The sequence below is a fragment of the Bufo bufo genome, chromosome 3 (assembly GCF_905171765.1).
Source record: "Bufo bufo chromosome 3, aBufBuf1.1, whole genome shotgun sequence".
In the NCBI taxonomy this organism is placed as follows: Eukaryota; Metazoa; Chordata; class Amphibia; order Anura; family Bufonidae; genus Bufo; species Bufo bufo.
The window spans coordinates 15,278,602-15,350,690 of NC_053391.1; the positions used below are offsets into that span (position 1 = coordinate 15,278,602).

At 46.3% G+C, this 72,089-nt stretch overlaps 1 protein-coding gene across 1 annotated transcript; it reads left to right on the top strand.

Moving 5' to 3' along the window:
- Positions 1-5,767: 5,767 nt before the first annotated feature.
- TEX55 (testis expressed 55) lies at positions 5,768-53,113 on the top strand. Its single transcript, XM_040421738.1, has 6 exons — positions 5,768-5,859; positions 6,992-7,041; positions 14,662-15,468; positions 30,094-30,231; positions 31,527-31,589; positions 52,261-53,113. The coding sequence occupies exons 2-6, from the start codon at positions 6,994-6,996 to the stop codon at positions 52,294-52,296; spliced, it is 1,092 nt and encodes a 363-aa protein (XP_040277672.1). The 5' UTR covers positions 5,768-5,859; positions 6,992-6,993; the 3' UTR covers positions 52,297-53,113.
- Positions 53,114-72,089: the final 18,976 nt, after the last annotated feature.

Sequence of the window (72,089 nt, forward strand, 5' to 3'; positions counted from 1 at the left end):
ACTACTTTTCCCTTTCCATGACATTTTTACAGCCATTTTAGTGCTCAATAGTTCGGGTCCCCATTGACTTCAATGGGGTTCGGGTTCGGGGTCAAGTTCGTGTCCCGAACTCGAACTTTTTTGTAAAGTTCGGCCGAACTTGTCGAACACGAACATCCAGGTGTCCACTCAACTCTCGTCCCCACCCTTCCTGCAGGAAGTAGGACTATCCCACTTCTCTCCAGAGGGGGGGTTAGAATGGAATGGAAAGTTCCACTCTATCTAAGTACAGCTCTACCATGTTTGCTGCCACCTGCTGGTGAACCAGGCCTATTACATATGAACAGTTACATAACAAAATAGGAATGCACCTTGTGGAGGACCTGGACAAAAATACATAAAATGACGTTTTTTCAGCCCATTAAAGACAGTAGCAGGGTGCAGGAGTGGCAACACCACTCTGGGGTGTTACACATCCATAAAGCTAGCATGCAGACAGCAAACAAAAAACGTGTGGCAGCACACCACGTGCAAACAAAAGAACTAGGGATTAGGGATTATTCTGGATTACAGTGGTGTTATACCTACTATACATGAAAAATGGAAGCTCTGTGCGCACATATTTGATCAAATGTGTGTTGGGCCCATCTACCGGCACCAAGGTGGCTTCTGCAGACGGGTAACCAACACCAACAGAATGGCCTCTCCTGGGCCTAACTGCTTAGGTATAGTACCACTGTAGGGCGCATTCACGGATGCCGCTCGTGTTCGTTTCACAATTTGCAGAACGGAACGGGCGGCCCATTATAGAAATGCCTATTCTTGTCCACAATTAATAGGACATGCTCTATATTTTTTGCGGGGCCGCAGAGCGGAACGGATGCAGACAGCACACGGTGTGCTCTCCGCATCGTTTGTGGCCCCATTGAAATGAATGGGTCCTCACCCATTCCGCAAAATTTTTGTTTGATGATGTTTTCACTGCCTGGAGAATATTCTTACTGGGGGGCACCAATGGGGAAATATTCTTACTGGGGGCACTCATGGGGAGCATTATTATTACTGGGAGCACTAATGGGGACATTATTCTTACTGGGAGCACTGATGCGGGCATAGTTTTTACTGGGGCGCTCTGATGGGGGCATTATTCTTACTGGGGCACTAATGGGGGCATTATTCTTACTGGGGGGCACCAATAGGGGCATTATTCTTACTGGGGGCACTAATGGGGGCATTAATATTTCTGGGGGGCACTAATGTGTACAGTATTAATTCAAAGGGGCACTAATGGGGGCATTAATATTATTGGGAGCCAATAATAAGCCACGCCCACAACCACACACCCTTTGTGGTGTGGCTTGACTTGGGCGGTATTTTTTGCTGGGAAAGGTGGCAACCCTAGTGACAGCTCCTATGGGTGCTGATACAGCGGCTTTCCCTGTCCGGAGAGGACGACTCTAGGACGATTACACAATCTGGACAGGTTTAAATACTGACGATTGATCCAGCATCAGATCGGCAGGGGTCCTCGATTAACAGATTGAAGGGGCAACAGCCAAGCACAGCGCCGTGCATTGCATAGTGGCCGTGCTCGGTATTGCAGCTCCATCCTATTCACTTGAATGGGACGGAGTTGCAGAATCGTTATGTGACCGGCGGACGTGACGTCAAACGGCTGAGGGTGCTGGGTGTCGACCCCACGATCTGATATTGATGACCTCCTCTTGAGTCCATACTAACCAACAAATTTGGGAATCTAAGCCCCGCCCCAGGCAGCATGCACCAAACCAGTCCAGTAACGGCCACTTCTGGGCGGAGTTAAAAAAAAAGCCATGCCCATTTTTGGTGCTCAGACAAGCCAAATTCGGCTGGATTGTCTCCGAAAATTCGGGAATGTTGGCAACTGTGCAAGTCGCTTTGTAAATGGAGCGGAGCAAAAAACGAGCCCTCATATGACTACATCGTAAGTGCGCCAACAGTCCGGATTTTGTCAATAAATGAGGGGCGGGATTAATGCAACCCCCCCCCAAATAGGGTTGCCACCCGGCCGGTATCTCACTGGCAAGGCTGGTATTTTAGTGGCCCTGCTTGTACCGGTGATATTTTTCTACCGGCAATGTTAATTGCCGGTATTTTCCTGTTACTAATGAGCGCTTCTATTGCGGAGCCCTCATTAGTACAGCCCTTACCCCCACCCCACGTAAAAAAAAAAAAGCACTCACCTCCTCCATTTGCTCGCGCTGCTGACTGGAGGACAGGACCTGTGAGATGTCATCAGCGCAGGTCCTATCCTGAACTCTTTTTTTTGGGCAGAAGCAGAGAAGGGGGCACTAATGGAGGCATTATTCTAACTGGGGGCACTAATGGAGGCATTATTCTAACTGGGGGCACTAATGGAGGCATTATACTTACTGGGGGCACTAATGGGGGCATTATTCTAACTGGGGGCACTAATGGGGGCATTATTCTAACTGCGGGCACTAATGGGGGCATTATTCTAACTGGGGGTACTAATGGGGGCATTATTCTAACTGGGGGCACTAATGGGGGCATTATACTTACTGGGGCACTAATGGGGTGCATTATTGTAACTAGCAGCACTATTATTACTGGGGGCACCAATGGGGGCATTATTCTAACTGGGGGCACTAATGGGGGCATTATTCTAACTGGGGCCCTAATGGGGTCATTCTTCTAACTGGGGGCACTAATGGTGGACATTATTCTTACTGGGGGCACTGATGGAGACATTATTATTCCTGGGGTCACATATGGGGTGCATTATTCTTCCTGGGGGGTACTAATGGGGGCATTATTCTTCCTGGGGGCACAAATGGGGGCATTATTCTTCCTGGGGCACTAATGGGGCATTATTCTTCCTGGGGGGCACTAATAGGGCATTATTCTTGCTGGGGGGCATATAGGGGCATTATTCTTCCTGAGGGGCACTAATGGGGGCATTATTCTTTCTGGAGGGCACAAATAGGGGCATTATCCTTCCTGGGGGCACTAATGGGTTCATTACTATTACTGGGGGGACATTAATGGGGGGCATTAATTCTGGGGTGCACTGATGTGGGCATTACTGTTACTGGGGTATGAATTGCCAAAACTGACCCTTTCACACATGTTGAGACACTTAGGCTGCATGCACACGACCGTGGTGTGTTTTGCGGTCCGCAAATCGCAGATCCGTAAAACACGGATGGCGTCCGTGCGCGTTCCGCAATTTGCGGAACGGCACGGACAGCCATTACATATAACTGCCTATTCTTGTCCGCAAAGCGCGGACAAGAATAGGACATGCTATATCTTTTTTTGCGGGGCCACGGAATGGAGCAACGGATGCGGACGGCACACGGAGTGCTGTCCGCATCTTTTGCGGCCCCATTGATGCGGACCAAAACAACGGCCGGATGCGAACCAAAACAACGGCCGTGTGCATGAGGCCTTAAACAATGATTATTTACAAATGGTCCAGAGGGCCCGTCATTATCTCTAAGTTACATGTGCTACTAATTTCTCATCCTAAAACGTAACGTTTATTCCTTATCATAAAACCGTTCCTCTAATTTTCATAGAATCTTTTCTGCGCATGTGATGGAACTTGCGCTGGGATAGATTTAGCCGTTGCGCTTGTGCTAACACCTTGAGAGTGAGGACATCATTGTCTATCATTGCGCAGGTCCTTGGACTTGTCTTGCATTAAACCCATACCTCTTATTGCGCATGCGTCCGGACTTGTGTTCTTTCACTTTCAAAATGTTATGACTGCGCATATTCTCGGACTTAGGACCCCTGCACATGAACGTGCGCTTCCCGTTGCCGTATTGCGAACCGCATTTGCGGATCCGCAATACACGGGTGCCGTTCCGTGTGCATTCTGCATCACGGATGCGGACCCATTCACTTGAATGGGGTCCGCAAATCCGGAGATGCGGAATGGAGCGGAACGGAAGCACGGAACGGAATTCTACGGAAGCACTACCGAGTGTTTCTGTGGGGTTTCGTCCCCTACTTCCGTTCCGCAAAAAGATAGAACATGTCCTATCATTTGGCGGAACGGCCGGATCGCGGACCCATTAAAGTGAATGGGCCCGCGATCCGCTGCGGCTGCCCCACGGACTGTGTTCGTGCATTGCGGCCCGCATTTTGCGGGGCCACAGCACGACCACGGGGTGCACATGTTCGTGTGCAGGGGGCCTTAGTCTGGAGCTGGTAAGTTTCTCGTATGTTATACTGTTACTGGGGGGTGCTAATGGGGGTATTACTATTACTGGGGGCACTAATGTGGATAGTATTAATTCTGGGGGCGCTAATGGGGGTATTACTATTACTGGGGGCACTAATGTGGATAGTATTAATTCTGGGGGCGCTAATGGGGGCATTACTATTACTGGGGGCACTAATGTGGATAGTATTAATTCTGGGGGGCGCTAATGGGGGCATTACTATTACTGGGGGCACTAATGTGGATAGTATTAATTCTGGGGGGCGCTAATGGGGGCATTACTATTACTGGGGGCACTAATGTGGATAGTATTAATTCTGGGGGGTGCTAATGGGGGCATTACTATTACTGGGGGCACTAATGTGGATAGTATTAATTCTGGGGGGCGCTAATGGGGGTATTACTATTACTGGGGGCACTAATGTGGATAGTATTAATTCTGGGGGGCGCTAATGGGGGCATTACTATTACTGGGGGCACTAATGTGGATAGTATTAATTCTGGGGGGCGCTAATGGGGGCATTACTATTACTGGGGGCACTAATGTGGATAGTATTAATTCTGGGGGGCGCTAATGGGGGCATTACTATTACTGGGGGCACTAATGTGGATAGTATTAATTCTGGGGGGCGCTAATGGGGGCATTACTATTACTGGGGGCACTAATGTGGATAGTATTAATTCTGGGGGGCGCTAATGGGGGCATTACTATTACTGGGGGCACTAATGTGGATAGTATTAATTCTGGGGGGCGCTAATGGGGGCATTACTATTACTGGGGGCCACAGTATGATAGCGACTTAACACCCAGCGTTAAGCCACGCCCACAACCAACCCCCCTTTGGGTGTGGCTTAACTTGGCTGGTATTTTTGGTTGGGAAAGGTGGCAGCCCTGCACCCAAAAGTAGTATGGGGCAGGGCCTAAATGTATACATTTTTTTAAAATTGAAATAGTGGTAAGTATGCGCTGGGAAAATGTAAAAAATGATGGCTCTCGTAATGCGCCAAGGATAAAACGAAACAAAAATGTGCGCGTCCGGACCAAAATATGCCATGTCGTTAAGGGGTTAAATTAACCATAAAGGATCCTTAATGTGCAAAATATTACGTGAATGTTACTCCTATGGAGCCTGTTCGTTAAGGAAAGATATCGTTACTAATGGCAACCGCCATGTGTATATGGGACATGAAGCGCCATGCATAAGCTCCACCCAGTTTCATCTGCCACCCACACAAGGCCCCCAAAAAAATGAAGATTCACCCCCAAAAATAGAAATTTGTGATTTGCTTTATTTGTAATTAAACATTTCGGGTGGAAGATCAGGTTTTACTCTGTTACCATGGCGACTGAGCGTTACCAAGCGCTCCGCTCTCCGTCGTCATGGTGACGAGCTCAGCGTCTTACGGACGGAAGCCGCCAGTGGACTTTTCAGCAAAAAATAAAAATGCTTCGCAGTGTAGGACGTGTTAATCTGTTGCTAGGACGACCGAGCGTTGTCACATGATCGCATCGGCGATTTCTTACTGTGAACGGTCGTCATGGTGACGGGCTGAGCGTCCACACTACGGCGGCCGCTAGAGGACAGTCCAGTCAACTCGCCGGGAGTCTGACAGACAGAGAACTCGAGTTCGCAGCCGCCCGGGAGCAGGTACCTCGTCCTGCAGGGATTCAGTCCTTCCCCAGCAGGTGGTTTCTCGGGTTAGAGATTATACTTGGGGCCGGTGTGCAGGGTTCTGCTGGAAGCCTCACTGCTTTCTTCATCCAGATATAGATTGTATGTGCTATATATGTTACTGCATGCCCCGCCCACTTATATAGGACCCCCCCCCCCCCCCCAGCATTTTAATCACAAGTAGTGCAGTGACCCCAGACCCCTAAATACAGACCCAAACTAGACCCCTGATATACTCCGCAGACCAGATCCCTAAATACAGACGCCTGATATACTCCGTAGACCAGACCCCTAAATACATACAGACCCCAGACCAGACCCCTGAAATACAGACCCCAGACCAGATCCCTGAAATGCAGACCCCAAACCAGACCCCCAAAATACAGACCCCTGATATACTCCGCAGGCCAGACCCCTAAATACAGACCCCAGACCAGACCCCTGAAATACAGACCCCTGATATACTCCGCAGACCAGATCCCTGAAATACAGACCCCAGGCCAGATCCCTGAAATGCAGACCCCAAACCAGACCCCCAAAATACAGACCCCTGATATACTCCGCAGACCAGACCCCTAAATACAGACCCCAGACCAGATCCCTGAAATACAGACCCCTGATATACTCCGCAGACCAGATCCCTGAAATACAGACCCCTGATATACTCCGCAGACCAGATCCCTGAAATACAGACCCCAGGCCAGACCCCCAAAATACAGACCCCTGATATACTCTGCAGACCAGACCCCTAAATACAGACCCCAGACCAGATCCCTGAAATACAGACCCCTGATATACTCCGCAGACCAGATCCCTGAAATACAGACCCCAGACCCCTGAAATATAGACCCCTGAACTGCAGACATCAGGGAGTGGGGGGAGCGCAGCCCCCGGGGACTGAAGGTCTGGCTGTTTTCGGGGAGCCCCTGGACATTCTGGAGACTGGTAGAAGGCGTCGACCATCGGTCACCGTGGAGGCTGATACAGCGCGATTCTGACAGGATATATATTTTTTAAATCAATGAGCGGTTATGCATCATCATCATCATCATCATTATTATTATATCGTGGAGTAAATGTCATGTTTTGTTCCCTTTTTCCCTGCTAGATATGGATGTGCCAGAGGGGCCCCTTCCCGAATACTTGTCTCCAGAAAACGTGAGTACGGAGGAGACGGCGGTGACCCTGTGATGTAGTGTTCACAGCGCAGACTGAGCTCAGCTACATAGAAGGAACGGCTGGAGAGCTCTGTTATACAGGAGGCGAGGAGGAAACCTGCGGCAGCCATATTGGTTGAAACCCAGCTTTCCCACATTACATACAGTGCCTTGCAAAAGTATTCACCCCCCCCCCCCCTTGACTTTTTTCGTGTCTTGGTGCCTCACAACCTGGAATTAACATGGATTGTTTGAGGATTTGCATCAAGTAATTACAGAACATGCCGACAACTGTGAAGATGTTATTTTTTATTTATTGTGAAGCAAACAACAAATAGGACAAAATAATAGAAAAGGTCAATGTGCAGAACTATTCGCCCCCCTGAAGTCAGTACTTTGTAGAGCCGCCACCACCAGGTCTCACTGTGGGGATGGTGTTCTTTGGGTGATGTGATGTGTTGGGTTTGCTCCAGATATAGTGTTTTCTTGATGACTGAAAAGTTGATGGCTGAAAAGTTCAATTTCCGTCTCCTCAGACCGGAGCCCCTTCCTCCATACATTTTAGGTCTCCTCAGACCGGAGCCCCTTCCTCCATACATTTTGGGTCTCCTCAGACCGGAGCCCCTTCCTCCATACATTTTGGGTCTCCTCAGACCGGAGCACCTTCCTCCATACATTTTAGGTCTCCTCAGACCGGAGCCCCTTCCTCCATACATTTTGGGTCTCCTCAGACCGGAGCACCTTCCTCCATACATTTTAGGTCTCCTCAGACCAGAGCCCCTTCCTCCATACATTTTAGGTCTCCTCAGACCGGAGCCCCTTCCTCCATACATTTTGGGTCTCCTCAGACCGGAGCCCCTTCCTCCATACATTTTGGGTCTCCTCAGACCGGAGCACCTTCCTCCATACATTTTAGGTCTCCTCAGACCGGAGCCCCTTCCTCCATACATTTTGGGTCTCCTCAGACCGGAGCACCTTCCTCCATACATTTTGGGTCTCCTCAGACCGGAGCACCTTCCTCCATACATTTTGGGTCTCCTCAGACCGGAGCCCCTTTCTCCATACATTTTAGGTCTCCTCAGACCGGAGCCCCTTCCTCCATACATTTTGGGTCTCCTCAGACCGGAGCCCCTTCCTCCATACATTTTAGGTCTCCTCAGACCGGAGCCCCTTCCTCCATACATTTTAGGTCTCCTCAGACCGGAGCCCCTTCCTCCATACATTTTGGGTCTCCTCAGACCGGAGCCCCTTCCTCCATACATTTTGGGTCTCCTCAGACCGGAGCCCCTTTCTCCATACATTTTGGGTCTCCTCAGACCGGAGCCCCTTCCTCCATACATTTTGGGTCTCCTCAGACCAGAGCCCCTTCCTCCATACATTTTAGGTCTCCTCAGACCGGAGCCCCTTCCTCCATACATTTTGGGTCTCCTCAGACCGGAGCCCCTTCCTCCATACATTTTGGGTCTCCTCAGACCAGAGCCCCTTCCTCCATACATTTTGGGTCTCCTCAGACCGGAGCCCCTTCCTCCATACATTTTGGGTCTCCTCAGACCGGAGCCCCTTCCTCCATACATTTTGGGTCTCCTCAGACCAGAGCCCCCTTCCTCCATACATTTTAGGTCTCCTCAGACCGGAGCCCCTTCCTCCATACATTTTGGGTCTCCTCAGACCAGAGCCCCTTCCTCCATACATTTTGGGTCTCCTCAGACCGGAGCACCTTCCTCCATACATTTTAGGTCTCCTCAGAGCGGAGCCCCTTCCTCCATACATTTTGGGTCTCCTCAGACCGGAGCCCCTTCCTCCATACATTTTAGGTCTCCTCAGACCGGAGCCCCTTCCTCCATACATTTTGGGTCTCCTCAGACCAGAGCCCCCTACTCCATACATTTTGGGTCTCCTCAGACCGGAGCCCCTTCCTCCATACATTTTGGGTCTCCTCAGACCGGAGCCCCTTCCTCAATACATTTTGGGTCTCCTCAGACCAGAGCCCCTTCCTCCATACATTTTGGGTCTCCTCAGACCAGAGCCCCCTACTCCTTACATTTTGGGTCTCCTCAGACCGGAGCCCCTTCCTCCATACATTTTGGGTCTCCTCAGACCGGAGCCCCTTCCTCCATACATTTTGGGTCTCCTCAGACCGGAGTTCCTTCCTCCATACATTTTGGGTCTCCTCAGACTGGAGCACCTTCCTCCATACATTTTGGGTCTCCTCAGACCGGAGCACCTTCCTCCATACATTTTGGGTCTCCTCAGACTGGAGCACCTTCCTCCATACATTTTGGGTCTCCTCAGACCGGAGCACCTTCCTCCATACATTTTCGGAGTCTCCCACAGGCCTTTTCACAAACTCACAACGTGCCTTATTGTTTTTAGCTGACAGTAATGGCCTTCTTCTGGCCACTCCGCCATAAAGCCCAACTCTATGGAGCGTACGGCTTATTGTCGTCCTATGTACAGATCCTCCAGTCTCTGCTGTGGAACTCTGCAGCTCCTCCAGGGTTACCTTAGGTCTCTGTGCTGCCTCTCTGATTAATGCCCTCCTTGCCCGGTCCGTCAGTCTTGGTGGGCGGCCGTCTCTTGGCAGGTTTGCTGTTGTGCCATGTTCTTTCCATTTGGTTATGATAGATTTGATGGTGCTCCTGGGGATCATCACAGATTTGGATATTTTTTTATAACCTAACCCTGACTTGTACTTCTCAACAACATTGTCCCTTACTTGTTTGGAGAGTTCCTCGGTCTTCATGGCAGTGTTTGGTCAGTGATGCCTCTTGCTTAGGTGTTGCAGCCTCTGGTGTGTATATGTAATGACTGATCATGTGACACTTAGATTGCACACAGGTGACATCATTTCGTAATTGGTTGCACCAGAGCTTTTTATGAGCTTCCTAACAAAGGGGGTGACTACAATAGTTTTATTTATATATTTTAGACTATTGTGTTCTGATCCATCGCATAACATTCAGTTAACAAAACATTGAACATAAGGCTCTAATGTAACAAAACACGAAAAAAGTCAAGGGGGTTGAATACTTTTGCAAGGCACTGTATATATATATATATCTTATTTTTGAAAATGTCTTTCCACGTTTACTGCCCGCTTACTCAGTGGCGCTGTTGGCGTCTAAAGCGGCGTCCGTCCCGGGTGGTTCACAGGGTTAACCTAGAACTGCAGCCCCAGCACTTGGAGATCTGCCGCGCAGATAATAGAAAATAGCCGGAGCGAATCATAAATCCGTGCGGCAGGCGTCAGATAGATTTAGGATTGCAATCGGGCGCCTGCTAAGTTATGAATCCGAACGCAGCCGCAAGAATTAACCCCGTCTGCCTCGCCGAGGACGCCTTCCTGATAGATGCTGCCGCGCCGCACCTTACGTTATGCAGGAGGCAGGGTAATTGCTATATTAAATCACTCGGCGGCACACGCAATTCATTTTTATGAAGGGTCCGGGTTGATTAAAATTACTATTAAAAACGGCATCGAGAAAAATGGCGGATTTTACAAATAGGGTTGTGAAGCTGCGACCATGTCCCTTTAAAGGGACATAGGGCCGCTCTAAGTGATGTAGTAGAGGGTACCCAGGTGTAGGGTGGCCTAAATGTCCCTTAATGTTGGTGCACGTGTCATGGTGCTCCTACCTGGATACGCTGGACCCCAGGTGTTGGCTCCGAAGCAATGACAAGGGGGGTTGTAGTCTGACTCAGAATTCTGCTATACCAGGGAGTCTCCCTCTCCTGGCTCCTGAGGCTCTAAGATTCTGCCTCCATATCCAGCAGAGCTGAGGGTGCTCCAGCTGGCTTACGTAAGGCACGTCCAACAGGGGCGTGCACCTGCTGCACACGCTTCCCCTGTCTAGGGAAGACCTAAACTGGAACTAACTGGTCCCCGCCCCCCGCCCCCCCTTCCTGCAGGAAATGGGACACGCCCACCACACTACAGAGGGGTCCATTCTCTGTACCTGTAGCTCTGCCGTTTATGCTGCCACCTGCTGGTGAACCAGGCATAATGCATTTGAACATAACCATTGCAAAATAGGAAATGCACACCATGAAGGACTTAGAGTAAATACACAGACGACATGATATTAGACCATTAGAGATAGTAGTGAGGTGCAGAAGTGGTAATGCTGAACTAGAGGGCAGCACCGAGCCTACGAATTAGCAAACTGACACATGCCCCTCCCCTCTGTGCCAATCAGCAAAGCCAAGAGTGGTCACATGACACACTGCTTCGTGGCACTGGCATCTGGTTTAAGAAGTTAGTGGGCGGAGTTAATATCTTTTAACCCCAAATGTGCCTTTCATGGGGGCATTTATTAGGTACAGATGTGCCCATTGGTCCAGTTTTATAAAGTATAATATAAATGTAGCAAGAACGTCTCCCGGGGACAGGTTCCCTTTAAATCCACCTCTGCCTGTTCGTTACACCGCGATACTAATTTGCATTGGGAAAAGCGGATACTGAGATTGCTCTGTCCAGGGACGAAGCGCCCGCACCGGACGAGGAGCGTCGCCCTGACGTGTGGCAGTGACGGGCAGCATCAGCCTTTTGTCTCCTGGATTAAAATAGCTGCAACAAGGGCGATTTTGCTGCATTCTCCTAAAATAGACACAGGCTATTTAAAAAATGCGCTGCACAGCAGCAGATCCCGCGCCGTCCCCGGCTGATTACTGTCACGCGAAGCCTGGAAACGAGACGGACACAGGGCCGGGACCAAGTTTATGGGGCGAGCCCTCTGATTCCCCATCCGTGGCCCAACGAGCTTAGTGCATGTTTATCCAGAGCGAGCGAGGAAACAATGCAAGGGTGTAGAGGCCGACCAGGCAGCTGCTAGAGGACCCCAGGAGAGAGGGGGCTCTGCGCTCGGTTTGTCCCATCCCTTTTGCTACTGGGTAATAAGAACCTGTGGCAAGCAAGGGGGGGGGGGGGACACACACCAAGAATATGGTGGCATACTCCAGCACCATAATATTGGGGGTGGGGCACGCTGGTCTTTGTGATTAAGCCCCCTGTCACCTCTGGACGTCCCAGTGTTTAGTACCAGAGACGTAATCATCATTAAAGGGTTTGTGCTATGATGTCAACTGATCAGATGATATTATCTGATTGGTGAGGGTCCCACCGCTAGACCACCACCGATCACTGGGGTCCCCTGGATAAATGGGTCAGCACGTCCCCCGCTGTAGTCGGCCTATCTCCTTAAGGGGTCTTTTACATGAGCGGATGCCGTGCGGGTAATCCGCTGCGTGAAAGAGAGCCAAGTCCCACTCCGGACAGCAGAGACACGGAGCTTGATAACGCTCCGCGCCTCTCTGGGATCTTCTTACTACAAAATCACAGCGAGATAAAGCCGTCGCCGTGATCTGATGCAAAGAGCATCATCAATCATGTCAATGCTCCGTGTCTCCGCTGTCCGGGACGGGGCTCGGCTCTCTCTCACGCAGCGGATTCCGCACACAGAGACCTAAGTCCCATAGAGAATGAATGGAATGAATGGAACAGCCGCTTCGTTCTCCCCACTCATGATCCATGGGAGCGGCTGTCAAGTGACAAGTTCTCTGTTTTCACCGTCTTGCCCTGATCATCTACAACACCAATTCCAAAAAGATTGGGGCGCTGTGTAAAATTGGAATATCTGATAGACCCATATTATATCAACAATAGACCATAGAACAAAATCAGATGACGAAGGGGGGACCATTTCACGAAAAAACTTGACTTATTTAGGACTTGATGGCAGCAATGCATCTCAAAAAAGTTAGTACAGGTGCAACAGAAGTTGAAAAGTAAGTTTGGTAGGTAAGTAGGTATTAATAAAAAAAAAACAGTAAGAGGAATAATCTGCAACTAAGCCACTGGGTATGAGAAGAGCGTGTTAGAGAGGCAGAGTCTCTCAGAAGCAAAGATGGACAGAGGTCACCAGCGAAAAACTGCACCTAAGACTTTGGATATCCCTCCATCTAAAGCAGTGTTTCCCAACCAGTGTGCCTCCAGCTGTTGCAAAACCACAACTCCCAGCATGCCCGGACAGCCTTTGGCTGGAGGCACACTGGTTGGGAAACAATGATCTAAAGGACATAATATCATCAAAAGATCCAGAGAATCTGGAGAGCTCCATGGACTGATGGTCAGTATTGGAGGCTCGTGATCTACAGGCCCTCAGGTGGCCCTGCACTAAAACCGGGCAGATTCTGTACTGGAAATCACTGCAGGGGCCAAAGCTCATTTTAAACGGACTGAGTCAAAATGTAAAAAACGTTCTGTGGTCAGATGATTTAAAATGTGAAATTCTTTTTGGGAACCACGGATGCCGTGTCCTGCGGGCTCAAGAGGAGAAGGACCATCCAGCTTGTTATCAGAGCACAGTATAAATTCCTGCATCTCTGATAGTTGCATTAATGTCTACGGAGTGGGCAGCTTACACATCTGGGAAGGCACTATCAGTCACATCCATCCATCACAGCAGCACAGCTTCTCAGAAGAAGAGTCCGGGTGCAGAACTTGCCACCTGCAGCCCAGCCCAACCACCAGTAGAAAACATTTGGCGCATCGTGAAATAAAAAAAAAAAATCCAGCAAAGAAGACCCTTGACTGTTGAGCAGCAAGAACCCTACATCAGACAACATTCCTCTCCCAGAAGTCCACCAATTGGTCTCCTCACCTCCCAGGCTACACAATGGTAGACATGGTCCTGTCCCAACTTTTTTGAGATGCGTTGCTGCCATGAAGTTCTAAAAGATATGGTAAAATGTCTCACTTTCATCATCTGATGTGTGTTCTATGATCTATTGTGAAAAAAACTATGGGGCATTGAGCTTTAGAAATCATTTCATTATGTTATTTACATTTATTTCCATTTTACACAGAGTCCCAACTTTTTGGCAATTGATTTTGTGCATAAGGATCAGCCTTGTGCCCTCGAACAGAAGGAACAGATTGGGGTAACAAACCGCTAAGTGGCAGGGACAGACCAGCCCAACAAACCATTGAACGCTATGGGCTAGTGTAATGAACAGGGGTAAGGTGGGTGACCACCACCTTCATGTCTATAAGGAGTCAAGTGCCAGACATGTCTAAGGAAGGATCCATTAACAGGCCCTCAATATTGGACACATTCATTTACATAGACCTTCCTCCTGTGCATAGCCCAACCCCTTATGATGTCACTTCCTGTCACAAAGCAGGACTTGATTGTCTCCGATCATAGAGAACAATGGCTGTCAAAGGTCATCTACTTACCTCAGGAGATCCTTCTTTGGCACTGAATACCAGAGATGGACTAGGGTCCAAATAGTTTGACAAAGGATTTAAACCATGGAAGGTGGGCACAAAGGTTCTAAAATATAGAAGAAAAATTGGCACATTGGTGGAGAATCTATTAGGAAGATAGTAGCTCTCATGGTAAATGACCACCTAGACTGATCCTGACCAAGGACTATCTGCTCTCTTTGGTCTCCTCGTTATACATTGGTTTATATATTGACGATGGTCTCCAACATAAGCTACTCCCAGACCATGTATGCAGGTGTATTTGAAGTGATATTATATACTGTAGGTTGTCTTGTATGTAAGTATGTAGAGATGGACAAGTCCTTGTACCTGATTTATTTTTGTTCACATCAGGAAGTTATAAATAACGAAAGGGCAGAGAATGGCACAACTTCTGAAACACTGGCACCATCACATCCTCGGGATAGTCACCTGAAAGAAGTTGAGTTGCGAGATGATGAAACCAAACAGGAGACACTTCTAGTTGTCTCTGAGGAACATGGTGACCTGTCCTCAAGAACAGATGAAGAAAATTCTCTTACAATAGTGAAGAAGGAGACACCTCAAGAAGAAAGAAGATCACCACCACTGTCCAAAATCACCTCCATGGATGAAGTACGAGAGATAGGCACCACCAATCTAGAGGTCTTGAAAGATGGCGACACCAATATATCTAGTCATGGAAAAAGGAAGACTGCACCTATGGAAGACTCCTCAGAAGGATCTCTTCGTCCTGAAGAAAAATCTGAGGTTATATTTGGACCTGCACATGAGATGAACATAGAAGCCACGGATCTGGCTAATAACTTAGGTGCGGCGTCTACTGACGGAGAAGCCTTGGCACAAAAGAGCCAAGATCATGAAGATGAGGCAGTCAGTCCTGCCGAAACAATGGCCAGCAACCACGTGGATGAGTCTACTGATGCTGTCAAGAAAGAGACCACACAAACTAATGAAATTACTGAGAAAGCTGAAGGAAGACATTCTGCTGAAGATGTTGTGAAAGACACAACCACCGGAGGAGATACCGTGCAGTCTGCTAAGACTGTGGACCAGGAGCAGGTGCCTCATGCACCAGAAGGCATCAAAGATGACGTCATACCACCAGACTCTTACCGGGAGACTATAACTGCAAGACCTTTACAGCCCCCTGCACAGGGGGTAAGTAGACCATTAGTAATGTAAGGACAGTGGTCTCTAACCTGTGGAACTGCAGTTGCTGCAAAACTACAACTCTCAGCATGCCCTGACAGCCTCAGGCTGGGAGTTGTAGTTGTGCAACAGCTAGGAGAGCACTGTGTTAGGTATAGAGCTAATAGTTGTGTAGCCTGTAGTAATTAAAGGGGTTGTCCAAGATTAGATATAAGGGACCATGCCTGGAGCTCAAGTCACTGAGGCTGAGCTGCAATACCAGTCACAGCCCCAGGACGGGATGGGCGCTATTTCTAGAAATAAAGCCAACCCTGATCCTGATCCTGGACGACCTCTGACAGGAATCCCATGCTGGAGACATTAGCGAATGCCGGTGGCTGTGGTGCACGGGCCATGCCACTACTTTGGGTGGGGGGAGGTTTGGTGGCAGTTGTGTAGCTGGGATTGGCACTTGGGGAGGGGTTGTGGCTCTAGGACCAGGACGTGACGACTTTTCGAATTTTATATTGTTATATTTCTTTGTGAGAAATATATCAGCGGTGAGTGGTCTCGAAAATGACTCTCTAATAATCAGTGTGCTGCAATGACTCTCTAATGATCAGTGTGCACAGTAATGACTCTCTAATGATCAGTGTGTGCATCGTGACTCTCTAATGATCAGTGTGTGCAGCGTGACTCTCTAATGATCAGTGTGTGCAGCGTGACTCTCTAATGATCAGTGTGCACAGTAATGACTTTCTAATGATCAGTGTGAGCAGCGTGACTCTCTAATGATCAGTGTGTGCAGCGTGACTCTCTAATGATCAGTGTGTGCAGCGTGACTCTCTAATGATCAGTGTGCACAGTAATGACTTTCTAATGATCAGTGTGTGCAGCGTGACTCTCTAATGATCAGTGTGTGCAGCGTGACTCTCTAATGATCAGTGTGCACAGTAATGACTCTCTAATGATCAGTGTGAGCAGCGTGACTCTCTAATGATCAGTGTGCAGCGCGACTCTCTAATGATCAGCGTGTGCATCGTGACTCTCTAATGATCAGTGTGTGCATCGTGACTCTCTAATGATCAGTGTGTGCAGCGTGACTCTCTAATGATCAGTGTGTGCAGCGTGACTCTCTAATGATCAGTGTGCACAGTAATGACTCTCTAATGATCAGTGTGTGCATCGTGACTCTCTAATGATCAGTGTGTGCAGCGGGACTCTTTAATGATCAGTGTGTGCAGCGTGACTCTCTAATGATCAGTGTGAGCAGCGTGACTCTCTAATGATCAGTGTGAGCAGCGTGACTCTCTCATGATCAGTGTGTGCAGCGTGACTCTCTAATGATCAGTGTGTGCAGCGTGACTCTCTAATGATCAGTGTGTGCAGCGTGACTCTCTAATGATCAGTGTGCGCAGCGTGACTCTCTAATGATCAGTGTGCGCAGTAATGACTCTCTAATGATCAGTGTGTGCAGCGTGACTCTCTAATCATCAGCGTGTGAAGCGTGACTCTCTAATGATCAGTGTGTGCAGCGTGACTCTCTAATCATCAGCGTGTGCAGCGTGACTCTCTAATGATCAGTGTGTGCAGCGTGACTCTCTAATGATCAGTGTGCGCAGTAATGACTCTCTAATGATCAGTGTGTGCAGCGTGACTCTCTAATAATCAGTGCGCAGTAATGACTCTAATAATCAGTGCGCAGTAATGACTCTAATAATCAGTGCGCAGTAATGACTCTAATAATCAGTGTGCAGTAATGACTCTCTAATAATCAGTGCGCAGTAATGACTCTCTAATAATCAGTGCGCAGTAATGACTCTGTAATAATCAGTGCGCAGTAATGACTCTCTAATAATCAGTGCGCAGTAATGACTCTCTAATAATCAGTGCGCAGTAATGACTCTCTAATAATCAGTGCGCAGTAATGACTCTCTAATAATCAGTATGCAGTAATGACTCTAATAATCAGTGCGCAGTAATGACTCTCTAATAATCAGTGCGCAGTAATGACTCTCTAATAATCAGTGCGCAGTAATGACTCTCTAATAATCAGTGCGCAGTAATGACTCTAATAATCAGTGCGCAGTAATGACTCTCTAATAATCAGTGCGCAGTAATGACTCTCTAATAATCAGTGCGCAGTAATGACTCTAATAATCAGTGCGCAGTAATGACTCTGTAATAATCAGTGTGCAGTAATGACTCTCTAATAATCAGTGCGCAGTAATGACTCTCTAATAATCAGTGCGCAGTAATGACTCTCTAATAATCAGTGCGCAGTAATGACTCTCTAATAATCAGTATGCAGTAATGACTCTAATAATCAGTGCGCAGTAATGACTCTCTAATAATCAGTGCGCAGTAATGACTCTCTAATAATCAGTGCGCAGTAATGACTCTCTAATAATCAGTGTCCAGTAATGACTCTCTAAAAATCAGTGTCCAGTAATGACTCTCTAATAATCAGTGCACAGTAATGACTCTCTAATAATCAGTGCCCAGTAATGACTCTCTAATAATCAGTGCGCAGTAATGACTCTCTAATAATCAGTGTGCAGTAATGACTCTCTAATAATCAGTGCGCAGTAATGACTCTCTAATAATCAGTGTGCAGTAATGACTCTCTAATAATCAGTGCGCAGTAGGGGTGCACCGAAATGAAAATTCTGGTCCGAAACCGAAAATTCAGGATGCCCTTGACCGAAAACCGAAACCGAAACTGAAACTGCCTTTTTGCCCAAATACTTTTAAAATACATTTTTTTTAATGATTTTATTAATAATTCTTTTTCATGAATTTAATAAATCATATTATATAACATGGTGCTTCCTCATACACAAGTGATTGTACAAAACGACAGTGCAAGAAACAGTTGTAAAACCAACCTCAAACTGTAAACAGACGTAGCCTCAGGTCAAGAACAAATTTTTGCTGGGAGAGGGGGATCTGTATGGAGAGGGGGATCTGTATGGAGAGGGGGATCTGTATGGAGAGGGGGATCTGTATGGAGAGGGGGATCTGTATGGAGAGGGGGATCTGTGGGTGGCGCTGTTATGGAGAGGGGGATCTGTGGGTGGCGCTGTTATGGAGAGGGGGATCTGTATGGAGAGGGGGATCTGTATGGAGAGGGGGATCTGTATGGAGAGGGGGATCTGTGGGTGGCGCTGTTATGGAGAGGGGGATCTGTGGGTGGCGCTGTTATGGAGAGGGGGATCTGTATGGAGAGGGGGATCTGTGGGTGGCTCTGTTATGGAGAGGGGGATCTGTGGGTTGCGCTGTTATGGAGAGGGGGATCTGTGGGTGGCGCTGTTATGGAGAGGGGGATCTGTGGGTTGCGCTGTTATGGAGAGGGGGATCTGTGGGTGGCTCTGTTATGGAGAGGGGGATCTGTGGGTGGCGCTGTTATGGAGAGGGGGATCTGTGGGTGGCTCTGTTATGGAGAGGGGGATCTGTGGGTGGCTCTGTTATGGAGAGGGGGATCTGTGGGTGGCTCTGTTATGGAGAGGGGGATCTGTGGGTGGCGCTGTTATGGAGAGGGGGATCTGTGGGTGGCGCTGTTATGGAGAGGGGGATCTGTGGGTGGCGCTGTTATGGAGAGGGGGATCTGTGGGTGGCGCTGTTATGGAGAGGGGGATCTGTGGGTGGCTCTGTTATGGAGAGGGGGATCTGTGGGTGGCGCTGTTATGGAGAGGGGGATCTGTGGGTGGCTCTGTTATGGAGAGGGGGATCTGTGGGTGGCTCTGTTATGGAGAGGGGGATCTGTGGGTGGCGCTGTTATGGAGAGGGGGATCTGTGGGTGGCGCTGTTATGGAGAGGGGGATCTGTGGGTGGCGCTGTTATGGAGGGGGGGATATGTGCACTGTTATGGGCATAACAGTGCACAGATCCCTTTCCCCATAACAGTGCACAGATCCCCCCTCCCCATAGCAGTGCCATAGACCGATCCCCCTACCCATAACAGCCCCAGCCCTGCTGCTCACAGCAGACTAATCACTCACTGCATCTTTATTTTACCTTACAATCGTGACACTCCAGTAACAACTCTGCAGGCAGAGCGGAGGGCGGCGTAACGTCACTTACTCACGTGACGCACCTGCTCCGCCCACTTTATGAATGAAGGAGGCGGAGCAGGTGCGTCACGTGAGTAAGTAACGTTACGCCGCCCTCCGCTCTGCCTGCAGAGTTGTTACTGGAGCGTCACGATTGTAAGGTAAAATAAAGATGCAGTGACTTAAAGTAAACGCCCGCCCGCACAAATCCCAAACCCCATATTTTCTGCCGATATGTACCAATATCGGCCGAAATGGATTAGGCCCATTTTCGGCCGCCGGAATTTCGGTGCACCCCTAGTGTGCAGTAATGACTCTCTAATAATCAGTGTGCAGTAATGACTCTCTAATAATCAGTGCGCAGTAATGACTTTCTAATAATCAGTGCGCAGTAATGACTCTCTAATCAGTGCGTAGTAATGACTCTCTAATAATCAGTGCGCAGTAATGACTCTCTAATAATCAGTGTGCAGTAATGACTCTGTAATAATCAGTGCGCAGTAATGACTCTCTAATAATCAGTGCGCAGTAATGACTCTCTAATAATCAGTGCGCAGTAATGACTCTCTAATAATCAGTGCGCAGTAATGACTCTCTAATAATCAGTGCGCAGTAATGACTCTCTAATAATCAGTGTGCAGTAATGACTCTAATAATCAGTGCGCAGTAATGACTCTCTAATAATCAGTGTGCAGTAATGACTCTCTAATAATCAGTGCGCAGTAGGGGTGCACCGAAATGAAAATTCTGGTCCGAAACCGAAAATTCAGGATGCCCTTGACCGAAAACCGAAACCGAAACTGAAACTGCCTTTTTGCCCAAATACTTTTAAAATACATTTTTTTTAATGATTTTATTAATAATTCTTTTTCATGAATTTAATAAATCATATTATATAACATGGTGCTTCCTCATACACAAGTGATTGTACAAAACGACAGTGCAAGAAACAGTTGTAAAACCAACCTCAAACTGTAAACAGACGTAGCCTCAGGTCAAGAACAAATTTTTGCTGGGAGAGGGGGATCTGTATGGAGAGGGGGATCTGTATGGAGAGGGGGATCTGTATGGAGAGGGGGATCTGTATGGAGAGGGGGATCTGTATGGAGAGGGGGATCTGTGGGTGGCGCTGTTATGGAGAGGGGGATCTGTGGGTGGCGCTGTTATGGAGAGGGGGATCTGTATGGAGAGGGGGATCTGTATGGAGAGGGGGATCTGTATGGAGAGGGGGATCTGTGGGTGGCGCTGTTATGGAGAGGGGGATCTGTGGGTGGCGCTGTTATGGAGAGGGGGATCTGTATGGAGAGGGGGATCTGTGGGTGGCTCTGTTATGGAGAGGGGGATCTGTGGGTTGCGCTGTTATGGAGAGGGGGATCTGTGGGTGGCGCTGTTATGGAGAGGGGGATCTGTGGGTTGCGCTGTTATGGAGAGGGGGATCTGTGGGTGGCGCTGTTATGGAGAGGGGGATCTGTGGGTGGCTCTGTTATGGAGAGGGGGATCTGTGGGTGGCTCTGTTATGGAGAGGGGGATCTGTGGGTGGCTCTGTTATGGAGAGGGGGATCTGTGGGTGGCTCTGTTATGGAGAGGGGGATCTGTGGGTGGCGCTGTTATGGAGAGGGGGATCTGTGGGTGGCGCTGTTATGGAGAGGGGGATCTGTGGGTGGCGCTGTTATGGAGAGGGGGATCTGTGGGTGGCGCTGTTATGGAGAGGGGGATCTGTGGGTGGCTCTGTTATGGAGAGGGGGATCTGTGGGTGGCGCTGTTATGGAGAGGGGGATCTGTGGGTGGCTCTGTTATGGAGAGGGGGATCTGTGGGTGGCTCTGTTATGGAGAGGGGGATCTGTGGGTGGCGCTGTTATGGAGAGGGGGATCTGTGGGTGGCGCTGTTATGGAGAGGGGGATCTGTGGGTGGCGCTGTTATGGAGGGGGGGATATGTGCACTGTTATGGGCATAACAGTGCACAGATCCCTTTCCCCATAACAGTGCACAGATCCCCCCTCCCCATAGCAGTGCCATAGACCGATCCCCCTACCCATAACAGCCCCAGCCCTGCTGCTCACAGCAGACTAATCACTCACTGCATCTTTATTTTACCTTACAATCGTGACACTCCAGTAACAACTCTGCAGGCAGAGCGGAGGGCGGCGTAACGTCACTTACTCACGTGACGCACCTGCTCCGCCCACTTTATGAATGAAGGAGGCGGAGCAGGTGCGTCACGTGAGTAAGTAACGTTACGCCGCCCTCCGCTCTGCCTGCAGAGTTGTTACTGGAGCGTCACGATTGTAAGGTAAAATAAAGATGCAGTGACTTAAAGTAAACGCCCGCCCGCACAAATCCCAAACCCCATATTTTCTGCCGATATGTACCAATATCGGCCGAAATGGATTAGGCCCATTTTCGGCCGCCGGAATTTCGGTGCACCCCTAGTGTGCAGTAATGACTCTCTAATAATCAGTGTGCAGTAATGACTCTCTAATAATCAGTGCGCAGTAATGACTTTCTAATAATCAGTGCGCAGTAATGACTCTCTAATCAGTGCGTAGTAATGACTCTCTAATAATCAGTGCGCAGTAATGACTCTCTAATAATCAGTGTGCAGTAATGACTCTGTAATAATCAGTGCGCAGTAATGACTCTCTAATAATCAGTGCGCAGTAATGACTCTCTAATAATCAGTGCGCAGTAATGACTCTCTAATAATCAGTGCGCAGTAATGACTCTCTAATAATCAGTGCGCAGTAATGACTCTCTAATAATCAGTGTGCAGTAATGACTCTAATAATCAGTGCGTAGTAATGACTCTCTAATAATCAGTGCGCAGTAATGACTCTCTAATCAGTGCGTAGTAATGACTCTCTAATAATCAGTGCGCAGTAATGACTCTCTAATAATCAGTGTGCAGTAATGACTCTCTAATAATCAGTGCGCAGTAATGACTCTCTAATAATCAGTGCGCAGTAATGACTCTCTAATCAGTGCGTAGTAATGACTCTCTAATAATCAGTGTGCAGTAATGACTCTCTAATAATCAGTGCGCAGTAATGACTCTCTAATAATCAGTGTCCAGTAATGACTCTCTAATAATCAGTGCGCAGTAATGACTCTCTAATAATCAGTGCCCAGAAACGACTCTCTAATAATCAGTGCGCAGTAATTACTCTCTAATAATCAGTGCGCAGTAATGACTCTCTAACAATCAGTGTGCAGTAATGACTCTCTAATAATCAGTGCGCATTAATGACTATCTAATAATCAGTGCCCAGAAACGACTCTCTAATAATCAGTGCGCAGTAATGACTCTCTAATAATCAGTGCGCAGTAATGACTCTCTAATAATCTGTGCCCAGAAACGACTCTCTAATAATCAGTGCGCAGTAATGACTCTAATAATCAGTGTGCAGTAATGACTCTCTAATAATCAGTGCGCAGTAATGACTCTCTAATAATCAGTGCGCAGTAATGACTCTCTAATAATCAGTGCGCAGTAATGACTCTCTAATAATCAGTGCGCAGTAATGACTCTCTAATAATCAGTGTGCAGTAATGACTCTCTAATAATCAGTGTGCAGTAATGACTCTCTAATAATCAGTGCGCAGTAATGACTCTCTAATAATCAGTATGCAGTAATGACTCTCTAATAATCAGTGTGCAGTAATGACTCTCTAATAATCAGTGCGCAGTAATGACTCTCTAATAATCAGTGCGCAGTAATGACTCTCTAATCAGTGCGTAGTAATGACTCTCTAATAATCAGTGTGCAGTAATGACTCTCTAATAATCAGTGCGCAGTAATGACTCTCTAATAATCAGTGTCCAGTAATGACTCTCTAATAATCAGTGCGCAGTAATGACTCTCTAATAATCAGTGCCCAGAAACGACTCTCTAATAATCAGTGCGCAGTAATTACTCTCTAATAATCAGTGCGCAGTAATGACTCTCTAACAATCAGTGTGCAGTAATGACTCTCTAATAATCAGTGCGCATTAATGACTATCTAATAATCAGTGCCCAGAAACGACTCTCTAATAATCAGTGCGCAGTAATGACTCTCTAATAATCAGTGCGCAGTAATGACTCTCTAATAATCTGTGCCCAGAAACGACTCTCTAATAATCAGTGCGCAGTAATGACTCTAATAATCAGTGTGCAGTAATGACTCTCTAATAATCAGTGCGCAGTAATGACTCTCTAATAATCAGTGCGCAGTAATGACTCTCTAATAATCAGTGCGCAGTAATGACTCTCTAATAATCAGTGCGCAGTAATGACTCTCTAATAATCAGTGTGCAGTAATGACTCTCTAATAATCAGTGTGCAGTAATGACTCTCTAATAATCAGTGCGCAGTAATGACTCTCTAATAATCAGTATGCAGTAATGACTCTCTAATAATCAGTGCGCATTAATGACTCTCTAAAAATCAGTGTCCAGTAATGACTCTCTAATAATCAGTGCGCAGTAATGACTCTCTAATAATCAGTATGCAGTAATAAGTCTCTAATAATCAGTGCGCAGTAACGACTCTCTAATAATCAGTGCGCAGTAACGACTCTCTAATAATCAGTGCGCAGTAATGACTTTCTAATAATCAGTGCGCAGTAATAACTCTCTAATAATCAGTGTGCAGTAATGACTCTCTAATAATCAGTGCGCAGTAATGACTCTCTAATAATCAGTGCGCAGTAATGACTCTCTAATAATCAGTGTGCAGTAATGACTCTCTAATAATCAGTGTGCAGTAATGACTCTAATAATCAGTGCGCAGTAATGACTCTAATAATCAGTGCGCAGTAATGACTTTCTAATAATCAGTGCGCAGTAATGACTCTAATAATCAGTGCGCAGTAATGACTCTCTAATAATCAGTGCGCAGTAATGACTCTCTAATAATCTGTGCCCAGAAACGACTCTCTAATAATCAGTGCGCAGTAATGACTCTAATAATCAGTGTGCAGTAATGACTCTCTAATAATCAGTGCGCAGTAATGACTCTCTAATAATCAGTGCGCAGTAATGACTCTCTAATAATCAGTGCGCAGTAATGACTCTCTAATAATCAGTGCGCAGTAATGACTCTCTAATAATCAGTGTGCAGTAATGACTCTCTAATAATCAGTGTGCAGTAATGACTCTCTAATAATCAGTGCGCAGTAATGACTCTCTAATAATCAGTATGCAGTAATGACTCTCTAATAATCAGTGCGCATTAATGACTCTCTAAAAATCAGTGTCCAGTAATGACTCTCTAATAATCAGTGCGCAGTAACGACTCTCTAATAATCAGTGCGCAGTAACGACTCTCTAATAATCAGTGCGCAGTAATGACTCTAATAATCAGTATGCAGTAATGACTCTCTAATAATCAGTGCGCAGTAATGACTCTCTAATAATCAGTGTGCAGTAATGACTCTCTAATAATCAGTGCGCAGTAATGACTCTCTAATAGTCAGTGCGCAGTAATGACTCTCTAATAATCAGTGCGTAGTAATGACTCTCTAATAATCAGTGTGCAGTAATGACTCTCTAATAATCAGTGTGCAGTAATGACTCTCTAATAATCAGTGTGCAGTAATGACTCTCTAATAATCAGTGCGCAGTAATGACTCTCTAATAGTCAGTGCGCAGTAATGACTCTCTAATAATCAGTGCATAGTAATGACTCTCTAATAATCAGTGTGCAGTAATGACTCTCTAATAATCAGTGTCCAGTAATGACTCTCTAATAATCAGTGCGCAGTAATGACTCTCTAATAATCAGTGCCCAGAAACGACTCTCTAATAATCAGTGCGCAGTAATGACTCTCTAATAATCAGTGCGCATTAATGACTCTCTAATAATCAGTGCACATTAATGACTCTCTAATAATCAGTGCGCAGTAATGACTCTCTAATAATCAGTGCCCAGAAACGACTCTCTAATAATCAGTGCGCAGTAATTACTCTAATAATCAGTGCGCAGTAATGACTCTCTAATAATCAGTGCGCAGTAATGACTCTCTAATAATCAGTGTCCAGTAATGACTCTCTAATAATCAGTGCGCAGTAATGACTCTCTAATAATCAGTGCGCAGTAATGACTCTCTAATAATCAGTGCGCAGTAATGACTCTCTAATAATCAGTGTGCAGTAATGACTCTCTAATAATCAGTGTGCAGTAATGACTCTCTAATAATCAGTGCGCAGTAATGACTCTCTAATAATCAGTGCGCAGTAATGACTCTGTAATAATCAGTGCGCAGTAATGACTCTCTAATAATCAGTGCGCAGTAATGACTCTCTAATAATCAGTGCGCAGTAATGACTCTCTAATAATCAGTATGCAGTAATGACTCTCTAATAATCAGTGCGCAGTAATGACTCTCTAATAATCAGTGCGCAGTAACGACTCTCTAATAATCAGTGCGCAGTAACGACTCTCTAATAAGCAGTGTGCAGTAATGACTCTCTAATAATCAGTGTGCATTAATGACTCTCTAATAATCAGTGTGCAGTAATGACTCTCTAATAATCAGTGCGCAGTAACGACTCTCTAATAAGCAGTGTGCAGTAATGACTCTCTAATAATCAGTGTGCATTAATGACTCTCTAATAATCAGTGTGCAGTAATGACTCTCTAATAATCAGTGTGCAGTAATGACTCTGTAATAATCAGTGTGCAGTAATGACTCTCTAATAATCAGTGCGTAGTAATGACTCTCTAATAATCAGTGCGCAGTAACGACTCTCTAATAATCAGTGTGCAGTAATGACTCTCTAATAATCAGTGTGCAGTAATGACTCTCTAATAATCAGTGCGTAGTAATGACTCTCTAATAATCAGTGCGCAGTAATGACTCTCTAATAATCAGTATGCAGTAATGACTCTCTAATAATCAGTGCGCAGTAATGACTCTCTAATAATCAGTGCGCAGTAATGACTCTCTAATAATCAGTGCGCAGTATTGACTCTCTAATAATCAGTATGCAGTAATAAGTCTCTAATAATCAGTGCGCAGTAACGACTCTCTAATAAGCAGTGCGCAGTAATGACTCTCTAATAATCAGTGCGCAGTAATGACTCTCTAATAATCAGTGCGCAGTAATGACTCTCTAATAATCAGTGTGCAGTAATGACTCTCTAATAATCAGTGAGCAGTAATGACTCTCTAATAATCAGTGCCCAGTAACGACTCTCTAATAATCAGTTCGTGCAGCAGTTACTTTGGCCAGCAGGTGGCATCATCTCACAGGGCCTCCTATTCATACTATGAAAACCAGAGAACTGAGGAGGGGGAGACAGCAGGAGAGGTAGGTGGTCTCTAGTGAGTGGTGGGCCTGTAGATGTGGGGGGTAAAGGCTGTGTGGGGGGCATTTGGCTGCGGTCCATGTGGGAAATCTCAGAAACATTAGGGAACTGTTCAGATGGAGGATTTTTGGTGCCTAAACCCGGCTGACTTCTGCGCTCAGACCGCCTGCTGCGCCGTAGTTCATGGGTCCGAGGGTTTTTGCCACATGGTTTTCTAGACAGCACCAAGAATGTCCAGGTCCAGTGCTGGTGCGGTTACTGCTCGGGGCCCCTCACAAGGCCACGGCGGGAGCCTGGTCGTGTTTAGCGCCATTCAGTGGAGCTAAGTCTAGATCGGGTTCGCATGGAAATCCCCGGCAGAGAGGGGCGGCATCTGAAGCCCCCATAATGCAGTGGTTGACCCCTACTGTACCAGATGCAGCCCAGATGTCGGTTTTCGCACAGTTCGGGGAGGTGAGAACGCAGCGCAAACACCTTTATATAGACATGGCTACATGGTGTCTCTTTACCGCTGTATTGCGGTACCTCTGCGGCTCTGCATCTCCTGGCGTTACCCTCACACTGACGCTACAAATATCACACGTTAGACACAGAAACATAAGCCGATGCCATTCCCTCCACGTTCAGCGCTGCAGGAGGTCAAGGAGGAGTTTACTCTGCCTCTTAAAGGGGTTGTCAGGGCTGGTAGCCTTTATGTGTGCTTTATAAGACAAACCACACTCACCTGTCCACTATCCCGCCGTGCCCCTCGTGTCAGCGGTTTTCAGTCCCCCACAAGACCAGGACGTGGCTCGGTCCCATCACCTCTGCAGCCAATCACTCAGCAGTCACATCTGCCCGAACCATGCGTCACTGGAGTGTCATACTGGTGATGTGGGGGGGTCACAAGTACCATATACTGTGTCACCTCCAAACTGCCAGCCACAATGTAGTGCCCCCCAATGCAGCCACAATGCCCCCCGTGTCAACCACTTGACCCTGCGGCCACCACAGGGTGTTTCACACATGACCTTTCTTCCATCCATTCCCTGACTGGGAAGTTGTTTGGATGCTCTTCAGTCATTCTTGTGTTATTTATGATGGTTTTGGGGTCTGTATTTATTTAGGGGGTCTTGTCTGGGATCTGTATTTATTTAGCGGGTCTTGTCTGGGATCTGTATTTATTTAGCGGGTCTTGTCTGGGATCTGTATTTATTTAGCGGGTCTTGTCTGGGATCTGTATTTATTTAGGGGGTCTCGTCTGGGATCTGTATTAATTTAGGATGTCGGGTCTGGGGTCTGTATTTATTCTGTGGGTGAGGTCTGGGTTCTGTATTTAGGGGGTTAAAGGGGTTGTCCCATCTCAGGCAATAGGGGCATATCGCTAGTATATGCCCCCCATTGTCTCATAGGTGCGGGACCCACCTGGGGAAGGTGGTGGCCGGAAGACCCTGGGTTTTCTGGGGTCCGGCCACCACCAATCGCTCTCCCCGTAGTAGTGAATGGGAGCGCACCTTGCTTGCGCGGCCACTGCTTCCATTCAAATAGCAGAGCCAGCACTCCCATCGAAAATAATGGAGTGTGGCTGAGCATGCGCAGTGCGCCCCCCATCACTTTCGGGGCAGTGGGACCCTCACCTATCATACAATGGGGGCATATCCTAGCAATATGCCCCAATTGTCTGAGATGGGAAAACTCCTTTAAGTTGTCCCCTATTCCAAGTCCGACCACCGGGACCTCCACCGAACACGAGAATGGTGGGCCTGTGACTGGAGCGGGAATCCGTTATTGGTCGTCACCCAGCTTTCCCAGAAACAGAGAATGCAATATTCTCCTGGGATATTTTTTTTTTTTAGTTTTGGGTCGATGCTGTTTCTTTTCAATAGGAAGAGTTCAGCACGAAGGAATAATCCGGAACGGGGAAATTACACGGATACAAACCGGTAAATCCAATGTGAGCACATTAGTAAAGTTGCAGGAGGACGCAGGGACGGCAGCGTGATAATCACATCAGAGGCGTGTAAGTAATTGTCTTCCTCCAGACTCCCTCTCTGACCCTGAAGACGTAATAAACCTCGGGATGAGGATAATCTCTTTAGTGCAGCCCGGAGGCTGCTGCGGTGCGGAGGAGAGGGGCTCAGTCTGCAGAGTCACTTTCCTTCGACCTTTGATAATCAGAGTCGTGTTACTCTAAGATAAGTGAGGCCCAAAGCTCCACCTCTCCTGTCACACTGGCAGAAAAGAGGTTGTGCAACGAACAACGTGATGCCAAAATGGGCAGTCAACTTTTAGTAAATGTGTAGAAAATACTACGAATACGAAGCTGAACTCGGCTTCGTTAGGGTCCATTCACACCTTCGTACGTTTTTTGTGGCCTGCCCAAATGCCTATAGGACATGCGATATCTTAAAAAATCTGATTAATAACGCAGGCTGACATGGGGAACGCCATGTTGTAATTTACTGTCAGTTCCAAGGAACCCAACGTTCTCCTCGGACTGATTCCCAGTAATGTCGACCGGATCGCTGTTCGGGTGGTGGTGAAGCCAGGGAGAGACGTCTGCTATCCTGCTTGCTCTCTGTGCCGATTCCCCATCCTGGTGCCCGATTGTGGAACGTTTTAGACTACGTGTCCCACAAACGGGCAGGTTTTTTTTGGGCTCCTTCTTGACAAGTTGTCCATATTGATGACGGGTCCCCTGCCCGCAGTAAGCAACGAATTGTATGGGCAACGCAACCGGTGTGGTCGTGCAACGCGTCGTCCACATGTAGAACAGGTTGACTACTTTGGGATCCTCTAGTGTAACTGAATCCTGGTTGACAGCCTGGTTGCTAGGGAGAAACTGCCTAACAACATAAAGGGTTGTCAGGTTAGCCACCAGTCTTCAGCTCAAATCAGAATTGACTATGAATGGAGAAAAGGGACAAAGAAACCGGGTGGTACCTAAACCAGGCTGCCCTGTACCGCCGACGGCTTTAGTAATCAGATCTCCCTCCGTATTCTGACGCACTGGAGAAACCTAGGCCGTGTCAGCCTCTGGTGGGCCGTGTCAGCCTCTGGTGGGCCGTGTCAGCCTCTGGTGGGCCGTGTCAGCCTCTGGTGGGCCGGGTCAGCCTCTGGTGGGCCGTGTCAGCCTCTGGTGGGCCGGGTCCGACTCTGGAATGAATATATAACGTACACTTAGCTGCTGAGTCACGCTCCTGACGCCATCCTGCAACTTTGTCCCTGACTTCTATAGATAAAGAAATTCCATATAAGGTTCATGAGGCGCCGGTACTGATATTCCTCTCGTCCAGCACTACAAGGCCCAGTATCCATTATTCTTTCTTTTTAGATGAACGGTCATAAGGTTCTGATCACGGAGTCGAGTCACCTGTCGAGGGCCGCACCGTCCACCCCTCCGGTTTACGAGGACCCCTTTGATCGTTCTCTCAAGTACATGGAGAAGCACAACATCCTGCAGATATTCCAGGTAACCTAGCGAATACATCCCAGACATCAGGCCTCATGGTATGTGCACATATGTCAAGCTCTTGGCCCTCCAGAACTACAACTCCCATCATACTCAGACAGTCTACAGCTATCACGGCATGCTGGGAGATGTAGTTTTGCAACAGCTGGAGGGCCACAAGTTTAATATCCCTGCTTTATAGTATGTTATCTTTCATATATGTGAAGAGATTTCTAGAACAATACTGCCCCTGTGTGTTCATAGCTGTTATTGCAGCATTGCAATCTTCTAAAATTATATCTATCTATCTCATATCTATCTATCTACCTATTATCTATCTATCTATCTATCTATCTATCTATCTATCTATTATCTATTATCTATATCTATCTATCTATTATCTATCTATCTATCTATCTATTATCTATCTATCTATCTATTATCTATCTATCTATCTATCTATCTATCTATCTATCTATCTATCTCATATCTATCTATCTATCTATCTATCTCATATCTATCTATCTGACTAAATTTTAGCATTACCAAAGCAAGTGGGAAATTATTGGGTAGGGTTGGGGGATGGGGACACGTCCAGGGTGGGGGTATCGGAGTCCATGGTATATCAGGCTCCTCTCAGTCTATGGCAGGCAGTAATATATTGTGCTGCTGTGGCCGCTGTGTTCTCCTCTTCCCCCAGCAGTATGGAGAGTCTCTCTTCATCCTCCATGGAGGTGAAGTCTGGGCAGAGATCAGACAGTCTCCTGAAGTGAGAATCCGTCACTGCTGAGTATTTGGGGCACCGCAGCAGGAAATGAGCCTCATCCTCCCCGGCCTCCTGGTCGCACTGCTGGCACAGTCTGCTCTCCCCGGGCATGTACCTGTCGGTGACGCCAGGATTCAGTGAGCAGGCTGTGGGCGCTCAGTCTGTACCGGCTTAGGATCTGTCGGCCTCTTGGATTGGGGAGTTTCTCCAGATGTGGGGCCAGTTTGTACTCCCTCTGCAGGCTCTGGTATACTGTCAGCTTCTGGGATGTTCGTATGTCATTCTTCCAGACGCTGATATACTCCTCTTTGTACTTGTGTATCGACCTCTGGATTTCCCCTATCTATCTATCTATCTATCTATCTATCTATCTATCTATCTATCTATCTATCTATCTATCTATCTCTCATATCTATCTATCTATCTCATATCTCTCTATAATTCTTCTATAGCAGTGATCCGTCTGTATGACCAATATCTATCACAGAGTTTCGATTACATTCAGATTATTCTTTTCTCACCAGTTCATCCTCATCTTGTGTTTTATTAGGAGATCACAGAAGATCTTGTGTTTGAAAAACCAGAAGATCCACTGGGGTTTATGCTTGGAAAGGTGAATTCTAAGTTCTAGATGCGTCCACAATATATAGTGCGAGTGCAGGTCTGAAAAATAGAAATACTGTATCTGCCAGAAAACCACCTCTTCTCCATCAATGTATCAGACACCATACCGCACTATACTGTATAACATAATACTGCCTCCTATGTTCAGCGCGGACAGCAGCTAGACAGGAGACGGGCCGGAGTGACTCCATGAGGTCCAGGTAGGTTGTCACAGGTATGTGGAGCCATGCTGACTGCAGTGCATCCCATAGCTGCTGGAGGGGCGTGGGGGGATCCAGAGAGCGAATATGACCATCGAGGTGGTCCCACAGATGCTCAACTGGGTCCAAGTCTGGGGAATTAGGGGCCAGGGTAATACTTGGAAGTCTTAATCATGCTCTTCCAACCAATATCGGACATTTCTAGCCGTGTGACATGTCGCATTGTCTGGATGTACGTTATCTGCAAGGATAGATTCATACACAGATCGGCTGAGACATGGAGCCTTTCGCATGGAGTTGCATGAAGAGAATGTCAGAAAAACCTTCCATAACCAGAACGCTGCCCCCCCAGCTTGTGTTTTTCCAGCAATAGCTGCAGGGTGTTCCCTCTCTGATGTTTTCCTGCCGATGCAGCATTGTCAGCAGAGGTGTAGTGACCGCCCGTCTGCTCCAGAGCCCCAGACGCGGCCTTCTCTCAGCTCTAAGCCAAATGACGACACATTCATCAGCCACATGGCCTGGGCGCATCTCGGCCCCATAGAAGTGAATGGGGCTAGGTGCAATACTAAGTACAGTCGTGGCCAAAAGTTTTGAGAATGACACAAATATTAGTTTTCACAACGTTTGCTGCTAAACTGCTTTTAGATCTTTGTTTCAGTTGTTTCTGTGATGTAGTGAAATATAATTACACGCACTTCATACGTTTCAAAGGCTTTTATCGACAATTACATGACATTTATGCAAAGAGTCAGTATTTGCAGTGTTGGCCCTTCTTTTTCAGGACCTCTGCAATCCGACTGGGCATGCTCTCAATCAACTTCTGGGCCAATTCCTGACTGATAGCAACCCATTCTTTCATAATCACTTCTTGGAGTTTGTCAGAATTAGTGGGTTTTTGTTTGTCCACCCGCCTCTTGAGGATTGACCACAAGTTCTCAATGGGATTAAGATCTGGGGAGATTCCAGGCCATGGACCCAAAATGTCAACGTTTTGGTCCCCGAGCCACTTAGTTATCACTTTTGCCTTATGGCACGGTGCTCCATCGTGCTGGAAAATGCATTGTTCTTCACCAAACTGTTGTTGGATTGTTGGAAGAAGTTGCTGTTGGAGGGAGTTTTGGTGCCATTCTTTATTCATGGCTGTGTTTTGGGGCAGAATTGTGAGTGAGCCCACTCCCTTGGATGAGAAGCAACCCCACACATGAATGGTCTCAGGATGCTTTACTGTTGGCATGACGCAGGACTGATGGTAGCGCTCACCTTTTCTTCTCCGGACAAGCCTTTTTCCAGATGCCCCAAACAATCGGAAAGAGGCTTCATCAGAGAATATGACTTTGCCCCAGTCCTCAGCAGTCCATTCACCATACTTTCTGCAGAAGATCAATCTGTCCCTGATGTTTTTTTTGGAGAGAAGTGTCTTCTTTGCTGCCCTTCTTGACACCAGGCCATCTTCCAAAAGTCCTCGCCTCACTGTGCGTGCAGATGCGCTCACACCTGCCTGCTGCCATTCCTGAGCAAGCTCTGCACTGGTGGCACTCCGATCCCGCAGCTGAATCCTCTTTAGGAGACGATCCTGGCGCTTGCTGGACTTTCTTGGACGCCCTGAAGCCTTCTTAACAAGAATTGAACCTCTTTCCTTGAAGTTCTTGATGATCCTATAAATTGTTGATTGAGGTGCAATCTTAGTAGCCACAATATCCTTGCCTGTGAAGACATTTTTATGCAACGCAATGATGGCTGCACGCGTCTCTTTGCAGGTCACCATGGTTAACAATGGAAGAACAATGATTTCAAGCATCACCCTCCTTTTAACATGTCAAGTCTGCCATTTTAACCCAATCAGCCTGACATAATGATCTCCAGCCTTGTGCTCGCCAACATTCTCACCTGAGTTAACAAGACGATTACTGAAATGTAAAGAAGGGGACCGGTCCCCTTCTTTACATTGTTTGCTGGGACGCCGACCTTTTGACACGTGCACCGCAGCCATCACAAGGCAGTGCCGACCCTTATCTTTAATATGATTACTGAAATGATCTCAGCAGGTCCTTTAATGACAGCAATGAAATGCAGTGGAAAGTTTTTTGGGGGGTTAAGTAAATTTTCATGGCAAAGAAGGACTATGCAATTCATCTGATCACTCTTCATAACATTCTGGAGTATATGCAAATTTCTATTATAAAAACTTAAGCAGCAACTTTTCCAATTTCCAATATTTATGTAATTCTCAAAACTTTTGGCCACGACTGTACATCGCTGTGCTTAGTAAGCTGCAAGAAGGCCGCGGAGCTCACAGGACCGCTGGTGCCTTCTCAAACAGCTGATCAATGGGGGTCTCGGGTGTCGGACCCCCGCATGATCAAATAGGTCATCAGTATTAAAATGTCAAAAAACCCTTTTAAGTAAAAGACTAACTAAATAAAGTTCAATATATCACATGTATCAGTAAACATAAGTAGTTTATAAGAGGGAGAGGGCAAGTGCCATATTAATATTCCTCATACTGACCAGTCATTAGTGTTGCTAAATGGTCCACCAGCATCTCAATGAGTTTTGCCAGCAGGCTTCCTCGGGAGGTATAAATTGTGATAGCATAGCAGGTAATTTATATATCCACCCCATTAAAGCAGGAAGTGGTCATAATAATGTAACCCCACCGTGTATCTGTTATTATACTCCTGTCTATGTACAAGAATATAACTACTATAATACTGCTCCTATGTACAAGAATATAACTACTATAATACTGCCTCCTATGTACAAGAATATAACTACTATAATACTGCCTCCTATGTACAAGAATATAACTACTATAATACTGCCTCCTATGTACAAGAATATAACTACTATAATACTGCTCCTATGTACAAGAATATAACTACTATAATACTGCTCCTATGTACAATAATATAACTACTATAATACTGCTCCTATGTACAAGAATATAACTACTATAATACTGCTCCTATGTACAAGAATATAACTACTATAATACTGCCTCCCATGTACAAGAATATAACTACTATAATACTGCCTCCTATGTACAAGAATATAACTACTATAATACTGCTCCTATGTACAAGAATATAACTACTATAATACTGCCTCCTATGTACAAGAATATTACTACTATAATACGGCTCCTATGTACAAGAATATAACTACTATAATACTGCTCCTATGTACAAGAATATAACTACTATAATACTGCTCCTATGTACAGGAATATAACTGTTATAATACTGCTCCTATGTACAAGAATATAACTACTATAATACTGCTCCTATGTACAAGAATATAACTACTATAATACTACTCCTATGTACAGGAATATAACTACTATAATACTGCTCCTATGTACAGGAATATAACTACTATAATAATGCTCCTATGTACAGGAATATAACTACTATAATAATGCTCCTATGTACAAGAATATAACTACTATAATACTGCTCCTATGTACAAGAATATAACTACTATAATACTGCTCCTATGTACAAGAATATAACTACTATAATACTGCTCCTATGTACAAGAATATAACTACTATAATACTGCTCCTATGTACAAGAATATAACTACTATAATACTGCTCCTATGTACAAGAATATAACTACTATAATACTGACTCCTATGTACAAGAATATAACTACTATAATACTGCTCCTATGTACAAGAATATAACTTCTATAATACTGCTCCTATGTACAAGAATATAACTACTATAATACTGCCTCCTATGTACAAGAATATAACTACTATAATACTGCCTCCTATGTACAAGAATATAACTACTATAATACTGCTCCTATGTACAGGAATATAACTACTATAATACTGCTCCTATGTACAAGAATATAACTACTATAATACTGCTCCTATGTACAAGAATATAACTACTATAATACTGCTCCTATGTACAAGAATATAACTGCTATAATACTGCCTCCTATGTACAGGAATATAACTTCTATAATACTGTTCCTATGTACAAGAATATAACTACTATAATACTGCCTCCTATGTACAAGAATATAACTACTATAATACTGCTCCTATGTACAAGAATATAACTACTATAATACTGCTCCTATGTACAAGAATATAACTACTATAATACTGCTCCTATGTACAAGAATATAACTACTATAATACTGCTCCTATGTACAAGAATACAACTACTATAATACTGCTCCTATGTACAAGAATATAACTACGATAATACTGCCTCCCATGTACAAGAATATAACTACTATAATACTGCTTCTATCTACAAGAATATAACTACTATAATACTGCTCCTATGTACAAGAATATAACTACTATAATACTGCCTCCTATGTACAAGAATATATCTACTATAATACTGCTCCTATGTACAAGTATATAACTACTATAATACTGCTCCTATGTACAAGAATACAACTACTATAATACTGCTCCTATGTACAAGAATATAACTACGATAATACTGTCTCCTATGTACAAGAATATAACTACTATAATACTGCTCCTATGTACAAGAATATAACTACTATAATACTGCTCCTATGTACAAGAATATAACTACTATAATACTGCCTCCTATGTACAAGAATATAACTACTATAATACTGCTCCTATGTACAGGAATATAACTACTATAATACTGCCTCCTATGTACAAGAATATAACTACTATAATACTGCTCCTATGTACAAGAATATAACTACTATAATACTTCTCCTATGTACAAGAATATAACTACTATAATACTGCCTCCTATGTACAAGAATATAACTACTATAATACTGCCTCCTATGTACAAGAATATAACTACTATAATACTGCCTCCTATGTACAAGAATATAACTACTATAATACTGCCTCCTATGTACAAGTATATAACTACTATAATACTGCCTCCTATGTACAAGACTATAATTTATCGTGCTGCTCTCTTGGGAGGACCAGTATTCCAATCCTTATTATTTTCACCATAGTATCGGTAATTTTTCATGTTCTAGTATACTGCAGTTTTTATGCTTATCTCTGTTTTGTTTTGCGCTCTCTTCGTCTGCTTATTAGATTGCAGTCTCTTTCCCGGCTCCAGGGCTCTGCAGCTATTTGTGCCTGTGTAATGTTGGCTCTCTATTACCCTGCGAGGTTTTATAATGTGTTGAACACATTACAATAATTTCTTTGTGACTTTATATTGAGGTTGTTTAGCAGCAGAAGCAATAACAGGCGTCCGTACCGCAGCTATATTTATTCTTCCGCTTGCTCTATTGATATTTGCATTAGAGGTGCGAGGTAATGGCGGTACAGCGACCGTTACCACACTCTCATTAGTGCCGGCAAAACAGCCCGGAGATTAACGCACCGATCAATATCATTTATCGCTGCGAATCTACCCAACGAGAGCGGCTTTACTAAGTGTTTATTTCTAGGTGTTGATATTTGCTCACTGCGACTCGCTAATATTGACTTTCTCCTTTCCGCTAATCTTCTGCCTGGTAATAAACTGCAGGGAGATCCTTGATTACATATAGGAAATGTAGAGATTACAGAGGCGCTCTGTGGGGATAACATTACAAGACGGTACAAATTGCAGTTTTCTAATATAATGTGGCTTTTACAAGCTAATTATCATGATATACAGTGTACGGGGCGTTATTATAGTAGTTACCATATTTTTGGACTATAAGACACACTATAATCAAGGAAAAATCTTGTAAAAAATCCCTTTGTTTTATAGTCTAGGAGGTATCAGCTACTACTCATGTCTAGATGTAAAAATCTAAGCTTTAAAACAGGACCGGGATTGCCACAATATAGTCGTAATTATAGCCTGCAAAGCTGGATTTCCAAAAGCTACATCTCGGCCTGTATCGCAGCAAGGACCACATTCCTTGTTGTGCACCTGTCAGTTCAGATGTCATTTAAGCTTCCATATGTTTAGGATAAAATAGGTTCTCAGTTCATTATAGTAGTTATATTCTTGTACATAGGAACAGTATTATACACTGCTCAAAAAAATAAAGGGAACACAAAAATAACACATCCTAGATCTGAGTTAATTAAATATTCTTCTGAAATACTTTGTTCTTTACATAGTTGAATATGCTGACAACAAAATCCCACAAAAATAAAAAAATGGAAATCAAATTTTTCAACCCATGGAGGTCTGGATTTGGAGTCACACTCAAAATTAAAGTGGAAAAACACACTACAGGCTGATCCAACTTTGATGTAATGTCCTTAAAACAAGTCAAAATGAGGCTCAGTAGTGTGTGTGGCCTCCATGTGCCTGTATGACCTCCCTACAACGCCTGTGCATGCTCCTGATGAGGTGGCGGACGGTCTCCTGAGGGATCTCCTCCCAGACCTGGACTAAAGCATCTGCCAACTCCTGGACAGTCTGTGGTGCAACGTGACGTTGGTGGATAGAGCGAGACATGATGTCCCAGATGTGCTCAATTAGATTCAGGTCTGGGGAACGGGCGGGCCAGTCCATAGCATCAATGCCTTCGTCTTGCAGGAACTGCTGACACACTCCAGCCACATGATGTCTAGCATTGTCTTGCATTAGGAGGAACCCAGGGCCAACCGCACCAGCATATGGTCTCACAAGGGGTCTGAGGATCTCATCTCGGTACCTAATGGCAGTCAGGCTACCTCTGGCGAGCACATGGAGGGCTGTGCGGCCCTCCAAAGAAATGCCACCCCACACCATTACTGACCCAATGCCAAACCGGTCATGCTGGAGGATGTTGCAGGCAGCAGAACGTTCTCCACGGCGTCTCCAGACTCTGTCACGTCTGTCACATGTGCTCAGTGTGAACCTGCTTTCATCTGTGAAGAGCACAAGGCGCCAGTGGCGAATTTGCCAATCTTGGTGTTCTCTGGCAAATGCCAAACGTCCTGCACAGTGTTGGGCTGTAAGCCCAACCCCACCTGTGGACGTCGGGCCCTCATATCACCCTCATGGAGTCTGTTTCTGACCGTTTGAGCAGACACATGCACATTTGTGGCCTGCAGGGCTTTGGCAGTGCTCCTCCTGTTCCTCCTTTCACAAAGGCGGAGGTAGCAGTCCTGCTGCTGAGTTGTGGCCCTCCTACGGCCTCCTCCACGTCTCCTGATGTACTGGCCTGTCTCCTGGTAGCGCCTCTATGCTCTGGACACTACGCTGACAGACACAGCAAACCTTCTTGCCACAGCTCGCATTGATGTGCCATCCTGGATAAGCTGCACTACCTGAGACACTTGTGTGGGTTGTAGACTCCGTCTCATGCTACCACTAGAGTGAAAGCACCGCCAGCTTTCAAAAGTGACCAAAACATCAGCCAGGAAGCATAGGAACTGAGAAGTGGTCTGTGGTCACCACCTGCAGAACCACTCCTTTATTGGGGGTGTCTTGCTAATTGCCTATAATTTCCACCTGTTGTCTATCCCATTTGCACAACAGCATGTGAAATTGATTGTCACTCAGTGTTGCTTCCTAAGTGGACAGTTTGATTTCACAGAAGTGTGATTGACTTGGAGCTACATTGTGTTGTTTAAGTGTTCCCTTTATTTTTTTTGAGCAGTGTAGTAGTTATATTCTTGTACATACTGTAGAAGGCAATATTATGGTAGTTATATTCTTGTATATAGGAGGCAGTATTATAGTAGTTATATTCTTGTACATATGAGACAGTATTATAGTAGTTATATTCTTGTACATAGAAGGCAGTATTATAGTAGTTATTTTCTTGTACATAGGAGACAGTATTATAGTAGTTATAGTCTTGTACATAGGAGCAGTATTATAGTATTTATAGTCTTGTACATAGGATCAGTATTATATTAGTTATATTTTTGTACGTAGGCGACAGTATTATAGCAGTTATATTTTTGTACATAGAAGGCAGTATTATAGCAGTTATATTCTTGTACATAGGAGCAGTATTATAGTAGTTATATTCTTGTACGTAGGAGCAGTATTATAGCAGTTATATTCTTGTACGTAGGAGCAGTATTATAGCAGTTATATTCTTGTACATAGGAGGCAGTATTATAGTAGTTATATTTTTGTACATAGGAGCAGTATTATAGTAATTATGTTCTTGTACATAGGAGTGTCACGGAACCATGAACCAGACGTACAACAAGAGATATGTGAAAATAAGAAGGCTTTATTGAAAATAAAGCTGTAAAGCAAAAGTCCAAACGAATGGTGAAACCGAAGCAGAGTCTTTGAGAGGCCAGAGATCAGGAACCAGAGGGGTAGTCAGACGAAGCCAGGATCAGGAACCAGCAGGGTAGTTAGACGAAGCCAGGATCAGGAACCAGCAGGGTAGTCAGACGAAGCCAGGATCAGGAACCAGCAGGGTAGTCAGACGAAACCAGGATCAGGAACCAGTAGCAGCAGCAGTCTTAGAAGCATGTGAACACAGGAGGACCAAGCAAGGAACTGAAGCCACAGACCTCCTATATATATATGAGCTAGGCATCCAGCTCCTCCCAGTGGGAAGGAGGAGCCGCAGGGTGGAAGGCTACAAGAAACCCAGAAACCAAGATGGCCGCCAGCACATGTCAAACGAAGGAGAACAGCAAGAAGGTAAGACCATGACAGTACCTCCCCCTCAAGGGCCCCTCCTCCGTGGAGCAAAAAATGGTTTCTGAGGGAAGCGTGGAAGGCTCGGAGCAAGGCAGGAGCATGGACATCTGCGGAGGGAACCCAGGAACGCTCCTCTGGACCATAACCACGCCAATGGACCAAAAACTGCACCCGACCGCGGACCAGGCGTGAGTCCAGGATATTGCTCACCTCATACTCCTCATGATTGCCCACTCGGACCGGACGAGGCCGAGGAACCGAGGAAGTGAAACGATTACACACCAGTGGCTTCAACAGGGAGACATGAAACACGTTAGAGATCCGCATGCCAGGAGGAAGCGCAAGGGCATAGGCTACCGGGTTTACCCTGCGAAGCACTCGGAAGGGACCAACAAAGCGAGGCGCCAGCTTGGGAGTGGGCACTCGAAGGTTGAGGTTGCGGGTGGACAACTATACACGGTCTCCGACCTGGTAGGAGGGAGCAGGCGCTCGTCTGCGATCAGCCTGGAGTCTCTGGCGCTGCGCAGAGGCCTCAAGGGACTTCTGGATCTGTACCCAAGAAGCACGTAGGACGGAAAGGTGATCCTCCACCGCCGGAATATCCTGGGGAGAGAATACCTCCGGTAACACGGCAGGTTGGAACCCATAATTGGCCATGAAGGGAGACGTCCCAGAGGAAGAGTTCACCGCCGTGTTCCTGGCAAACTCAGCCCAAGGCAGAAGGTCAACCCAATTGTCTTGGTGATCGGAGACATAGCAACGAAGGAATTGCTCCAAGGCCTGATTGGATCGTTCTGCGGCCCCATTGGACTGAGGGTGGTAGGCCGAAGAGAAGGAGAGATGAATCCCCAACTGGGAGCAAAAGGCGCGCCAGAACCTGGACACAAACTGACTCCACCGATCCGACACAATCTCCTTGGGCAAACCGTGCAACCGGAAGACCTCCCTGGCAAAAATCGTGGCCAACTCTTGTGCAGAGGGTAACTTCTTGAGAGGAACACAGTGGCACATTTTGGAAAACCGATCCACAATCATGAGAATGACCGTATGGCCTCGGGATGCAGGGAGGTCCACAATGAAATCCATCCCCAGGTGTGACCATGGGCGCTCTCCGGTGGCTATGGGTTGCAGAAGGCCCAACGGAAGGTGCCGAGGGGACTTACTCTGGGCACAAACGGAGCATGCCGCTACATATGCGGCGATGTCGGAACATAGGGAAGGCCACCAGAACAGACGTGAAACAGCCCAGGACAGCTGATTCTTTCCAGGATGCCCCGCGGTCTTGGAGTTATGGTAGGTTCGCAACAACCGAGTGCGCAACTCCTCAGGCACAAAACATCTGCCGTTGGGTCTCCCAGAGGGAGCACCAGATTGAGCCGCCAAAATCTGCTCACCCAGGGGAGAGGTCAGGCTGGTGCGAATGGCGGCCAGGATCTGATTCGGAGGTATGACCGAAGTCGGAATCGACTCCTCCCTGGACAGCTCGGAGTACTGCCGTGATAGGGCATCCGCCCTGATGTTCTTGGAACCGGGTAGGTAGGAGACCACGTAATTAAAACGTGACAAGAACAGAGCCCATCTGGCCTGACGTGGTGTCAATCTCTTAGCCTCAGAAAGGTAGGTCAGATTCTTATGGTCCGTCAGGATGAGAACCGGAACCACCGAACCCTCGAGCAAGTGCCTCCATTCTTTAAGGGCCTGCACGATGGCCAATAACTCCCTGTCACCAATCTGATAGTTGCACTCCGCGGAAGACAGTTTCCAGGAGTAAAACCCACAAGGAAGCAGAGGACCCTCTGGTGTTCTACGCTGAGACAGAAGGGCGCCTACTCCTGTCTCAGACGCGTCCACCTCGAGGACAAAGGGCAACCCAGGGTTGGGATGCGACAGAATCGGAGCCGACACAAAAGCGGACTTTAGGGCCTCAAAAGCTCGGATGGCCTCGAGCGGCCAGACCTGGGAATTACTGCCCTTCCTGGTCAGATCCGTGAGAGGCTTGGCCAGCATGGAAAAGTCCCTGATGAACTTCCGATAATAATTGGCGAAGCCCAAAAAGCGCTGCAGGGAACGAAGACCACTGGGCTGGGGCCACTGTAAGACAGCCGAAACCTTCTCAGGATCCATGGAGAACCCCTCAGCGGAAATGATGTAACCTAAGAAGGTTACCTGGGATCGGTGAAATTCGCATTTCTCAAGCTTACCGAACAGCTTGTTCTCTCGTAACCGTTGCAACACTCGTCTGACATCCAGAATGTGGGCCTCCATGGATTCAGAATATACCAAGATGTCATCCAAATAGACCACCACACACTGCTGCAACAGGTCACGGAAAACATCGTTGATGAATTCCTGAAAGACTGCGGGCGCATTGCACAACCCAAAGGGCATAACCAAGGATTCATAATGACCGGTCCTGGTGTTAAACGCGGTCCTCCACTCATCGCCCGCCTTGATCCTTACCAGGTTATATGCCGCCCTCAGGTCGAGTTTGGTAAAGACCGTGGCCCCTTTAAGGCGATCGAACAGCTCGGAAATCAAGGGTATCGGGTAAGCGTTCTTGATCGTGATGCGATTGAGACCCCTGTAATCGATGCAAGGCCTCAACTCACCGCCCTTCTTTTTCACAAAGAAAAATCCAGCCCCAGCCGGGCACGAGGATTTGCGAATGTGTCCGCGTGAAAGCGCCTCCCTCACGTACTCCTCCATGGCCTCATTCTCCGCTACTGACAGTGGATAGACCTTGCCACGAGGAGGAACGGCACCAGGTTGTAACTCTATGGCGCAATCGTATGGGCGGTGCGGAGGTAGGGCAACCGCACGCACCTTATCGAATACATCCCGGTAATCCTCGTATTCAGGAGGCAACAGAGAGTCCGAGGAAGTACACAGCAACTTGACAGACCCATGGATGCAACTAGTCCCACACTGCGGTGACCACGAGAGGATCTCGGCCGATCTCCAATCGAAAGTCGGATTATGCTTCTGGAGCCAGGGGTACCCCAAGACCACCGAGTAGTGTGGAGACGAAATAACCTGGAGACAGACCGACTCTCTGTGAACGGCACCAATGGCTATCCCCACTGGAAGGGTCTCATGAGTCACGTGTGACGACAGAAGGGGTCTGCCGTCTATCGCCTCAAGAGCCAGTGGGGAACCTCGAGCCTGCAGAGGAATGGAATTGGCGGCAGCGAACACACTATCAATGAACAAACCACCAGCACCCGAGTCCACCAACGCCTGGGTCGTCACCGAGCCCCCGACCCAGGAGAGGACAACAGTGATCAGTGGTTTGTCAACACGGGAAACCGGGGACGAGGAGACTCCACCCAAGATCTGCCCCCGACAGGATCTCAGGTACGAGCGTTTCCCGGACGGTTCGGACATGCCAACCGAAAATGCCCACCGAGACCACAGTACATGCATCGACCCTCGCGTCTCCGGAGTACCCTCTCCCCCTCGGACAGGCGAGCAAACCCCAGCTGCATGGGTTCACCCCCAGACAAGTCATCCCCAGGAGGCGTGGGAGGAGAGGGAGGCACGGGTGGGACAGCAAACGTAGGCGCCAATCTGTTAGAAGACCTCCGCAGGCTCTCCTTAAAGGAAGGTCTCTCCCTGAGTCTGGTGTCAATCAAAATCAGGAAAGAAATAAGAGACTCGAGCTCCACTGGTAGGTCCTTAGCTGCAACCTCATCCTTCAAGGCATCCGAGAGGCCATGAGAGAAAGCAGCGACCAGAGCCTCATTATTCCAGCCCACCTCTGCTGCCAGGGTACGAAACTCAATGGCGTATTCAGCTACGGATCGTGAACCCTGTCTGATGGACATAAGGAGCTTCGCAGCAGAGGCAGCACGAGCCGGCACATCGAATACCTTCCGAAGAGAAGCAACAAAACCGGAAAACTCGGCAACCACCGGATTGTTGTTCTCCCATAAAGGGCTGGCCCAGGCCAAGGCCTTGTCCGAGAGCAGCGAGATCAAGAAGCCCACCTTTGATCTCTCAGTAGGAAAGGCATGTGGCAGCAACTCGAAATAAATGCCCACCTGGTTAAGGAAACCTCGGCACTGAGTTGGCTCTCCCCCAAAGCGCTGTGGAAGAGGGGCAGAACCGGTCATACCCCGAGACACCGCAGGCGCAACAACAGGTGTCGGGGTAGACTCTGGCGCAACAACCGGAGCGGCAGTAGGAGCGACAACCAACCCATCGGCAACGGGAGCGAAATGAGCCGTGCGTTCAAGCAGGGTTTGCAACGCCACAGCGAACCGACCCAACAGGTGATCCTGCTGATCAAGTCTGGCAACCAGCATGGGTAGCGAGGATGGCCCTGTACCGTCAGAACTCATGGCTTGGTCCTAATGTCACGGAACCATGAACCAGACGTACAACAAGAGATAAGTGAAAATAAGAAGGCTTTATTGAAAATAAAGCTGTAAAGCAAAAGTCCAAACGAATGGTGAAACCGAAGCAGAGTCTTTGAGAGGCCAGAGATCAGGAACCAGAGGGGTAGTCAGACGAAGCCAGGATCAGGAACCAGCAGGGTAGTCAGACGAAGCCAGGATCAGGAACCAGCAGGGTAGTCAGACGAAGCCAGGATCAGGAACCAGCAGGGTAGTCAGACGAAACCAGGATCAGGAACCAGAAGCAGCAGCAGTCTTAGAAGCATGTGAACACAGGAGGACCAAGCAAGGAACTGAAGCCACAGACCTCCTATATATATATGAGCTAGGCATCCAGCTCCTCCCAGTGGGAAGGAGGAGCCGCAGGGTGGAAGGCTACAAGAAACCCAGAAACCAAGATGGCCGCCAGCACATGTCAAACGAAGGAGAACAGCAAGAAGGTAAGACCATGACAAGGAGGCAGTATTATAGTAGTTATATTCTTGTTCATAGGAGGCAGTAAAATAGTAGTTATATTCTTGTATATAGGAGCAGTATTATAGTAGTTATATTCTTGTACATAGGAGGCAGTATTATAGTAGTTATATTCTTGTACATAAGAGCAGTATTATAGTAGTTATATTCTTGTACATAGGAGGCAGTATTATAGCAGTTATATTCTTGTACATAGGAGCAGTATTATAGCAGTTATATTCTTGTACATAGGAGATAGTATTATAGTAGTTATATTCTTGTACATAGGAGGTAGTATTATAGTAGTTATATTCTTGTACAGAGGAGCAGTATTATAGTAGTTATATTCTTGTACATAGGAGGCAGTATTATAGTAGTTATTTTCTTGTACATAGAAGGCAGTATTATAGTAGTTATTTTCTTGTACATAGGAGACAGTATTATAGCAGTTATATTCTTGTACATAGGAGGCAGTATTATAGTAGTTATATTTTTGTACATAGGAGCAGTATTATAGTAATTATGTTCTTGTACATAGGAGGCAGTATTATAGTAGTTATATTCTTGTTCATAGGAGGCAGTAAAATAGTAGTTATATTCTTGTACATAGGAGCAGTATTATAGTAGTTATATTCTTGTACATAGGAGGCAGTATTATAGTAGTTATATTCTTGTACATAAGAGCAGTATTATAGTAGTTATATTCTTGTACATAGGAGATAGTATTATAGTAGTTATATTCTTGTACATAGGAGGTAGTATTATAGTAGTTATATTCTTGTACAGAGGAGCAGTATTATAGTAGTTATATTCTTGTACATAGGAGCAGTATTATAGTAGTTATTTTCTTGTACATAGAAGGCAGTATTATAGTAGTTATTTTCTTGTACATAGGAGACAGTATTATAGTAGATATAGTCTTGTACATAGGAGCAGTATTATAGTATTTATAGTCTTGTACATAGGATCAGTATTATATTAGTTATATTTTTGTACGTAGGCGACAGTATTATAGCAGTTATATTTTTGTACATAGAAGGCAGTATTATAGCAGTTATATTTTTGTACATAGAAGGCATTATTATAGTAGTTATATTCTTGTACATAGGAGCAGTATTATAGTAGTTATTTTCTTGTACATAGAAGGCAGTATTATAGTAATTATTTTCTTGTACATAGAAGGCAGTATTATAGTAGTTATTTTCTTGTACATAGGAGACAGTATTATAGTAGTTATATTCTTGTACATAGGAGCAGTATTATAGTAGTTATAGTCTTGTACATAGGAGCAGTATTATAGTATTTATAGTCTTGTACATAGGATCAGTATTATATTAGTTATATTTTTGTACGTAGGCGACAGTATTATAGCAGTTATATTTTTGAACATAGAAGGCAGTATTATAGCAGTTATATTCTTGTACATAGGAGCAGTATTATAGTAGTTATATTCTTGTACATAGGAGCAGTATTATAGTAGTTATATTCTTGTACATAGGAGCAGTATTATAGTAGTTATATTCTTGTACATAGTAGCAGTATTATAGTAGTTATATTCTTGTACATAGGAGCAGTATTATAGTAGTTATATTCTTGTACATAGGAGCATTATTATAGTAGTTATATTCTTGTACATAGGAGCAGTATTATAGTAGTTATATTCCTGTACATAGGAGGCAGTATTATAGTAGTTATATTCTTGTACATAGGAGCAGTATTATAGTAGTTATATTCTTGTACATAGAAGCAGTATTATAGTAGTTATATTCTTGTACATAGGAGCAGTATTATAGTAGTTATATTCTTGTACATAGGAGGCAGTATTATAGTAGTTATATTCTTGTACATAGGAGGCAGTATTATAGTAGTTATATTTTTGTACATAGGAGCAGTATTATAGTAGTTATATTTTTGTACATAGCAGGCAGTATTATAGTATTTATGCAGAACCATTTTCTTCAATGGAGCTTAAAAACATGGAAATTACTCTGTGTGCATTTTATTTCCGTATGTCCGCTCCGCAAAAAAATAGAACATGTCCTATTATTGTCTGCATTACAGACAAGGTTAAGACTGTTCTAGGGGTCAGCTGATCCGTGTTTTGCGTATCCACAATTTACGTACCGCAAAACATCCAACAGTCATGTGCATGAGCCCTGATAGTAATTTTTTTTCTTCCAAGGAATAAATCTGTTTTAGTTCCGGTGAGATAATATCAAGTTATTTTCTGGCATAACTACCGCTGCAAATTTAACATTAGAGATCAGAATTCACTATTGAGATCTCATTAAGCCGCCTTGTCTGCTGTGTGATAATGCGGCGTGCGGTGAGAATACTGATGATGTCCACTGTATATAATATTAAAGGTACACCCTGGGAATAATGCATCCAACGTGTTGTGCCTGGTCCAGGGCCTGATAGGGTGGAGCAATGCAAAGGGATTCTCTCTGTGATGTTTTTGGACATTTGTGTCTTGCTCTACCCCCTTAAACCCAGCACTGTGCATAATGTGTCTCAACTATTCCTTGCTGCATGAGTCACCACAGCAGATACGGGGGATATTTATGTGTGCTACAATCTGATTGGCTCATTTGCTCAAAACTTCTCTTTTTCTTTGCTTTCATTAAAGTGGTAAAAGATTGTTTGAATTGCAGTTTAATGTTGTTGTTGGTGGAAGAATATTTAGGTGAACTGTCTCTTTAACACATCAAGGACAGTCTGATTTTCTCATTTTGCTTTTTTGTTTTTCACTCCCTGCCTTCCAGAAGCCCTAACTTTTTTATTTTTCTGTTCACATAGCTGTATGAGGGCTTGTTTTTGCTAGACAAGTTGCACTTTCGAATCCCGCCATTTAATGGTGCATACGATGCAGTGGGAAGCTGGAAAAAAAAAATTCCAAATGGGCTGAAATTGGAAAAAAAACACAGAAATTTGACATATTTGTATGGGTTTCATTTTTACGGCATTCCTTATGCAGTAAAACTGATCTGTTCCTTTCTTCTCCTGGTCAGTACGATTTCAGCAATACCACATTTCGGGTATGTTCACACGCCAAATTTTAAAAACATGCTGAAAAAATTTTGTGGACAGTTTTGGTGTAATTTTTGGCATGTAAAAAAAAATAACTGTGCCAAAAAAGTTTGTACACCCCTGAATTACTGTTACTGTGAACAGTTAAGCAAGTTGATGATGACATGATCTCCGAAAGGTATAAAATTACAGATAACTCATTCAGCAAAAACAATATTTTATTTTCATATTTTGCATTTTCAAAATAACAATAAAGGAAAAGGGCCCAAAGCAAAACTTTGGGCCCCCGGCATGGTTAGTATCTAGTGGCGCCCCCTATGGTAAGTATCACAGCTTGTGAACACTTGTGACAGCCAGGAGTCCTTCAATTCCTGTTTGAGGGATTTTCCTCCATTCTTCCTTGCAGACGTCTTCCAGTTCTGTGAGATTCCTGGGCCGTCTTGCATGCTCTGCTATTTTGAGGTCCATCCACAGATTTTCAATGATGTTCAGATCAGGGGACTGTTAGGACCATGGTAAAACCTTCAGCCCTAACCTTTTGAGGTCGTCTATTGTGGATTTTGAGGTGTGTTTAGGATCATTATCCATTTATAGAAGCCATCCTCTTTTCAGCTTCAGATTTTTTACAGTTGGTTTTATGTTCGCTTCCAAAATTTGCTGGAATTTCATTAAATCCATTCTTCCCTCTACCCGTGAAATGTTCCCAAGGACATTGGCTGCAACACAACCTCAAAGTATGATTGATCCCCCCCATGCTTAATGGTTGGAGAGGTGTTCTTTTCAGGAAATTCTGTGCCGTTTTTTCTCCAAACATAGCCTTGCTCATTGGTTCTATTTTTAACCTCATTAGTCCACAGGACTTGTTTCCCCAAAAAATTTGGCTTGTTTAGATGTTCTTTTGCAAACTTTTAATGCTGAATTTTGTGGTGAGGAAACAGGAGAGGTTTTCTTCTGATGACTCTTCCATGAAGGTCATATTTGTGCAGGCGTCGCTAAACAGTAGAACAATGAACCACAACTACACAGTCTGCTAAATCTCCCTGAAGGTCTTTTGCATTTAAGTGAGGGTCTTGATTTGCCTTTCTAGCAATCCTATGAGCATCTGTCTCTGAAATGTTTCTTGGTCTTCCAGACCTTTTCTTGACCTCCACTGTTAAATGCCATTTCTTAATTACATTACAGTTCTGTTTAGAAGAACCCATGGCTGTTTTTTGGGACAAGGTTAGAGGATTCCGGGTATTTATAAAGCTTTGAAACTTGTATCACCTGGCCTTTTCTAGCAATGGTTGTGAACAAGCCTTAACCCTAACAGGCTATTTAAGGTCTGAGACCTCAGTCACAGTTATCTGAGCGCTCAAATCTTCTTGGGATTCCCAAACTTCTGCAAGGTGCCCCTTTCCTTTTCTTTTTTCACTCTAAAACTGTACAAAACCAAAATAATCCACTGATATTGCTTAAAATAGTAAAAAAGTATGTTTCATCTTTAACTTTATGCCTTTTGGAGATCACTTCATCTAACTTCCTTTACTGCTCACAGTAACAGTAATTTTGACCAGGGGTGCCCAAGTTTTTGCATACCATTGTACGGACAAAAAAATTGGAAGAAAAAGAGAATTTTTCTTTGCATCTCCATATTCTTATCCCCATAACTTTTTTAGAGTTACATCTACAGAGCTGTCTGAGGGCCTATTTTTGTGTGGGGCAATCTGTAGTTTTAGATACTGATACTATTTTGGAGTCTATATGACTTTTTGATCACTTTCAATTAAAAAAAATTTAAAAGGTGAAGTGGCAAAAAAAACCCAATCATTTTGATTTTTTATCCGTCATGACGTTCACCGTACGGGATAAATACATTTATATTTTAATATGTTGGGGCATTTTGGGACGCAGCGAGTGATTTAAATTTTTAGTATTTTTATATTTTTAAAAACATTTTTTTACTTATATTAAGTCTCATTAGGGAGCTTAAACATGCGATTGTTAGATGTTTTTCCCATAGACTGCAGTGAATTACCATTGCTGTTTATGGGACATTAAGTACGTTCCGATGGAACCATTGCTGTGGTAGCCTTGGATCCTTCAGAGGGACAACAAGGAGCAAACAGCTTCCCCCGATTGCTGCATGAGGGAACTGTTCGGGCTACACAACGCTCCTCATTGGCTGTGATCACAGTTGGCCGTGGCATTTGAGGTATAAGGCTATGGAGGTCAATGTGCTTTGAAGTGGGCACCATTCTTAAGAATGGACTTCTGCTGTACATATAGTCAGGTCCATAAATATTGGGACATGGACACAATTCGAACATTTTTGGCTCTATACATCACCACAATGGATTTGAAATGACACGAACAAGATGTGCTTTACCTGCAGACTGTCAGCTTTAATTTGAGGGAATTTACATCCAAATCAGGCGAACGGTGCAGGAATTACAACAGTTTGCATATGTGCCTCCCACTTGTTAAGGGACCAAAAGTAATAGGACAATTGGCTTCTCAGCTGTTCCATGGCCAGGTGTGTGTTATTTCCTCATTATCCCAATTACAATGAGCAGATAAAAGGTCCAGAGGTCATTTCCAGTCTGCTATCTGCATTTGGAATCTTTTGCTGTCAACTCTCAAGATGAGATCCAAAGAGCTGTCACTATCAGTGAAGCAAGCCATCATTAGGCTGAAAAAACAAAACAAACCCAACAGAGAAATAGCAAAAACATTAGGCGCGGCCAAAACAACTGTTGGGAACATTCTTGAAAAGAAGGAACGCACCGGTGAGCTCAGCAACACCAGAAGACCCGGAAGACCACGGAAAACAACTGTGGTGGATGACCGAAGAATTCTTTCCCTGGTGAGAAAACACCCTTCACAACAGTTGGCCAGATCAAGAACACTCTCCAGGAGGTAGGTGTATGTGTGTCAAAGTCAACATTCAGGAGAAGACTTCACCAGAGTGAATACAGAGGGTTCACCACAAGATGTAAACCATTGGTGAGTCTCAAAAACAGGAAGGCCAGATTAGAGTTTGCCAAACAACATCTAAAAAAGCCTTCACAATTCTGGAACAACATCCTATGGACAGATGAGACCAAGATCACCTTGTACCAGAGTGATGGGAAGAGAAGTGTATGGAGAAGGAAAGGAGCTGCTCATGATCCTAAGCATACCACCTCATCAGTGAAGCATGGTGGTGGTAGTGTCATGGCGTGGGCATGTATGGCTGCCAATGGAACTGCTTCTCTTGTATTTATTGATGATGTGACTGGTGACAAAAGCAGCAGGATGAATTCTGAAGTGTTTCAGGCAATATTATCTGCTCATATTCAGCCAAATGCTTCAGAACTCATTGGACGGCGCTTCACAGTGCAGATGGACAATGACCCAAAGCATACTGCAAAAGTAACCAAAGAGTTTTTTAAGGGAAAGAAGTGGAATGTTCTGCAATGGCCAAGTCAATCACCGGACCTGAATCCGATTGAGCATGCATTTCACTTGCTGAAGACAAAACTGAAGGGAAAATGCCCCAAGAACAAGCAGGAACTGAAGACAGTTGCAGTAGAGGCCTGGCAGAGCATCACCAGGGATCAAACCCAGCTCTGGTGACGTTCACCTGATTTGGATGTAAATACCCTCAAATTACAGCTGACAGTCTGCAGTTAAAGCACATCTTGTTTGTTTCATTTCAAATCCATTGTGGTGGTGTATAGAGCCAAAAATGTCTGAATTGTGTCCATGTCCCAATATTTATGGACCTGACTGTATATGGCAGATGTCCTAAAGGGGTTCTTAATGAAGGGAAATAACTACTGCAAATACTGTGGTTTAGTCCATTCAAGGGCATAAAATAGGGGTACAGTGGTCAAAGCCCAGGCGACAAAAGCTCCGCTGCCTCATAAGAAGACATCAGTATCATAAATGTACCATGGTAGGTGAGAAGCTTTATTTTGCATTGTGCCCGGAAGCTTCAAGTTAAACCCCTGAATCTGTTTTTATCTTCTTTTTTAGGTCCAGTCAATGATGGTCAGCAAGAAGGATCAGTAATGACTCCGCCCCCGAGGAACCTGCTGGGAAATCCTTATACTTCAACCATTCAGATCACTGGCATCTGCCATAAAGGAGCATGTTACACTAGAAGAGACTATTCTAATCACTGCTGGTACTTACCCTCCCAGACTGGCAATGGCTGCCCCCCAGACTATGTGTGACCACCCCCTCCTACCCATTATTCTGATCATGCTTTTATAAGCTTTTCTCATTTTAATCATTGTATATTGAGAGGTTCTTTCTAATTGTCTTAATGTAAAAATTCCTCTCCCTTTTCCAGATCTCTGCTTGCTGTCAGTGAATGAGAGCATTCTTGTTTGCAACCAGTGGCTAAAAAGGACCAAAAAGTTTTCACAGCAGAGGGTTTGCTACATCCTCTTGTGTCAAAAAGCCCAGACCCCTGAATCTCTACTGATACATTGTAACAAACGATTTGGACTGAAGGGAGATTTGTTTTACTGGTGTTTTGGTACAATTGTAACAAACTCTCAGCTGTGAGAATTATTAGGTCTGTGTATGATTTCAGCCCCCTGGCGTAAAGTAGAAGGTTTCTATTCACTGATAAGCAGCACTGTCGCAGTGGAGCCTATTATAAGATGCCTATGGGTCCTGGAGTGATACGCTGCAGCTTTATAAGGGGAGGCCTGACACCCGTCACAGATCAATATACTGAAAAATCATATGAGAAGTTGTCAGCATTTTGGGTATTAGGGATAAGTTATGATCTCTGGGGCAGGTTTTCCTCTGGACAATCGGCTCTTGAAGAACTCTGTAGGCGGTCGCCCTTCCTGACTTGGCTGATAACAGGGAGCAGTAAACCGTATGCAGCTATCCTATAGTCCGCCGCTGCCCCCCCCGCCTGCAGTATCTGATCAGTGGGACAGGAGACGTGGCCTCCAATTCCGTGGTCAGCCTGATAGCAGGAAGCAGTAGACCGTATGTCTATATCATGTCTAGTCGCTCATCCTTCCCATCTCATTGTATATCCCTGTACTTTCTAGATAGTATTTTGTCTCCGCTTACTATGGACACGAGGCTCCTGAGCGTGGCGCCCCCCGACTGGCGCCTCATTATCATGTAGTAATGTGTGCGGGACGAGGCGGCTGATCATCTCCATCCATCATTACACATCTGATGACCGGACGCTCCAGTCTGCACAGAATAAAGATCATTCTCTACTGTTATTTATTAGTGCCCAGTGTATCCGATCCTATCCTGTGTGATACTGTCTGCTGAGCTGTGTATCTAATCCTGTCCTGTGTGATACCGTCTGCTGAGCTGTGTATCCAATCCTATCCTGTGTGATACTGTCTGCTGAGCTGTGTATCTAATCCTGTCCTGTGTGATACTGTCTGCTGAGCTGTGTATCCGATCCTATCCTGTGTGATACTGTCTGCTGAGCTGTGTATCTAATCCTATCCTGTGTGATACTGTCTGCTGAGCTATGTATCTAATCCTATCCTGTGTGATACAGTCTGCTGAGCTGTGTATCTAATCCTGTCCTGTGTGATACAGTCTGCTGAGCTGTGTATCCAATCCTATCCTGTGTGATACTGTCTGCTGAGCTGTGTATCCAATCCTATCCTGTGTGATACAGTCTGCTGAGCTGTGTATCTAATCCTATCCTATGTGATACTGTCTGCTGAGCTGTGTATCTAATCCTCTCCTGTGTGATACTGTCTGCTGAGCTGTGTATCTAATCCTGTCCTGTGTGATACCGTCTGCTGAGCTGTGTATCCAATCCTATCCTGTGTGATACTGTCTGCTGAGCTGTGTATCTAATCCTGTCCTGTGTGATACTGTCTGCTGAGCTGTGTATCCGATCCTATCCTGTGTGATACTGTCTGCTGAGCTGTGTATCTAATCCTATCCTGTGTGATACTGTCTGCTGAGCTATGTATCTAATCCTATCCTGTGTGATACAGTCTGCTGAGCTGTGTATCTAATCCTGTCCTGTGTGATACAGTCTGCTGAGCTGTGTATCCAATCCTATCCTGTGTGATACTGTCTGCTGAGCTGTGTATCCAATCCTATCCTGTGTGATACAGTCTGCTGAGCTGTGTATCTAATCCTATCCTGTGTGATACTGTCTGCTGAGCTGTGTATCTAATCCTATCCTATGTGATACTGTCTGCTGAGCTGTGTATCTAATCCTCTCCTGTGTGATACTGTCTGCTGAGCTGTGTATCTAATCCTATCCTGTGTGATACAGTCTGCTGAGCTGTGTATCTAATCCTATCATGTGTGATACTGTCTGCTCAGCCGTGTATCTAATCCTGTCCTGTGTGATACTGTCTGCTGAGCTGTGTATCTAATCCTGTCATGTGTGATACTGTCTGCTGAGCTGTGTATCTAATCCTGTCCTGTGTGATACTGTCTGCTGAGCTGTGTATCTAATCCTATCCTGTGTGATACTGTCTGCTGAGCTGTGTATCTAATCCTATCCTGTGTGATACTGTCTGCGGAGCTGTGTATCTAATCCTATCCTGTGTGATACTGTCTGCTGAGCTGTGCATCTAATCCTATCCTGTGTGATACTGACTGCTGAGCTGTGTATCTAATCCTATCCTGTGTGATACTGCATGCTGAGCTGTGTATCCAATCCTATCCTGTGTGATACAGTCAGCTGAGCTGTGTATCTAATCCTATCATGTGTGATACTGCCTGCTGAGCTGTGTATCTAATCCTATCCTGTGTGATACTGTCTGCTGAGCTGTGTATCTAATCCTATCCTGTGTGATACTGTCTGCTGAGCTGTGTATCTAATCCTATCCTGTGTGATACAGTCTGCTGAGCTGTGTATCTAATCCTTCCCTGTGTGATACTGTCAGCTGAGCGGTGTATCTAATCCTATCCTGTGTGATACTGTCTGCTGAGCCATGTATCTAATCCTATCATGTGTGATACTGACTGCTGAGCTGTGTATCTAATCCTGTCCTGTGTGATACTGTCTGCTGAGCTGTGTATCTAATCCTGTCCTGTGTGATACAGTCTGCTGAGCTGTGTATCCAATCCTATCCTGTGTGATACTGTCTGCTGAGCTGTGTATCCAATCCTATCCTGTGTGATACAGTCTGCTGAGCTGTGTATCTAATCCTATCCTATGTGATACTGTCTGCTGAGCTGTGTATCTAATCCTCTCCTGTGTGATACTGTCTGCTGAGCTGTGTATCTAATCCTATCCTGTGTGATACAGTCTGCTGAGCTGTGTATCTAATCCTATCATGTGTGATACTGTCTGCTCAGCCGTGTATCTAATCCTGTCCTGTGTGATACTGTCTGCTGAGCTGTGTATCTAATCCTGTCATGTGTGATACTGTCTGCTGAGCTGTGTATCTAATCCTGTCCTGTGTGATACTGTCTGCTGAGCTGTGTATCTAATCCTATCCTGTGTGATACTGTCTGCGGAGCTGTGTATCTAATCCTATCCTGTGTGATACTGTCTGCTGAGCTGTGTATCTAATCCTATCCTGTGTGATACTGTCTGCTGAGCTGTGTATCTAATCCTATCCTGTGTGATACTGTCTGCTGAGCTGTGTATCTAATCCTATCCTGTGTGATACTGTCTGCTGAGCTGTGTATCTAATCCTATCCTGTGTGATACTGCATGCTGAGCTGTGTATCCAATCCTATCCTGTGTGATACAGTCAGCTGAGCTGTGTATCTAATCCTATCATGTGTGATACTGCCTGCTGAGCTGTGTATCTAATCCTATCCTGTGTGATACTGTCTGCTGAGCTGTGTATCTAATCCTATCCTGTGTGATACTGTCTGCTGAGCCATGTATCTAATCCTATCATGTGTGATACTGTCTGCTGAGCTGTGTATCTAATCCTCTCCTGTGTGATACTGTCTGCTGAGCTGTGTATCTAATCCTATCCTGTGTGATACTGTCTGCTGAGCTGTGTATCTAATCCTCTCCTGTGTGATACTGTCTGCTGAGCTGTGTATCTAATCCTATCCTGTGTGATACTGTCTGCTGAGCTGTGTATCTAATCCCATCCTGTGTGATACTGTCTGCTGAGCTGTGTATCTAATCCTATCATGTGTTATACTGTCTGCTGAGCTGTGTATCTAACCCTATCCTGTGTGATGCTGTCTGCTGAGCTGTGTATCTAATCCTATCCTGTGTGATACAGTCTGCTGAGCTGTGTATCTAATCCTGTGTGATACTGTCTGCTGAGCTGTGTATCTAATCCTGTCCTGTGATACAGTCTGCTGAGCTGTGTATCTAATCCTATCCTGTGTGATACTGTCTGCTGAGCTGTGTATCTAATCCTATCATGTGTGATACTGTCTGCTGAGCTGTGTATCTAATCCTCTCCTGTGTGATACTGTCTGCTGAGCTGTGTATCTAATCCTATCCTGTGTGATACTGTCTGCTGAGCTGTCTATCTAATCCTATCCTGTGTGATACAGTCTGCTGAGCTGTGTATCCGATCCTATCCTGTGTGATACTGCCTGCTGAGCTGTGTATCTAATCCTGTCCTGTGTGATACTGTCTGCTGAGCTGTGTATCTAATCCTATCCTGTGTGATACTGTCTGCTGAGCTGTGTATCTAATCCTATCCTGTGTGATACTGTCTGCTGAGCTGTGTATCTAATCCTATCCTGTGTGATACTGCCTGCTGAGCTGTGTATCTAATCCTGTCCTGTGTGATACTGTCTGCTGAGCTGTGTATCTAATCCTATCCTGTGTGATACTGTCTGCTGAGCTGTGTATCTAATCCTATCCTGTGTGATACTGTCTGCTGAGCTATGTATCTAAGCTTATAATGTGTGATTCTTTCCAGTGCACCAAACCCTGGTGTATCTAAGCCCATCATGTTTGATACTCATGGTTGGCCTCACACGGCCTGTACATTCTGGCCGTGGTGACGGATGCGCAGAGCTGTACGTGCTCGCCTCCCCTTCATGTTTGTTACTGCGCAGTAATGACGTCCCGGGGGGGGGCCGCCGCCATCCACTCTGCTCCATGCACTGCGGCACGTCTAATGAGTGACTGCCCAGCCAAGGATCTGCAGATTTCTGTCTCTTTGTCCCCACGTCCCCCGAGCTCTCTCCGTAAATATCCGATAAATGCGCGTCCTATGAATAATCGTGCCCCAGGGGGTAGGACGTATATCAAATCTGTGTCACCAAGAGGGGCGGCCTGTCATATAGTAGATGGGACTTTCTGCGACCACAGGTAGTCACCTAGACAGGTAGGAAGGTGGTTGCCGGGCAACCTTAATTCCTCTCCCTTGCTAATTGCACAGGACTGCTGAAGCCAAGCCTCGTACACTGCCGGAGCACCTCTTAATATGTCAGGTCATGTGACCGCGGCAGTCAGTTATTCCTTCCATCATAATAGAAGTCTATTGAAGAAGTCAGATACGTCCCGTTTCCGTTATGCATTCCGTCACAGAATGGCGTTACGGTCCGTAATAATGGAATCCATAACGCAATTCAGCTTATACCAGTGAACGGATTTCATAACCTGAAATTCGCTCATCTCCAGTAATAATGTTGCTATGTGACATGTGACCAGCAGGTGGCAGCAGGCACCAGGTTTCCTAACGTTGGACGTAATAACTAGACGGAAGTCATCTATGAATATGTTGCCTCTATGCAGATTCATTTCTGGAAATGATATTGTGTTTCCCTGGAGTTAGCAATCACTGCCCGGGAGCTCGGCTGCTACATACAGGGCCCAGGGTATAGTTCATACCGGCGGCCGCCTGTGCCAGTCAAGGCATGCTGAGAGTTGTAGTCTGGAGGCCTCTGCAGCATGAATGACTTCAGAAGAGGACTGGATTATCAAATATTCTGGATGATTGTGGAAACGTAGACTCAAAAGGGTAAAGAAACAAAACGGCCAAACTAAGACACTAATAGTGTATAATGTGTAAAAGCTCAACACTTTCTTAAAGGGGTTTTCCAGGACGTCAGTATTGATGACCTATCCTTAAAAAAGGTTATTAATATCAGATCAGTGATCAGCTGATGGCAAACTGTAACTAGAAGAGCGTCATCCTCTCTGTAGTGGTCGAAATGTACAGTACTTAAACAAGTACATTACTAATATTGATCCCGAATTACATCCTGTATTATACTCCAGAGCTGCACTCACTATTCTGCTGGTACAGTCACTGTGTACATACATTACTTATCCTGTACTGATCCAGAGTTACATCCTGCATTATACTCCAGAGCTGCACTCACTATTCTGCTGGTGCAGTCACTGTGTACATACATTACATTACTTATCCTGTACTGATCCTGAGTTACATCCTGTATTATACTACAGAGCTGCACTCACTATTCTGCTGGTGCAGTCACTGTGTACATACATTACTTATCCTGTACTGATCCTGAGTTACATCCTGTATTATACTCCAGAGCTGCACTCGCTATTCTGCTGGTGCAGTCACTGTGTACATACATTACTTATCCTGTACTGATCCTGAGTTACATCCTGTATTATACTCCAGAGCTGCACTCACTATTCTACTGGTGCAGTCACTGTGTACATACATTACTTATCCTGTACTGATCCTGAGTTACATCCTGTATTATACTCCAGAGCTGCACTCACTATTCTGCTGGTGCAGTCACTGTGTACATACATTACTTATCCTGTACTGATCCCGAGTTACAGCCTGTATTATACTCCAGAGCTGCACTCACTATTCTGCTGGTGCAGTCACTGTGTACATACATTACTTATCCTGTACTGATCCTGAGTTACATCCTGTATTATACTCCAGAGCTGCACTCACTATTCTGCTGGTGCAGTCACTGTGTGCATACATTACTTATCCTGTACTGATCCTGAGTTACATCCTGTATTATACTCCAGAGCTGCACTCACTATTCTGCTGGTGCAGTCACTGTGTACATACATTACTTATCCTGTACTGATCCTGAGTTACATTCTGTATTATACTCCAGAGCTGCACTCACTATTCTGCTGGTGCAGTCACTGTGTACATACATTACTTATCCTGTACTGATCCTGAGTTACATCCTGTATTATACTCCAGAGCTGCACTCACTATTCTGCTGGTGGAGTCACTGTGTAAATACATTACTTATCCTGTATTGATCCTGAGTTACATCCTGTATTATACTCCAGAGCTGCACTCACTATTCTGCTGGTGCAGTCATTGTGTACATACATTACTTATCCTGTACTGATCCTGAGTTACATCCTGTATTATACTCCAGAGCTGCACTCACTATTCTGCTGGTGCAGTCACTGTGTACATACATTACGTATCCTGTACTGATCCTGAGTTACATCCTGTATTATACTCCAGAGCTGCACTCACTATTCTGCTGGTGCAGTCACTGTGTACATACATTACTTATCCTGTACTGATCCTGAGTTACATCCTGTATTATACTCCAGAGCTGCACTCACTATTCTGCTGGAGGAGTCACTGTGTACATACATTACTTATCCTGTACTGATCCTGAGTTACATCCTGTATTATACTCCAGAGCTGCACTCACTATTCTGCTGGTGCAGTCACTGTGTACATACATTACTTATCCTGTACTGATCCTGAGTTACATCCTGAATGTATTTTATTATAAAACATAACAATAGCACAATGTAACAATATAACAACAATAACAAACATAATCATCAAAAAATACCAAACAGTAAATAAAACTAACTGGTCCAGCCACTCACTCCAATATTAATATTGTATTATATACCGTATTTTTCGGCCAAAAGTGGGGGGGGGGGAATGCCCCTGCATCTTATGGGGCGAATACTAATGAGGCTCTGTACTCACTGCTTCCTGGTGCTCGGCTGTGCTGTGGCTGCCCACAGAGTGAGGGCGCTCTGCGACCTCACGCTGTGCTCGCCAGTTCGCAGCACAGCCGGTGGCAGGATGAATTGATTCGCAATGTAGGTGAGGAGGGGCGGCGTCCGGAGCAGGAGAGGTAAGTGTTTTTTTATTTTATAAAACATGAGGCAATATGGGGCTGATCTGGGGCAATGGGGGCTAAAAGAGAGGCAATGGGGGCTGCTCGGGGCTAACAAGAGAGGCAATGGGGGCTTATGAGAGGCATGGGGCTTTTATTTGAGGTCTGATTGGGGGTCATTCACATTGGGGTGTGAACTGAAGTTTGATTGGGGGTCTGATCTGAGGTCTTGTTGGGGTTTTATTAACATTGGGGGTCTGACCTGAGGTCTATTGAAAAATGTTTTTTTCTTATTGTCCTCCTCTAAAACCTAGGTGCGTCTTATAGGGCTAAAAATACGGTACATACACTAACTATACATATATACACCCACCCCACACCAATTATATACAACGATACATACACCCACCCCAGATCCAGACTTGGGCAGTCCCTGAGAGTCAGAGGTTTCTGGAACAGAACAGAACCCTTCGGTCAAGGAGTTTCCTTGACAGAGTCCTGATCTCCACATTCCCAGACCCCACCGGTGAATCACCTTCAGAACTGGGGTAACATAAGCTGGAAGACGCCCATGCAGTGTACGAAGATCCTTCACTTGCCCTACTGTCTCCCATTCCTGGAAGAAAGGCCGAAACCATCTCCGACAGGAGAATACCCACGGAGGAGCCCTCTCTTTCAAGAGGTCAGCAATGTTAACCTTAAAGGGAGTCTGTCTCCAAAATATGACATATGACACCAAATGGTACCTTTGTAATTTTCTTCTGAGTTTCACCAGCAGGAAAAACGCAGTTTAATCCATACACAAATGAGGGCTCGCAAGTGCCCAGGGGCGGCGTTCAGTGTGTAGGTGCCCAGGCTGCTCTGCCTTCTTTTTACATTACTCCTCCCCAGCCTCTTCCTTGGCCCACCCTGCAAGTCCCTTGCGTCATCCACAGGACCGGCTGATATCCAGCGCGTGCCTCCAGTCCTCCTGTTTGCTTCTGGTCCGCCCTCTAGTCACCGGCTTTATTCCTGTGCTGGAATGCATACATGTAGCGATGCCGTGCCCACAATTGGCATCACAGTGCGCATGCCCGTGCCGGCGGCACACTGCGCACGCACGGTATATCGGCCGGTCCTGTGGATTACGCAAGGGACTTGCAGGGCCATGTAAGTGGTGTACAATGTCATATTTTGGTGACAGACTCCCTTTAATGAAGGTGTTCACAAGGAACACCACAGGGTTGACCATACACAACCCCCCTAGCTTCCTCATGCGGTAAGTAACCTCCCTCTTGTCAAGGTTCAGTCTGTGCCCCCATAACAGTTGGAAGAACAGACTGTAGACCCGACGAGATGCACACACTGCCCAGATATAACAGCAAAGCAAGCAGGTTGTTTTTATCAAGTTAACCCTTTTGCCTGAGGGTGAAATACCAACCCTTCCACTGGTCCACCTTCTGAGTGGTGATCTTTAGCCTGCTGTCCTAATTTTGTTTGGGATAATCCCCATGGCCATATTCGATGCCAAGGACTTTTGCGGACTCCTGGGGCTCAGGAAGGGTCTCCGGGAGATCAAAACCAGGACCCCCCCCTCCCATCCAGAGACTCTCACACTTATCCCGGTTCATCTTGGACCCAGAGGCCTCCAAGTAGCGGTCCACCTCAGACATCATCCACTCTGCCTCCCCTCTCGAGGCCACAAAGACGTTGACATCATCGGCATACACTACCACTCGCAGAGTGGAGTCTGGCTCTGCCTGGTCCATCCTGATCCCCGCCAATGTCCCACGATCTACCCTTTTAAAGAAGGGGTCAATTGTGAACACATATAGCAGTGGGCTCAACGGACAACGCTGGCGAACATCAGACCCCACCTCAAAAGAGTGACCAATCCAACTGTTCCCACGCGGGAAACTCTCTGCCCCTGCGTACAAGGTCTAACTCTTAAGCCAATCAACAAACCGCCCTGGCAGTCCATACCTCAGAAGGACAAACTAGAGATACTCATGGTTAACTCGATCAAACGCTTTTGCCTGATCCAAGGAAAGCAAGTACCCTTCCAGTGACCAGCCATACGCTGCTCCACCACCTCTCAGACATTGAACACAGCACTAAATGTTCTGCGGCCAGGAACAGAACAATGCTGGACATCTGAAAAGAGCTGGGGTGCAAATTTCACCAGCAGATTAAACAGCCCCTTTGCCAGAATCTTTCTGTCCACACAGACAAGTGCTATGGGATGCCAGTTCTCATTGACAGGATCAGGGCTGACCTCCTCATTGACTTTGGCAGAGTGCCCAAGGACAGACACTCATTAAATACCTCATTTAAGAGGGGAACCAAGGTGTCCTTAAAGGTCTTATAAAACTCAGATGTTAAGCTGTCCAGACCTGGTAACTTCTTGTGGGCAAGCCCTTCGATCGCCAGTCTGACTTCCTCTTCACTGATCATCACCAAAACTGTCCACCTCGTTCAGGGACAGTTTCAGCCAGGAAAGTCAACATGACATCTAGATCTAGATCCCTCTTCCCCAAAAGATTTGAGTAAAGGGTTCATATGAACTCCAGGATCCCTGATCTGGACCTGTTCAAGGATCCCGTACTATCAACCAGTCCTGAGACGATCTTAGAACTCACTGACATCTGTCAGGTCGGGCAAGCGGTATTTCCCATAATCCCTCTCAAAAACCAAAGATGCGTCCCTATCGTACTGACACCTCATAAGCAGAATTCACTCTGGAGATCTCCTCCCGACTACCCCCAGACTCTTGTCTCGTCTGACTACCCCCAGACGAGACAAGATGCTTGAGTTTCCTCCTCAGGCCCTGATACAACCGATACTTGTCAAGGTTTCTAAAGCTCGAGAGCTGGCGGAAGAATCTCGCCACCCTTTCATTGAACATCTCCCAACACTCTGACTTACTGCTACAAAGATCTATCAATAGTACCTGGCTCTGAAGAAAGTCCTCAAAGGATTGTCTTATCTCCGCTTCTTCCAAGAGAGATGAATTGAGCCTCCAAAAGCCACGTCCCATCCCGTCTCTGTAACATTCATAGAAAACAAAATAAAACAGTGGTTGGAGAACTCCACCTCAACGACCGATAGTGCCGAAGAGAACCTAAACTAGACCTACTCTAGAACCTAAAACCTACTCTAGACCTGCAACCATCCCTATGATAGGTGAACCCCGAGTGGCCTGGGGTGTGCTGGATATGGACATCCACCAGGGGAGCATCACTACCTATGCCATTAAGCGCAACCCCATCATAAGTCAGCTTGTCCCTGGAACCTCCCCTGTCTTGGGGCCTCGTGGTATTGAAGTCCCCTCCAAAGACCACCTGCCGACTCGTAAAAAGGTAGGTCTTTATCCTCATGGAATGGGGACCGTAGATGTTAGTTAACCAAAGTTCCTTTTCCCTCATGAGGACATCTAAAATCAGGCACCTCCCCATTTCTAACTCAAAAACCCATCTTCATTCTACCGGACCCAGAGGCCTCCAAGTAGCGGTCCACCGGTGAGGTAAAAAGTACCGCCACACTGCTATACGGCTTGGCCGCAAGAGACCAATAGGAGGGCCTGTGCCTCCACTCTCTTTTAGATTTATGTATGGCTGCCAAATCTGCAAAAATAAAACATCTAAATCAATCAGGGCAAAAAAATCATAAGCCACAAATCTAGCCATATCTGACTTAATGCTGGCGACATTAATGGATGCCAGCGTCAATGGGGTGAGTGCCGCCATCCTAGGTGATTGAGTTAGATGGCTTTCTTCTTCTCACTCCCCCGTTTATCCTCTGTGTCTGAACAAGAACCTTTCCCCCTTTTCAATGACACAGAGGTATCCATCCCCACCACCCGTTTTGATTCCTCATCCTTGTCTCCAGACTCCAGGCCAGTCTCCCCTTCTGAGGACATTTCGCCCTCAGGGGAAGACCCCATCGCTACCTCCGGCCCCTCACCCTCAGCCTCCTCATCTGAAGAAGAGGAGGAGATGTTATCAAGGGCTTGGAACCGGTTGGAGAGATCAACCAGAGGGCAGTCGGGTTTACCTTCCTTTGGTACCTGGACCAGGGTGGGAGAAGATCTTACATCTCACTTCTTCTTTTTCTTGGCGCCCCACTTTCGCTTTTCCTCTAGCCACTTCCTATCATCGTCACCAATACGCTCATAATAGAAGGACTCTGAGGATGTGGCAACCTCCTCAGCCTGGATCCTCCTGACCTCCTCATCCAGGATGTCATCCCACAGGGCCTCAGCAGCATGATTGGCCTCCAGGGCAGGGCCAGGGGACGCCCCAGTTCCCTGAGATTCCCCCAGTTTCCTATCCTTTTGGCGCTTATCGAGACACCTTAGCTGGGCTGGTGTATTTTTCTTGCCTTCCCTCAGTTCCTCCACCTCTACTAGTCCCTTCTCCAGCAGAAGCAACCTCACGGATGTCCCCTACTGGGGTCCTAAACGCATTGGCGAAGGAACGAGGACAACGGCTGAATGGGTGACCTAAGTCACCACACAGGTGACACCAGCCCCTCAGGCCGAACGAAACTGACATCTAACTCAGGCGTGCCGTGGGGATGTATCAAGGCGTAGATATCCACCGCCTTAAAGCCCATCTTCAGCAGGAGCTCCACCACCTTAGCCCTTGGAGGGCACGCATCACTGCCCTTCCACTGAAGACGGACCACATTCCTACACACACCTGGCCCAGCTGTGGGGAGTTTCCCCTCCCCTTTCCTCTCGGAAGGCACCGAGGCCATGCTTCTCTATCCAGAAGGACAGATTAACCTCCTTACCCTCTACAGTGATTGATCTCTCCCCCTTCTTTAAGGCCTCCAGAAGGCGCCACTGCAATTCGCTGTCCCCAAAATACGGAGACAAGGAGGAGGATGCCCTACCTTCCCCAGCAGTGACACTGGCATAACTTCTGACAGGATCTGTCACCACTGGGGAAACAACTGGACCAGTCCCTGCCCCCAACCCAACATCACCAGAATTCCTCTCACCCACGGTAACACCAGCCCCCTCACCACCACTTACTCCTCCACATAACAATAAAGATGACGATTCTATATTTGTGTCACTCACTCCAATTTGTGTCACTCACTTGTGTCACTCGCACCAGTCACACTCCCATCCATACCTGCTGGACCAGTGACACACTCCGCCTCCTCACCATCAGGCACTTTTTTACATTTAGTAAATTTTTTGGATATTTGAGATGGGCGCCTCTGATGTTTCTCAGGGCGCCACTGATCTCTCCTGTTGTCAGAGTCTCTGCTATTTGCTCCAATTCAAAATAGTATTTTGGGTGCTTGTGGGAGCTCCTTCACACTGTAGCAGTTCCTTCACACTGCCACCACTTCTCAACTAAGTGATCAGCGGCAACAGCGCTCGGAGCCATTGAGGCAACCACAGAAGACTCCGGCACTGGGCTGCTCACCCCTCCAACCGGGGAACAGACCTCAGCACTGGAGCTTGACCTAATGCCCATCGCCGGGCCGCCCTTTCTGTCCGGCCTATGTTTTTCCTGCTGCGTCTTTGCTACTGCAAGCAGAGACGAAGCTCAGCGCCATGCTACCGCTCTTTGTCATCTCCCCGTGCCTTTGCACCGAGTCCACAACAGAAGCCGGGCTGGGCTGGCAACGGGGCTAGGACAACGGGGCTAGCACAACGGGCCGGCCCTGCGGCCGACTCAGGGGACACAGGAAGGGGACCATAGACATAGATTACCACCTCCTGAGCTTCAGCCTGGTCTTCTTCGCCTTCAGCTTGTGGTGGCCCCCAGGTGCCTCCTCCGGGAGGTCATCTCCAAAGGAGAAGTCCTGGAGACACACTGGGGGCTCAAGCAGCTATATCTGTGCCATTAGCGCCCCTCCCTGGGCACTGGTGTCACTGTCATCCCCCAAGTCGACAAACTGCACCTGGGATGTTACTAGGGTTGCCACCTGTCCCAACTAAAAATACTGGCCAAGCTAAGCCACACCCCAAAGGGGGTGTGTTTGTGAGGCACGGCTTAATACGGGGTGTTAAGTCGCTATCATACTTTGGCTCCCAATAATATTAATACCCCCATTAGTGCCCCCCAGTAATAGTAATGCCCCTATCAGTGCACCCCAGAATTAATGTCCCCCATTAGCGCCCCCTAGAATGAATACTGTCCACATTAGTGCCCCCAGTAAAATTAATGCCCCCATCAGTGCGTCCAGAATTAATGCTCCCAGTAAGAGTAATGGGCCCATTAGTGCCCCCCCAAGTAAAAATAATGCCCCCAGTAAGATCAATGCACCATTAGTGCACCTCACAATTAACGCCCCCCATTTGTGCTCCCCAGGAAGAATAATGCCCCCATTTGTGCCCCCAGGAAGAATAATACCCCTATTTGTGCCCCCTAGGAAGAATAATACCCCCACTAGTGTCCCCCCAGCAAGAATAATGCCCCCATGAAGAATAATGACCCCATTATTGCCCCCAGAAAAAAGAATGCCCTCATTACTGCCCCCCAGGAAAAATAATCCCACCCATTAGTGCCCCCTGCAAGAATGCCCCCATTAGTGCCCCCAGTTAGAATAATGCCCCCATTAGTGCCCCCAGAAATAAATAATGCCCACATTAGTGCCCCCTAGGAAGAATAATGCCACCCACTAGTGCCCCCCGCAAGAATAATGCCTGAATTAGAATACTACCCCCATTAGTGCCTCCAGTTAGAATAATTCCCCCATTAGTGCCCCCAGTTAGAATAATGCCCCCTTTTCTGTTTCTGCAAAAACATTTACTCGCGCTGTGCTGGACGCTCACTGCTAACTGGAAGCTCAGGAAAGGACCTGCGCTCCAGTGTGATGACGTCTGGCAGGTCCTGTCCTCCAGTAAGCAGTGCGAGCGAATGGAGGAATGGAGGAGGTGAGTGATTTTTTTAAAATGAACACGGGGGGTGGTGGAATGGAAACGCTCATTAGTAGCAGTCCTTGTAGGAAAATACCGTAAATTAACATTGCCGGTAGAAAAAATATTACCCTCACCGGCAGGGCCACTAAAATACTGGCCTGGCTGGCCAGGTGGCAACCCTAGATGTTACTGGTGCCTGTCCTGCAGGGAGCACGCTGCACGTGGCCTGCTGTTGGGACTGCAGGCTGCCAGGTGGCTCCTGCTGCTGGTCTTCATCACCTGGCTCTCAGGTTGCAGCCCTGTCAACCGTTTCTCCGCCATATTGCGAAATCTGTCCTCGTTTAATAGTTTTTCTTGAAAGGTCCATTGCTTTCCTGGATCAATGCTTTTCTGTCCTCTTCTTTTTGTGGTCCCTCTCTGCCCCGGCATGGGCACAGCGCAGCTACCCCCGGAGCCTCATTGTGGTCTTACTTGCCTCTTTGTACTCCCTGGGCCTCTGCAGTCCCCAGCCTTCCTCACTGAGGTCGGCCTCACCCCCGTGAGCACTCAGCTTTTCTTTGGTAGCCCCGGAAGGACCAAGGGCACTCACTGCGCCATGCTTGCCATCCACGGTGGAAGCTTTGCAGCTTCTCCTGGTTTCCACAGACCTGGGGGGGAATATGGAGCCACATTGCTGTGACTCCTGGTGCTACGTCTCACCCCCAGGTCCTCAAGCATACAGGCTGGTTGCTGGCTTCTTCTGTCCCTGCCGGCCTGGTCCGAGGAACAGAAACATGGGACTTGCTACGTCCAGCCATCCCCAGAGACCCACTCCCCCTTGGGAAGGAGAGAGCAGTCCCTGGGTGGAGAGATGGTTTCCTCCAAACGATCAGGAGCTCCTCCATACACAGCCACAGTCGACCGCACACACAGGTAATTGCAGCTCAGGAACAGCTGGTCCATTACTTATCCTGTACTGATCCTGAGTTTCATCCTGGATTATACTCCAGAGCCGCACTCACTATTCTGCTGGTGCAGTCACTGTGTACATACATTACATTACTTATCCTGTACTGATCCTGAGTTACATCCTGTATTATACCCCAGAGCTGCACTCACTATTCTGCTGGTGCAGTTACTGTGTACATACATTACTTATCCTGTACTGATCCTGAGTTACATCCTGTATTATACTCCAGAGCTGCACTCACTATTCTGCTGGTGCAGTCACTGTGTACATACATTACATTACTTATCCTGTACTGATCCTTAGTTACATCCTGTATTATACTCCAGAGCTGCACTCACTATTCTGTTGGTGCAGTCACTGTGTACATACATTACTTATCCTGTACTGATCCTGAGTTACATCCTGTATTATACTCCAGAGCTGCACTCACTATTCTGCTGGTGGAGTCACTGTGTACATACATTACTTATCCTGTACTGATCCTGAGTTACATCCTGTATTATACTCCAGAGCTGCACTCACTATTCTGCTGGTGCAGTCACTGTGTACATTACATTACTTATCCTGTACTGATCCTGAGTTACATCCTGTATTATACTCCAGAGCTGCACTCACTATTCTGCTGGTGGAGTCACTGTGTACATACATTACTTATCCTGTACTGATCCTGAGTTACATCCTGTATTATGCTCCAGAGCTGCACTCACTATTCTGCTGGTGCAGTCACTGTGTACATACATTACTTATCCTGTACTGATCCTGAGTTACATCCTGTACTATACTCCAGAGCTGCACTCACTATTCTGCTGGTGGAGTCACTGTGTACATACATTACTTATCCTGTACTGATCCTGAGTTACATCCTGTATTATACTCCAGAGCTGCACTCACTATTCTGCTGGTGCAGTCACTGTGTACATACATTACTTATCCTGTACTGATCCTGAGTTACATCCTGTATTATACTCCAGAGCTGCACTCACTATTCTGCTGGTGGGGTCTTTGTGTTTGTACATTACATTACTTATCCTGTACTGATCCTGAGTTACATCCTGTATTATACTCCAGAGCTGCACTCACTATTCTGCTGGTGCAGTCACTGTGTACATACATTACTTATCCTGTACTGATCCTGAGTTACATCCTGTATTATACTCCAGAGCTGCACTCACTATTCTGCTGGTGGGGTCTTTGTGTTTGTACATTACATTACTTATCCTGTACTGATCCTGAGTTACATCCTGTATTATACTCCAGAGCTGCACTCACTATTCTGCTGGTGCAGTCACTGTTTACATACATTACTTATCCTGTACTGATCCTGAGTTTTACAGCAAGACACGGAGGCTCCTATTGCTATCTCCTTCTTTACTGTTACCACACAGCAGCAAAGAAAAACTTTACATAACATGACGTAACCATAGTAACATCTCCCTCCCCTCATAGTCCATATAATAGACGGCTCCTCCTATAGATCCTCCTCTTTCTTTGCTGCTGCCACCAAGATAAGTACTCATTTTGGCAGCTCCTGTGTCTATATATTTTGCATTAGATTGTGCATGCTATTTGTATTGCTGTTATTTGTCAGCTGCTATTGGTACTAGCTTCTGCTAGCGTTTATATCGCTGCGCTTTGCTTGGGATTCCTTCCCTGCACCCTATGCTTTGCGGTTTTCCTTTTTCCTAACACTTTTAGGTTCCGTTTTACTTCCCCATAGGCTCCGCTTTTGCGGTATGTCTTTGTACCCCTTCCAGTGTTTTTTACAGGTTTTTTTCTCGTCTTACCCCATCGGCGCTGCGGTTTTCCCGCGCTCACCTCAGTCTTCTCCATGGCCGCGTGATCTCGCGAGATCCCGGCGGCCATCTTGGTACTCCTTTGGCCGTCTCCCGCTTGTTCTCGCGGGATTTCGGCGGCCATTTTAATTTCTTCTGCTTTCTTCCCGCCGGCTATCGCGGAACCTCGGCGGCACTTCCTGTTCCTCCGCATCCGTTCCTGTGATCCAGTCGCCTGTACCGGCGCTCCTGCAGATCGGGTGACTAACCCTGCCTTCCTCCCCTAATCGCTTACCCGGCACTATTGTTAGCTAGCCGCTATTAGGCCTCATATATATTAATAGCATTAGCTCAGTTTTGCCATTATCTTCATCAGGTAGACATATAGATATATAGAGATATATAGATTCTTTCTACTCATCATGGAGGCCTCTGCACCCTCTTCCCCTGTTAGGGATGCCCATAGTGGGGCTGACAACCAAACAGTAGCGCTGCAGCGCTCTGTCTCGGCCGCAATCACTGCTGCAATGGACTCCATGTCCTCTGTGATGTCTCAGACGATAGCACAGGCTCTGGCTGGCCACCCTTTTTCAGGGTCTGTGCAGCCTGCGGTCCCCACAGCTCAGCAACCTACTATGAATAGTCCTGTTTCACAGGTACAATTGACTGGTGCGCCTCCGGCCACCCTTGAACACGCGCATAGATCGCGTAAGAGAGCCTTTCCGCGCCAGGCAGAACGGGCGCGGCCTTGGAAATGCGCTAGAGCGCAACAATTGAGTGATTCTGACGCCGAGATTGGGTCAGATGAGGAGGCCTTTGCTGATACAAATGCTGATTCTGAGGAAGATACACATGCGGGACCCAGTTCCCCAAACCGCCCCATTCCTTCCACTTCTCAAGTGAAGGATTCCTCTACTAGGGCCACTCCGACTTCCTCCCTTGTCGACCATTTGGGAGAGCCCATCTTTGACCCTAACGCCCTCCACCATCCCAGATCGGCGGAGTGGCTGCCAACGGACCATGTTGGCAAATACTTGGAACATTGGGTCCGCTGCCCCCTTAGCAAGGAGGCGAGAAATAAGATGAAGGCTGAATGCCCTAGGCCTATTGTGCCTAATAAGGTATGTGACACTCCTGTGGTAGATCCCAAGGTCACACAATTCCTTGCCAAGTCCGGCTGGAATCCCCGTAAGGGGTTAGACTCAGCTCTGCGTAGCTGTCAGGACAAGCTCCTGGATGTGTTTGGTCCGCTAGCCAAACTGTTTGAGATGGCTGAGAATGCCAGATCAGATGGGTCCCCTATTGACCCTGAGGAAATGAGAGGCTGGATCCAGCGGGCAATTTGCATCGCTGGCAACGCCAATTCCTCTCTAGCAATTGAGAGAAGGAAAGCAATTTTATTTAAAATTGATCCGAAACTGGCCAACCTGGCCCTTACCGAATCAGGCGCAGATGCTCAGGGTCATCTCTTTGGCGACTCCTTTATTAAGGATCTGAGCCGGTTCGTGGGAGCTTTCACTGCCCTAGATAAGGCCCAATCTTCAATTAGGAGAGTATTTCAGGGACGGGTCTCCACCAGGGCCGGCAGTATTAGGGGCCGTCTGTCCGGCCGTTCCAGTTTTCAAGCCCGCAACGCGGGCAGAGGCTCCTTTCAGCAACGCCCCGCCTTCCAGGAACAGAGGTTTCCATCCCCGTTCTTCCCTGCCAGAGGTGGACAATGGCGTGGCAGACCCTACAGAGGAAATCAGTCCTCACGACGACATTTCGGTAAGTCCTCCCCCGAAGGGGGCTTCTTTAGAGCATTGCATAGGGGGCAGACTCCGGCATTTTTCCCCTGCTTGGGCGGCAATAACATCCGACCCTTGGATTTTATCCACTGTAGAAGGCTTCCACGTGGATCTCGTGGCTTCGCCAGATCAGATTCCTACCCCCCCCCCCCCACCTCCCTGCTGTCTCGCCCCGACGCCGCGCTGGTAGACCTAGAGCTCACTTCCCTTTACCACAAGCGGGCGATCGAGAGGGCACCACCAGACATGTCAGGTGTCATCAGCTCTATCTTTCTGGTCCAGAAGAAAGGGGGTCAGATGCGCCCTGTTATCAATTTACGGGCCCTGAATGCGATTGTCCAATATCGCCACTTCAAGATGGAGGGCATCCATCTACTCCGAGATCTCCTCATGCCGGGCGATTGGTTTGTGAAACTAGACCTCAAGGACGCTTACTTAACAGTACCTGTGTCCGTCCCATCCAGGGATTTACTGCGTTTCATATGGAGGGGAGAAATCTG

Excerpts from the sequence above, each read along its gene's own strand:
- TEX55 (XM_040421738.1), top strand. The coding sequence starts at position 6,994 with ATGGATGTGCCAGAGGGGCCCCTTCCCGAATACTTGTCTCCAGAAAAC. Across the intron at positions 7,042-14,661 it reads AATACTTGTCTCCAGAAAAC|GAAGTTATAAATAACGAAAG; the intron begins GTGAGTACGGAG and ends TGTTCACATCAG. Across the intron at positions 30,232-31,526 it reads ACATCCTGCAGATATTCCAG|GAGATCACAGAAGATCTTGT; the intron begins GTAACCTAGCGA and ends GTGTTTTATTAG.